Genomic DNA, 72,089 nt, shown 5'->3' with positions numbered 1-72,089 from the left:
GTTTTGGTTTTTTTTGAACATCTTTCTTAACCTATTGAAAGCAGTGAAAAATGAGGTTAGATTTTCCAACCATTGTCTATGAATTTCTAGCAAGGTATCCACTTAAAACCCCTTTTTCCAGAACATGGTGGGAAACTTTCAGGTCGTTTGTGCCACCCTGTTAGCACCACATGGGGCACAAACGACTTTTCGCCCAGACGCGACACCACTACCGACTCCCGTGATATTGTGCGGGCGTTTAGCAGCGGCGCTAACCGGTAGTGCCCTGGGCCGCTGCGTCGGCGATGACAATGGCGCAGGAACCCCCGCCTCGAGGCTGTTACTGCCCCCCCAAATTTTCAGCTCATACTTTTTTAACATAGTTATTTAAAGCTGTGTTATCCCATCAGCTTCAAACATTGTAAATTATCCAGCCACTAAAAATAAATATATGTATCTGAGTGAGACAGGGCTAGAATTTCCCCAGCCTAACACATGTTTTAACGTGATTTTCTTTGCGTTAAAATTGCTTTTTTGTTCTTAAAATAAAGTGCACAAGATTCCCCAAACCTTAAGAATGGCGTTTTGAAAATATCGATAAAAAGCGGATCGCCAATGTGCAATGCGAAAAAAAAAGCACACCGCCCTAAGTTTGGCCATTCGGCGAACTCATTTTGGGATGAAAAAAATCCGCACGAGAAAAGCAGGCATTGCAGCCTCAGAAACGTCGGTAAGTAGGAAGACCTGCAAAAAAGGTCTTCGATGCAAAGTTTTTATTTTTTAATTCTTTTGCAGCAATTACTTGTAAATTATTTGTGATTTTTGATTTTTGTTTTTTGTTTTTTGCAATTTATTTTGTGTATTCTCCCTTCCCAGGGCCTGTATTTTTGGCGTTGATAGGCCTCGGGCTAAAGTTGGTGACACCGTGGTTTTTTGACGCAAATTGTCATGTGATGCTGTTTTTTAAGGACAGGCGTATTTTGTGGCCAAATTTACCCATTTAAAAAATGGTGACATTTTTATTCTTATTTATTCACTAAAATGACATTATTTATCAAATAATGACGGGCTGGGGAATTTCCAGCCCTTAGGGACAAAGACCATCAAAAAACTACCAGGAAAGTTCACTTAATTAAGCAGGCTAAGGCACAGCAGTCTCATCGATCTAACGCTGTTCTATTACAGATTCTGACACAACAGACATTGTTGATGGCTCACTGCCTGTTCTACAATGGTTCTGTGCCACAGCATGTTGGAGTGCTTGTGATCAGCGTACACACCAGCCACCCCACACCATCCAATTCCGTCTCCCAGCAGTGTCCTTGGGGGAAACCTCATTGAAGCTAGTTTCTTTTCCACAGGGAAGGATGGGAAATGAGAGGAAGAGTCATCCATGGAAGGTTGTCATGCATCTCCAAGGGGTTGCTTTAGAGTGACAGAGACAGAGGCCTGGGAGCAAGTAGCTCAAATAGCTTTTTGACTGTTGTTGGTACAGCCAAATTAGAAATGGAGAGAAAAATACACAGGGGGCAAAATTGCCCCTTTTTTGTGCCACATTAGTGCTGCCAGCTGACTACCCGCCTGGGGCACCCCTTACAAGGGAGGCTGCGTACACCCTGGGCTGCCTTTTTTTTTTGTTGGACGACTTTTCCATCGGTCCGACAATGGCGGCCCTCGTCTCGACTGGGCTGCCATCATACAGCTCGGCACTCCTCTTTGCGTGCCGGACCGCTGACCAGGTCGAAATTGTTTCTGGTGGCCCAGTGATGGCAACCAAAGGGTCATGCAGAGTCTGCAGCGGCCTTCCCCTTTAAATGACCGGGAGGGGGGGGGCGATGTGGTGCGTTAACGCCTCGCTAATGCCTCGGGAGTGTCCCTCCAATGAGGTGGGGCACCTGAGGGGCGCAAAGGGCAATTCCTCCCGGGCCTGGAAGGTTACCGACCACGGATGGGCCGTGGGGCAATTTCAGCCCATCGAGAGAGTTTCAACTTGTTTAAAAATAAAAAGGGAAAAAAAAAACGCAAGCTGCTTTTTATATAACTTTGAGGCATAAAATATGCTGCAATGCAAACCACTCCAATGAGTTTACAATCTTGATTTATTAATTTTTTATTAAAGCTATAAAATGTCAGACACATTGGCCCAGATACTGCGGTAAAAATAACAGTGAGGCTATCAGTGCTCATTGCTAGTAAAGAGTAAATCGGACAGCAGCTTCCCACGACTGCACATGTGCAGTGAAATGTGAAAATCAGGAAGTTGCTGTCTGAGTTGCCCTGCTCCTTCAGAAGTTGTGCTGTAACATTACCTTGCCGAGAGACTTGCCGTTCAATACATGAAACGACGTGAAGTTGCGATACTTACATAATAGATACCGAGAAAAGGTTAGGTTGTCCATTCCAGGGTAAGTAAATTATTAACTGTGTGGTAAGTCATAATTACCGACAATCAACCTCTATGGCAGTTTTTCTTTCTGTCTCTTTTATCTCTCTCTCGTACTCTCATCTTTATTTTTCTCTCTTTATTTCGCTTTCTGTACATGATTTGGCATTGAATTAAATATTCTAACTTACACTTCCTGGACTCTGAGGGGGGAAATTTTACCCCCAAAAACAGATGGGTTGGGGTCGGTTGGGAGGTTAAAATGTTAAAAAACTGAATCCCGACCAGACAGGATGGGGGGGCAGGCAGCCAATCCACTCCCAGGAAGCGAGTTGCTTATTTAAATATTATAATGAGGCTGGCGTGCCTCAGATTTAACCAGCATTTCAAATTTAACTCTGGCTGGTCGGGTTTCGCAGGCCTCAGGGAACTTGACAACTTGCCTCCTGGATCTAGCATCCCTGCCTAATCCACCCCGAAAACACCACCCTGCGATTGGATAACCTCCGCGAAGTCTACGTTAGCCCCCCCCCGCACCCCCCCGCCCCGAGGCCTCCATTCATCTCACCCCACCCCCCTCCCCACCCCCATCTCTCCAATCCCCCCGCCCCCACCACTCCCTCTCCCCCCCCCCCACCCCCCCACCATGCCACTGATTCCCCCACCACAAAACCCCAATCGCCTTCCTAGTCTCCCTACCGATGATCCTCAGGCTGGCCCCAATGTTCTCTTCCTGCCCACCCCCACCGATTCTCTGGTCCTGATGTTTCCTTCCCGCCCCCACCCCCCCCTCTTTGCTCCAATGCTCCAATGCCCCAATGTTATCTCCCTTCCCCCCCTCCATGCTCCAAAGCAACGCTGCTCCAATATTTGCTCCCTTCCCTCTGATTGTCCACCAGCCCCGACCACCCCAGGCCCCCAGTGCAATCTCACCCTCCCTACTCTCTGCCACAGACCTATCCGCCTACAGCCAGCCAGCCTCTCCATCTGGCTGGCTGAGGGTGGGAAACAGAAGTTTGAAGTGCAAATCAGGCCCTGCCATTAAATTTGGCAGGACCTGTGGGAAACCCATTCTCCCAGTTTTCCCGACCACCTCCTAAGCCCCCGCCCCCCAATTAAACTTCCGGCCCCTGTGCCTCAATAAGATTGATTCTTCAATCATAAGAACATTAGAAGTAAGAGCAGGAGTAGGCCATACGGCCCCTCGAGCCTGCTCCGCTATTTAATACAATCTTGCCTGATCCAATCATGGACTCAGGTCCACTTTCCTGCCCAATCCCCATAACCCCTTATTCCCTTGTCGGTTAAGAAACTGTCTATCTCTGTCTTAAATTTATTCAATGTCCCAGCTTCCACAGCTCTCTGAGGCAGTGAATTCCATAGATCCACAACCCTGTGAGAAAAGACATTTCTCCTCATCTCAGTTTTAAATGGGTGGCCCCTTATTCTAAGATTATTCCCCTAGTTCTAATCTCCCCTGTTATGCATGTAAACCTGTAAATACTATGTCTAACCACCAGGGGTTATCCACTGGAGTCCCAAGGGATCCCACAATCCCTTGGGAGCACCTGTATATAAGGAGGTCTCACAGACTGGAGGGGTACTCTGAGATCTGCAATAAAGCACTACAGTCACACCTTACTTTGAGCTTGCAGTATAGCCTGACCCTTTATTCAAGACATAACAACTAGCGACGAGATACAGATGACGAACCCCAATGCAACAATGCAGAGAACTGTGGGCATCCTGGAGAAATTTTCGGAGGGAGATGATTGGGAAACCTTTGTGGAGCGACTTGACCAATACTTCATGGCCAATGAGCTGGAAGGAGAAGCGAATGCTGCCAAACAAAGGGCGATCCTCCTCACCGTTTGCGGGACACGAACGTATGGCCTCATGAAAAATCTGCTCGCTCCAGCAAAACCCACAGACAAATTGTACGATGAGTTGTGCACACTAGTCCGGGAGCATCGAAACCCAAAGGAAAGAGTTCTGATGGCAAGGTATCGGTTCTACACGTCTGAAGGCCAGGAAGTGGCGAGCTATGTCACCGAGCCAAGGCGCCTTGCAGGACATTGCGAATTTGAAGGACACTTGGAGCATATGCTCAGGGACTTCTTTGCACTTGGCATTGGCCATGAAGTAATACTTCGCAAACTTTTGACTGTAAGACCCCAACCTTGAGTAAAGCCATAGCGATAGCCCATCAGTTTATTGCCATCAGTGACGATACCAAACAATTTCTCAGCACGCTAGTGCTGCTGCAAGTACAGTGAACAAAGTAACGTTGTTTTCGAATCGAAATATACAGGGCAGGACTTACACGCCTGCAGCTGCACGTCTGCAGATGAGTCAGAGTCCACCATCAAGGGTGGTGAATACAAGGCCATTTACACCTTGTTGGTGCTGCGGGGGTGATCATCGTTTCCATTCATGCCGCTTCAAAGGATATGTTTGCAAGGGCTGTGGAACAATGGGACACCTCCAACGCATGTGCAGGCGAGCTGCAAACCCTGCTAATCCTGCAAACCACCATGTTGCAGAGGAGGACAGATCCACGGTGGATCACAATGAACCAGAGCTTCAGACCGAGGAGGCAGAGGTAAATAGGGTGCACACATTTACCACAAACGTCCCCTGATAATGCTGAAGGTTGAATTAAATGGACTTCCGGTGTCCATGGACCTGGACACGGGTGCAAGCCAGTCCATAATGAGCAAAAAGACTTTCGATAAACTGTGGTGCAGCAAGGCCTCAAGGCCAGTCCTGACTCCCATTCGTACTAAACTGAGAACGTAGACAAAGAAACTGATTCCCGTAATCGGCAGTGCTACTGTAAAGGTCTCCTACGATGGAGCGGTGCACGAGTTACCACTCTGGGTGGTACCGGGCGATGGCCCCACGCTGTTCGGCAGGAGCTGGCTGGGAAAGATACGCGAGAACTGGGACGACGTCCGAGTGCTTTCGTCCGTCGACAACACCTCATGTGCCCAGGTCCTAAACAAGTTCCCCTCGCTGTTCGAACTGGGCATCGGGAATTCCAAGGAGCAAAAGTGCAGATCCATTTGATTCCGGGGGCATGACCCATCCATCACAAGGCGAGAGCGGTACCTTACATGCTGAGAAAGAGGGTGGAGATCGAGCGGGACAGGCTGCAACAAGAGGGCATCATTTCGCCGATCGAATTCAATGAGTAGGCCAGTCCGATTGTTCCAGTCCTCAAGGGAGACGGCACCGTCAGAATCTGTGGTGATTACAAAGTAACTATTAATCGTTTCTCACTGCAGGATCAATACTCGCTACCGAAGGCAGACGGCCTATTTGCGAAGCTGGCCAGAGGGAAAATGTTCAGGAAGCTGGATTTGACCGCAGCCTATATGATGCAGGAGCTGGAGGAATCATCGAAAGGCCTCACCTGCAACAACACGCACAATGGTCTCTTCATTTACAACAGATGCCCGTTTGGGATTCGACCGGCCGCGGCGATATTCCACAGGAACATGGAAAGCTTACTGAAGTCGGTCCCGCGCACCGTAGTCTTCCAGGATGACATCTTGGTCACAGGTCGGGACACCGTCGAATACCTGCAGAACCTGAAGGAGGTTCTTAGTCGGCTTAATCGTGTGGAGCTCAGGCTAAAACGCTCGAAGTGCATTTTCCTGGCTCCTGAAGTAGAGTTCTTGGGGAGAAGAATCGCGGCGGACGGCATCAGGCCCACCGATTCGAAGACAGAGGCAATCAAGAACGCACCGAGACCACAGAACATGACGGAGCTGCGGTCGTTTCTAGGACTCCTGAACTATTTTGGTAACTTCTTACCGGGTCTTAGCATATTGTTAGAACCCCTGCACTCTTTACTGCGTAAAGGAGATGAATGGGTATGGGGTAAAAACCAAGAAAATGCCTTTGAGAAAGCTAGGAAACTGTTATGTTCAAACAAATTGCTTGTGTTGTACGATCTATGTAAACGTTTGGTACTAGCTTGTGATGTGTCGTTGTACGGGGTCGGCTGTGGAGTGCAACGAGCTAATGAATTTGGGAAATTGCAACCGGTTGTTTATGCATCCAGAAGTCTGTCTAAGGCTGAGAGGGCCTACAGTATGATCGGAAAAGAACCGTTAGCGTGTGTTTACGGGGTAAAGAAAATGCATCAATATCTGTTCGGGCTCAAATTTGAATTGGAAATGGACCATAAGCCACTTATATCCCTCTTTTCTGAAAGCAAGGAGATAAATATGAATGCATCGGCCCACATCCAGAGATGGGCGCTCATGTTGTATGCATAGAACTACGCCATCCGCCACAGGCCAGGCACAGAAAACTGTGCCAATGCTCTCAGTAGGCTACCATTGTCCACCACAGGGGTGGAGATGGCACAGCCTGCAGATTTAGTTATGGTGATGGAAGCATTTGAGAGTGAGCAACCACCTGTTACCGCCCGACAGATTAGAACCTGGACGAGCCAGGACCCCTTACTGTCCTTAGTAAAAAACTGTGTGCTCCACAGGAGTTAGTCTAGTGTTCCATTAGAGATGCAGGAAGAAATAAAGCTGTACTAGCAGCGCAAAGATGAAATATCTATACAGGCAGACTGCCTCCTATGGGGCAGTCGGGTAGTGGTGCCAAAAAATGGCAGGGACACCCTCATTAGTGATCTCCACAGCACCCACCCAGGCAGCGTAATATGAAAGCGATAGCCATATCCCATGTGTGGTGGCCCGGTATCGATGCAGACTTAGAGTCCTGTGTGCACAAATGTAATACATGTTCACAGTTAAGCAATGCACCCAGGGAGGCACCACTAAGTTTATGGTTCTGGTCCTCCAAACCATGGTCCAGGGTCCAAGTCAACTATGCAGGCCCATTTTTAGGAAAAATGTTCTTAGTGGTTTTGGATGCATACACCAAATGGATTGAATGTGTGATAATGTTGGCAAGCACATCCGCTGCCTCCATTGAAAGCCTACGGGCCATGTTTGCCACTCACGGTCTGCCTAATGTCCTTGTAAGTGACAATGGGCTGTGTTTTACCAGTGCCGAGTTCAAGGAGTTCATGACCCGCAATGGGATCAAACGTGTCACATCTGCCCCGTTTAAACAAGCATCCAACGGTCAGGCAGAACGAGCAGTTCAAACAATTAAGCAGAACTTGAAAAGGGTAACTGAAGGCTCACTGCTGACTCGCTTATCCCGACTCCTGCTTATTTACCGCACAAGACCCCACGCGCTCACTGGGGCCCCTCCCGCTGAACAGCTCATGAAAAGGGCACTTAAGACAAGGCTCTCGTTAGTGCATCCTGATCTACACGAACAGGTAGAGAGCAGGTGTCTTCAACAGAATACATATCATGATCACGCAAACGTGCCATGCGAAATTGAGATAAATGATCCTGTATTTGTGTTGAACCATGGACAAGATCCCAAGTGGCTTCCTGGCACTGTTTTGGCCAAAGAGGGGGGTAAGGTATTTGTAGTCAAACTCTCAAATGGACTCGCCTGCAGGAAACACTTGGACCAAACCAAACTCAGATTTACGGACTATCCAGAACAACCCACAATAGACTCTACCTTTATCGACCCTCCAACACACGCACAAGTGGCAACCGACCCAGCGGTTGGCCACGAAGCAGAACCCATCACCCGTAGCAGCCCAGCAGGAGTCACCACCCCCAGCAGCCCAGCAAGGCCAAATGCGCAGCAGCCCAGCGAGGGCCCAACAAACGACTCACTAAAACCAGCATTTGCACCGAGACAATCAACCAGGGAAAGGAAGGTCCCAGATTGACTCACATTGTAAATAATTACACTATTGACTTTGGGGGGGAGAATGTTGTATGTATGTAAACCTGTAAATACCATGTCTAACCACCAGAGGGCTTATCCCCTGGAGTCCCAAGGGATCCCACAATCCCGTGGGAGCACCTGTATATAAGGAGGCCTCACAGGCTGGAGAGGCACTCTGAGATCTGTAATAAAGGATTACGGTCACATCTTACTTTGAGCTTGCAGTATCTAGTCTGACCCTACATTCAAGACATAACATCCCCCATCAGTGGAAACATTCTCTCTGCATCCACATTGTCAAGCCCCCTCATAATCTTATACGTTGTGATTGGTTAAGGAGATACACAGTTGCTTTCCCTGTTCACATCGGTCCCAGATCCCCTGTAGAGGGCGCTGCGCCAAAATGGCGTTCTAATCATCGCACGTTCCAGTGCAAAAGCCCATAGAAAGACTGTGGGCGAAGTGTAAGTGTGATGAATAACTGGTACCGTTCATTCACTGCTGACCACAACATCAGGGCTGATCAGTTTTATTTTGACATTACTGTATCACCAATCTTATTATTTTACAAAACAATAATGTTCCTTTAACAGTCAATTGTAGTAGTATTGCTGAATTGCATGATATTACCTGTATTATGAGTGCTGAATATCAATCATTTGTTCTGGGTTGTAACTGGCTGGCAGCTTATCCAATACAGTTTGGTTTCTATTGGTCACTAAATATTCACGTATTATAGAAATTTCAGAAGGCAGTCAAATGATGAATGACTGGTGTCGTTCATTCGCCGCTGACCACAAAATGTGGGCTGATCACTTTTGCTTGTGTTTTTAACTGAGCCTATGTCAGCTTCACCTCAGCATCCTGGGGCTATCTATTTAAACCCCATTTGCTCTGCGATTTCCCTGCACGCTTTAATAGTCATCCTACCTTGCTTTAATATTGTGACTGCCTTGGCTTCAGTAGCCACTTGAGAGAATGTACTCCATATTTTAATAACCCTTTGCATTAAAAAAATTTCCACCAACCTCCTCCTTTATGCTTTTAGCACCAATGCTTGCTATATAAATCCAAATCTTTCTTTCTTTTATTCACAGAAGGAGTGGATGTTGCCAATTGCACAGTAAAGGAGGAAGGAATAGAGAAGTTGGTTAGGATAGAACTAGATAAAGAGGTACTTAAAGGGTTGGCAGCATTCAAAGTCGAAAAGTTACCCAGTCCGGATGGGATGCATACTGAGAGAAGTGAGGGTGGAAATAGCGGAGGCTCTGACCACAGTGGTGCCAGAGGAACTGGAGTTGCAAATGCTACATCCTTGTTCAAAAAAGACAAGAGGGGTAAACCCAGAATCTACAGACCAGTTAGCCAAATGTTGGGAGTGAGGAAACTTTTCGAGACAGTAGCCTGCGACAAAATTAATTGTCACTTGGAAAATCATGTTAATAAATGACAGCCAGCAAGAATTTGTTAAAGGCAAATTGTGTCTGACAAACTTGATTAAGTTCTTCGATGAAGTAACGGAGAGGGTTGATGAGGGTAGTGGGGTTGCTGCTGTCTATATAGACTTCCAAAAGGTGTTTCGTAAAGTGCCACATAATAGACTTATTAGCAAAATTGAAGGCAATGGAATTAAAGGGACAGGGGCAGCAGGCCAGCCCACACTGTGCGATATGTGTGCGCACTAGGTCCGTGCAGCAGAGCAGGTCTCCAGTCGTCCTGATAAACCCTTGCCACTGGATAAAGCTCTGTCAAGCCTGTGTGGTGGCTGATGTGCAATGGTCACCACACGTTAAAAAAATCCACGCACAGGCATCTTCCACCCATGGAGTTCAGGACTGGAATATCGGGTCCTTCATTGAAACATTTGTGAAAACTCATCCCTTTTGTTGTGGAAGCGAGTCATCCTCGTTCGAGGGACCGCCTATGATGATGATGATGGATACCTAATTAGCTAAGAGACAAAAATCAGAGAGTAGTGGTGAACGGTTGTTTTTCAGACTGGAGGGAGGTATAAAGTGGTGTCCCCAGAGGTCAGTATTAGGACCACCGCTCGTTTTGATATATATTAATGGCCTAAGCTTGGATATAAAGTGCATAATTTCAAAGTTTGGCGATGACACAAAACTCAGACATGTAAACAGTGAGGAGAATAGTAGCAGTCTTCAGGACGATATAGACAGACTGGTGAAATGGGCAGATGCATGGCAAGTGAAATGTAATGCAGAGAAATGTGAAGTGATGCATTTTCGATGAAAAAAAGGAGGAGAGGCAATATAAACTAAATGGTACAACTTTAAAGGAGGTACAGGTGCAGAGAGACCTAGGGGTTCACCCACACAAATCTTTGAAGGTGGCAGGACAAGATGAGAATGCTGTTGAAAAAGTAAACAGGATCCTGGGCTTTATACATAGAGGCATAGAGCAAGGAAGTTTGGCTAAACCTTTATAAATCACTGGTTGGGATATGGGAGGCCTGGCTTTGTAAATAGGGACATTGAATACAAAAATACTAAACTTTTGCAAATCGCTGGTTAGGCCTCAGCTGGAGTATTGTGTCCAATTTTGGGAACCACACTTTAGGAAGGATGTCAAGGCCTTGGAGAGGTTGCAGAGGAGATTTACCAGAATGGTGCTAGGGATGAGGGTAAGTTATGTGGAGAGACTGGAGAAGCTGGGATTTTTCTCCTTAGAGCAGATAAGTTAAGGGGAGATTTAATAGAGGTGTTCAAAATTAGGAAGGGTTTTGATAAGACTAAACGTGGTGAAACTGCTTCCACTGGTAGGGAGGTTGGTAAGCAGAGATCACAGAGTTACGGTAATTGTCAAAAGAACCAGAGGCGAGAGGTGAATGCACTGCCTGAAAGAGTGGTGGAAGTCACTTTCAAAAGGGAACTGGGTATATACTTGAAAAGGAAAAATGTGAAGGGCTATGGGGAAAGAGCAGGGAAGTGGGATTAAATAGATAGCTCTCTCAAAGAGCCGTTAGAGGCACGATGGGCTGAATGGCCTCCTTTAGTGTGGTATGATTCTAAGATTACTGATTCTCCGACCAGTTGAAATAAATGTTCATTATTTACTTAATTTAAGCACTTTCAAAGCTTTGAACACTTCTGATACATTCTCGTCTTAGCCTTCATTCCTGCAATCACTCTGTTTGATCTTTTTCATTGCCTGTGCAAATATCCAATTTTTTATTCTAATCCACTGATCTGTGGCCTTTTTCAACATCAGGTTTTCACTTATGTCACCCTTCATAACATGCACTATAGAAATTAACTACCATTATCCGACGGACAAGTTTATTGTTGTAATAGTGTTGCCAAAGTTTTATTCTAAAAAGGATTTCATTCAGTTGATTTGTTTACTGTAATGTTCAGATCTAAAATTCTACCTCTCAAACTGCAATGTGTGAAGAATATAAGAACATAAGAATTAGGAGCAGCAGTAGGCCATACAGCCTCTCGAGCCTGCTCTGCTCAATAAGATCATGGCTGATCTTCGACCTCAACTCCACTTTCCTGCCTGATCTCCATAACCCTTGATTCCCCTCGAGTCCAAAAATCTTATCTATCTCAGCCTTGAATATAGTCAATGGGTGCAAGGTTTTCTGTAGAACAATCTTCAGCTGACTTTGGTCCTTTGGCACCACTGCTGTATTCTCGGTAGTGCTGTTTAATGCTGGGATGCCCCAGTTAACACAGGATCGTTGAGAGGCATGTGTAAAATCTACTAAACTGATTACATTCCACAAATAATCAGTAAAGGTCACTGTAACACAGTGAAAGCCATTTTACACCACATTTTAAGAGCTCCACAATGGAATGGGAAAATATTGCAAATTTTCTCAGTATTAGCTGAATTGAATTTAATATTAATCACATATTTCTGGGATTGAAGCATTAAAATACGTTCAGAATTAAACCTTTAGAACATGAATTGCATGACAGCTGTTGGTACTGTGATAAATATATTTTTTCCCCTTGACTGTCACTTTAGCATATTCCTTATGAATACCATATATGTAGTGCGCTGAGGGATAATTGATCTTGCCTCATAGGTTAACAGGTGAGGTTCTGGAACAACAGCCAAGTCCATTAGCAAGAGAATTGCTTTTGTACAGCAAGCAATGTGTGTGGTTACATTTGTCCAATCTGCTCTACAATTCTGACTTTTTAAAAAAAAGCAAACATGAGGGTTTGGGAAATACACAAGTTTTGCTGGCTTGGGAACTGTGATGACTAATAGTTTATAGGAAATAAAAGGATGTTTCATATGTTCAGATGGCAATAGCCACCCAACAAGTTGAACCTCTTGATGCTTAAGTGTAGGAAGCCAATGTTTGTTTGAGATGTTGTTTCTTAACATAAACTGAAAATCATCATGAGTTGCACTGGACTGATTAGATATTCAAATCCAACCTCACCCCTGCATAATAAAATGATGCTTTAATTAATGTCTCAGAGGATTTACGATGACCATCTTTGCTTTAAATAAAGCCTTTTACAGTTGTTTGAGAAGCAGATTTTGTTCTGTCTATACGTAGGTGTGATGGAGATTTTTGCATGACAGTGTCCAGACTGCAGCTGTCTCCGTATTTGTGGCATTAGTGACTGGACACCAGTGTAGATAGTGATTCACGAAATGGCTGCTCAGAACTGGAACTCCTCACCATCTTCCAAAATACGAATGCACTTTCCACTAAATAAGTAAAATATACAATAGGAAGTGACTGCATTATATTCCACTGTCGGGTCTTGAGAACTTCTTCAGTTTCCCCTCCCCTTCTCTCTCCTGAAGATTGTGAATCAGTCAGGATATGTTCCACGGTACTGGAAGCTCACCGGAGTGGCTTATTTCTTATGCGTAAGCAAAGAAAATGAGGTGCAGTAGGTTAATCCTCCATCGAGGACATCATAGCTAAGCTCAAACCTGGAACGTGTTGTCACCTCCCAAATCCGTGCCCGTTTTTCTCGTGTTTGAACACCTCCAATTAGGTTTCTGCCCCTGCCACAGCACTAAAGCAACCCTCATCAAAGTCACAAATGGCATTATATGTGACTGGCCATGGTAAACTATCCCTCCTCATCCTCTCAATCTGTCTGCAGCCTTTGGCATGGTTGATCACACCATCCTCCTCCAATACCTCTCCTCTGTTGTCCAGGTGGGTGGGACTGCACGCACCTAGTTCCATTCCTCACTAATCCAGTTGTAGCCAGAGAATCTCCTGCGATGGTTTCTTTTCCCGCTCCCTCCTTGTTACTTGACCCCTTCTTAATTCTCATCTAAATGCTGCCCTTTGGCGACATCATCCGAAAACATCATGTCAGTTTCCACATGTACGCTGACGACACCTAGCTCTATCTCACCACCACCTTTCTCCACCCATCCAATGCCTCTGATCAGTCACACTCTGTTATGTCTTGGATAAAGAGTCAGGCTAGATACTGCAAGCTCAAAGTAAGTGTGACCGTAATCCTTTATTGCAGATCTCAGAGTCCTTTTCCAGCTTGGGAGGCCTCCTTATATACAGGTGCTCCCAAGGGATTGTGAGATACCTTGGGACTCCAGGGGATAAGCCCTCTGGTGGTTAGATATGGTAATTACAGGTTTACATAGATAACAACACCGCCCCCCAGCCCCCGCAAAGTCAATAGTGTAACTATTTACAATGTGAGTCGATCTGGGGCCTTCCTTTCCCTGGTTGATCGGTACAAATGCTGGTGTTGGTGAGTCATTTGTTGGGCCTTCGCTGGGCTGCTGCGCAGCTGGCCTTGCTGGGCTGCTGCGGGTGATGGGTTCTGCTTCGTGGTCAACTGCTGGGTCGGTTGCCACTTGTGTGTGTGTTGGAGGGTCGAAAAAGGTAGAGTCTATTGTGGGTTATTCTGGATAGTCCGTAAATCTGAGTTTGGTTTGGTCCAAGTGTTTTCTGCAGGTGACTCCATTTGCGAGTTTGACCACAAACACCCTACTCCTCTCTTTGGCCAAAACAGTGCCAGCAATCCACTTGGGACCTTGTTCATAGTTCAACACAAATACAGGATCATTTACTTCAATTTCACGTGACACATTTGCACGGTCATGATATGTATTCTGTTGAAGCCACCTGCTCTCTACCTGTTCGTGTAGATCAGGGTGGACTAACGAGAGCCTTCTCTTAAGTGCCCTTTTCATGAGCAGTTCAGTGGGAGGGACCCTGGTGAGCGAGTGGAGTCTTGTGCGGTAACTAAGCAGGACTCGGGATAAGCGAGTCTGCAATGAGCCTTCAGTTACCCTTTTCAAGCTTTGCTTGATTATTTGAACTGCTCATTCTGCCTGACCATTGGACGCTGGCTTAAACGGGGCAGGCGTGACATGTTTGACCCCATTGCGGGTCATGAATTCCTTGAATTTGGCACTGGTAAAGCACGGCCCATTGTTACTTACAAGGACATCAGGCAGGCCGTGCGTGGCAACATGGCCCATAGGCTTTCAATGGTGGCAAGGGATGTGCTTGCTGACATTATCACACATTCAATCCATTTGGAGTATGCATCTACAACCACTAAACCACTAAGAATGGGCCTGCATAGTTGAACATGAATCCTACACCACGGTTTGGAGGGCCAAGACCATAAACTTAGAGGCGCCTCCTTGGGTGCATTGCTTAACTGGGAACATGCATTACATTTGTGCAGGCAGGACTCTAAGTCTGCATTGCGACCGGGCCACCACACGTGGGATCTGGCTATCGCTTTCATCATTACAATGCCTGGGTGGGTACTGTGGAGATCACTAATGAAAATGTCCCTGCCCTTTTTTGGCACAACTACCCGATTACCCCATAGGAGGCGGTCTGCCTGTATAGACATTTCATCTTTGCGCCGCTGGTATGGCTTTATTTCTTCCTGCATCTCTAACGGGACACTAGACCAACTCCCATGGAGCACACAGTTTTTTTACTAAGGACAATAAGGGGTCCTGGCTCATCCAGGTTTTAATCTATCGGGTGGTAACAGGTGATTGGTCACTCTCGAATGCTTCCATTACCATAACTAAATCTGCTGGCTGTGCCATCTCCACCCCGGTGGTGGGCAATGGTAGCCTACTGAGAGCATCGGCACAGTTTTCTGTGCCTGGCCTGTGGCGGATGGCATAATTGTATGCAAACAATGTGAGCGCCCATCTCTGGATGCGGGTTGATGCATTCATATTTATCCCCTTATTTTCAGAAAAGAGGGATATAAGTGGCTTATGGTCGGTTCCCAATTCAAATTTGAGCCCAAACAGATAGTGATGCATTTTCTTTACCCCGTAAACACACGCTAACACTTCTTTTTCAAATATACTGTAGGCCCTCTCGGCCTTAGACAGACTTCTGGATGCATCAGCAACTGGTTGCAGTTTCCCAAATCCATTAGCTTGTTGCAATACACACCCGACCCCGTATGACAACGCATCACATGCTAGTACCAAACGTTTACATAAATCGTACAACACAAGCAATTTGTTTGAACATAACAGCTTCATAGCTTTCTCAAAGGCATTTTCTTGGCTTTTACCCCATACCCATTCATCTCCCTTACGCAGTAAAGAGGGCAGGGGTTCTCACAATGTGCTAAGACCCGGTAAGAAGTTACCAAAATAGTTCAGGAGTCCTAGAAACGACCACAGCTCCGTCACGTTCTGTGGTCTCGGTGCGTTCTTGATTGCCTTCGATGCCGTCCGCCGCGATTCTTCTCCCCAGGAACTCCACTTCAGGCGCAAGGAAAACACACTTCGAGCGTTTTAGCCTGAGCCCCACACGTTTAAGCCGACTAAGAACCTCCTCCAGGTTCTGCAGGTGCTCAACGGTGTCCAGACCTGTAACCAAGATGTCGTCCTGGAAGACCACGGTGCGCGGGACCGACTTCAGCAAGTTTTCCATGTTCCTCTGGAATATCGCCGCGGCCGGTCGAATCCCAAACGGGCATCTGTTGTAAATGAAAAGACGTTTGTGTGTGTTGATGCAGGGGAGGCCTTTCGAAGATTCCTCCAGCTCCTGCGTCATGTAGGCTGAGGTCAAGTCCAGCTTTATGAAAGTTTTCCCTCCGGCCAGCATCGCAAATAGGTCATCTGCCTTTGGTAGCGAGTATTGATCCTGCAGCGAGAAATGATTGATAGTTACTTTGCAATCGCCACAGATTCTGATGGTGCCATCTCCCTTAAGGACTGGAACAATCGGACTGGCCCACTCATTGAATTCGATCGGCGAAATGATGCCCTCTCATTGCTGCCTGTCCAGCTTGATTTCCACCCTCTCTCTCATCATGTAAGGTACCCCTCTCACCTTGTGATGGATGGGTCGCACCCCCGGAATCAAATGGATCTGTACTTTTGCTCCTTGGAACTTCTTGATGCCTGGTTCGAACAGCGAGGGGAACTTGCTTAGGACCTGGGCACATGAGGTGTCGTCGATGGACGAAAGCGCTCGGACTTCATCCCAGTTCCAGAGTATCTTTTCCAGCCAGCTCCTGCCAAACAGCGTGGGGCCGTCGCACGGTACCACCTAGAGTGGTAAATTGTGCACCACTCCATCGTAAGAGACATTTACGGTAGCACTGCCAATTACGGGAATCAGTTCCTTTGTGTACATTCTAAGTTTGGTACGAATGGGAGTCAAGACTGGCCTTGAAGCCTTGTTGCACCACAACTTATCGAAAGTCTTTTTACTCATTATGGACTGGCTTGCGCCTGTGTTCAGCTCCATGGACACCGGGAGTCCATTTAATTCAACTTTCAGCATTATTGGGGACACTTTGTGGTAAATGTGTGCACCCCATATACCTCTGCCTCCTCAGTCTGAGGCTCTTGTTCATCATGATCCACCGTGGAACTGTCCTCCTCTGCAACATGGTGGTTTGCAGGATTAGCAGGGTTTGCAGCTCGCCTGCACATACGTTGGAGGTGTCCCATTGTTCCACAGCCCTTGCAAACGTATCCTTTGAAGTGGCATGAATGGAATCGATGATCACCCCCACAGCGTCAACAAGGTGTTAATTGCCTTGCCTTGCCTTGATGGCGGACTCTGAATCATCTGCGGTCGTGCAGCTACAGGCGTTTAATTCCTGCCATGTACATTTCGAATCGAAAACAATGTTACTTTGTTCACAGTACTTGCAGCAGCACTAGTGTGCTGGGAAATGTGTTTGGTATTGTCACTGGTGGAGATAAATGCCTGGGCTATCGCTATGGCTTTACTCAAGGTTGGGATCTCTACAGTCAAAAGTTTGCGAAGTATTACTTCATGGCCAATGCCAAGTACAAAGAAGTCCCTGAGCATATGCTCCAAGTGTCCTTCAAATTCGCAATGTCCTGCAAGGCGCCTTAGCTCGGCGACATAGCTCGCCACTTCCTGGCCTTCAGACCTCTTGTACGTATAGAACCGATACCTCGCCATCAGAACACGTTCCTTCAGGTTTAGATGCTCCCAGACCAGTGTGCACAACTCATTGCATGACTTGTCTGTGGGTTTTGCTGGAGCAGGTTTTTCATGAGGCCATACGTGGATGCCCCACAAACGGTGAGGAGGATCGCCCTTCATTTGGCAGCGTTCGCTTCTTCTTCCAGCTCGTTGGCCACGAAGTATTGATCAAGTCGCTCCATGAAGGTTTCCCAATCATCTCCCTCTGAATATGTCTCCAGGATGCCCACAGTTCTCTGCATTGTTGCATTGGGGTTTGTTATCTGTATCTCGTCGCCAGTTGTTCTGTCTTGGATTAAGAGTCAAGCTAGATACTGCAAGCTCAAAGTAAGTGTGACTGTAGTGCTTTATTGCAGATTTCAGAGACCTTCTCCAGCCTGTGAGGCCTCCTTATATACAGGTGCTCCCAAGGGATTGTGCGATTCCTTGGGACTCCGGGGGATAAGCCTGGAATCCCAAGGGATGGTTAGACATGGTAATTACAGGTTTACATACATAACACACTCCTTGTCAGATATTGGATGAGCTGAACTTTCCTCCAATTAAATATTGGGAAGACCGAAGCCATTGTCTTCAGTCCCCACCGCAAACTCCTCTCCCTGGCCACTGTCTGAGGCTGAACCAGGCGGTTCGCAACTTTACTGTCCCATTTGACACCGAGCTGAGCTTCTGCCACCATATCTTCCCCATCACAAAGACCGTCTACTTCCACCGACATAACATCGGCCGTCTCTGCCACTGCCTCAGCTGATCTACTGCTGAAACCTTGATCCATGCTTTTGTTACCTCCAGATTTGGCTGGCCAGCTTTCCATCTACCATCCTTCATTAACTTGAGCTCATCTAAAACTCTGATGCCATACCCTTACTCGTACCAAGTCCCATTCACCCGTCACTCCTGTGATCTCTGACCTACATTGGCTCCCAGTCCACCAAGCCTCAATTCTAAAATTCTCATCCGCATGTTCAAATCCCTCCTTGACCTCATTGTTGAAGTTCTCACTGGTGTCGGATTACTCAGTAAGATTTCTTCCTTTGTAAAATCTCCATAGATCAACACCTGACCAGGTGTCATATACTCTGGTCTGGGCCTAGATGGCTGATTGACTCTGGCTACACTTCCAAGATAACCATCAAAATACCTCCTAAACCTTCCCTCTGACTCCATGCAAACATCAGTCCCCCTCAACGATGCAAAGAAAACTTAATCTTAAACACCATTAGTTCAGAATAAAACACTGGGAAAATATATTTTTATTTACTTTTTTTATTCTTCCCTCCTCCTTCCCTAAACTCTTCCTTTTTCTGAGTTAGTTATATGAATTTGAAAACATCAGAAATCCCTGACCCCTGGCGATGCGAAGCCTGTGCGGGCAGGGAAAAATTCGAGGCAGCTCCCTCTCATGCCAAGTATCCGTCCCTTTGTAACCTGTTGTGTGACGGGCATGATGACATCATCCACCAGAAATTCCACCAGTTCTGTCTCACTTGCCCATCCCCAGTTCCCCCGAACATTATGAAGCAGGCATAATGGCGGGCTAACGCCTGAATCTGGCAAAGTGGACCTGTTTTGCTTGTCGTATGCCAGTTTCTCTTGGAAAAGCAGCAAAATCAGAATTGCCTTTCTAAAAACGTTCCCCTAACTTTGGCTGCAGTGATATCCCTCCCCTGCAACCCCCCCACCCCCCACCCCCCATCACCCTACCACCACCCCAACCCGAGTGAGTTGCCAGTCGTGCCAAAGATGGCACAGGCCCTTACCCAAAATTCGGTAATACCCCAGACTCTGGGATTTAAGGTGCAGTCCCTAGGGCACACCTACAGGGTGGGTGGCAGTCCTACACCAGCCCATATCTCCCACTAGGAGACCAACAGAGCAATTTCTAGACAATCAGGGCCAGAAATTGCGCGGCGACTCGTTTGGGGCGATAACTTTTGAAGGATCGCAAAAGTATCGGCAGGCGAAAAAATTTTATTGCTCCCAGGAACTTCTGCTTTAACGCTCCAAGAGGGAAGTGGAGCGCTAATCAAGTGCTATCACTTCCCTTAAAGCACGAAAGTGAGTGAGAGGGGCGGTCGCGGCAGAGCGCTGAACAATGTGCTGTGCAGCGCTGCCGTCTTTGGAGGCTCCTTCTCTCGCTTAAAGGGAAGGGCCAATGATCGGATCAATCAATTTTTATGCTGCCTCTGATGGGCCATGGGACCTGCGTTACGTGCACAACAGCCCCAAGCACGCTAAGAGAGTGCGGGGCTGAGGAATCATGGGGTCAAAAGAACTCAGAACACACCAGACTGGGGAGATTAATAAATTTTGCCCTACCTGACCACCACTGCCTTTAAATATCACTCCCCAAGCTGCCAACCGAGGTGACAACGCCTCCTGCAGCTGCCGTTGTTGACATCCGGCGATGCTGCGGGGGGCGGGAGTGAATATCACATCTGGGGCAGGAACAGGACGCTGCGCACCAGATGATGTCATGATCTACGGGGTGTAAGAGCGTGAGGCGCTCAGTGTTAGCGCCAGCGCGAAACCGCCAGGGAAGTTCACGGGCCTTGGTGAATTTGCACTAACAGGAGGGGCAAACAAGGCCCATTTCTCACCCTTAGCCTCCTAACTTCCCACAAGGGAGTTGCCATTCTTGCTGAACATGTAATTGGCTTGGCATTGCCCACAGATTATTTCATTTCTTAGGTTTGATCTTACCGTTCGCTTTAGTTTGTATGTTATCTGCCTGATTGTCGTATGACACTAGAAGCTAAAAACAGCATAACATCATTTCAACCATTTGATTGGTTGATTTTCTGTTATGTAATGGTTCATTAATGAATGAAATTGAGAGATTTATTTGCTCATTATTCTGTTACTTACTCTTTTCTCATTGGCACATTTTGCTACTTTTGGGTCATTCACATTTAACCAATTAGATATTTGATTGGTAGCAAGTAAAAATTGGATTTTATTGCATCAGTTTTCTGGGTATAAAACGTGCGCAATGAGGTCCAATTTCTGGATATTGTCCTGCGCACCAAGAACACCTTACAGATGTCTGACCCGTTACTGGGTCGGTCCGATTTTCAGGCGCCCTTGGTGGCCACCCAAAACATATATAAATGAGGGACCTAACGCCAGTTTTAGTTCCCCTCTGTGAAGATTAATTCTGATTAGTTCTGAGTGGAGCCCAACCTGCTCCACTCAGGAACCTTCAGCGGCTGCTGCAGGCCAGGCACGAAAAATCCAGCGTCTCGCCCAGATTATTTCGATGAGGCTCGAGGTCCACTTTAATTCTGCATTGAACCTCCTGGTTCAGCAAGCATTGTGGCCGCAATGCCACCTTCGTGCCTGCATCCAGGCGGCGACAAACTTCAACCCCCAGGTATTTCACTCAATTCATAGAACTACATCGAACTTACCGCACACAAACAGACCTTTTGGCCCAGCTGGTCTATGCCGGTGTTTATGTTCCACGCGATCCTCCTCCCACCCCTTTTCATCGAACTTTATATTATAGGAAATGCGCCTGTTTGGTATAATTTCCCACATTGCAACAGTGACTACACTCCAAAAGTACTTCGTTGGCTGTAAAGCGCTTTGAGACGTCCAGTGATCATGAAAGGCACTATATAAATGCAAGCATTTCTTTCTTTATTAATTCACGATTAAAAACAACTCAGGGTACTGCGAGGTTCACTTTTCATGAACCATATCAAAATTATCAGCTGATGATGATGGAGCAACAATGTAATTGCTGCTGAAAAGACATTGAAGGCTGATATTTTTCAACGCGAGAAGTTGAAGATTTACTAAGGTAAGATTTTCCACTTGCCAGCCAGGTGTAAAACTGGTGTTGCAGATCAGCGGCCATTATAGAAACCGCCTAATTAGCATTCCAATGGGAATGAAAATCACACACACAGACAGGCTTGCATTTATATAGCGCCTTTCACAACCACCGGATGTCTCAAAGGGCATTGCAGCCAATGAAGCCTCTTTTGGAGTGTAGTCACTGTTGTAATGTGGAAAACACGGCAGCCAATTTGCACACAGCAAGCTCCCACAAACAACAATGTGATAATGACCAGAAAATCTGTTTTTGTTATGTTGATTTAGGGATAAATATTGGCCAGGACACTGGGGATAACTCTCCTGCTCTTCTTCAAAATCATGCCGTGGAATCTTTTACGTCCACCTGAGAGGGCAGATGGGGCCTCGGTTTGTCATATCTGAAAGACGGCAGTTTCCATAACTGGGGGATGATCCTGCGATGCCAGTTTGTATGCCCATGCAACCCACCGACTTTCGTGTGGTACTAATAACAGCTGTCAATGCATTAAAAAGTAATTATCCAGTCATGGGGTTCAGCTAATGCCTAATAACTCCCAGGATTTGTGACATATTTGAATCCCTCAGTTGGAAAACGACTTTATAATGCACAGGCAGCCAGCACTCTCAGTCTGCAGTCTCCTTTAGCTCATAACATACTCAAACATTTTTAGCTTCCAAAAGACTTTTTTCCTTTCACGTGTAACAGCTGCCAGAGTACTTTCCTACTCATTCCTAATGGTGAATATTGCAAAGGATAAGTTCATTTAAGTATCAAAACAAAGGACATTCTTTAATTAACGGCAATCAGTGAATGGACTGGAAAAAAGGTAGACTTGTTCCAGTTTTAATTTCCATGCTGCAAGTACTCCTGCAATTATCGAGGAGTTAGGCTTCACAAGAACTGGCTGGCAAGAGGAGGCCTGCAGAACCTGACAGCTACGTCCGCTTACAGGCCTCAATTTTAACCCCCTCCTCCCTCTCCCACCCCACGATGGGCAGCAGGGAGTTGGGGTTCAAATATCGGAATCGTGCAACCCAACCACAATCAGCCGCAGATGCAACCGCCGTCATTTTAACCCTGACGATTATCGGGGCTGACAAGTCTCTTACTGTGGAGAGGCGGGAGGCTCATCGACATTTATTAAAATCAGCATCTGAGTGTCTGTAAATGCAGTAAAATGCTTGCATGTGTGACTAACATGATCGCAAATCCTATTCTATTGTTTAGCGATGTAAGTCGCGATGAATGTTAACCTAAAATGTTATCACAGTCATGATACTACAAATGTGAGAATTAAGTCATACCTATCCGTAAGTCCTCTCAATACTCATGGAAATAGCTAAAACCAGCAGTAGGTGGATGTCTGCACAACACAAACGTGACATATACCTATTTATCAATTCTTATTTCAAAGAAAATTTCCAACAGCCATTTTAAAAACAAAAATAAAGCCGCGGGAGGATTCAATGTAAATTAAAATGTGACCAATTTAAATGGTCCTGTGTATTATCATCTATAAAGTTTTTAATCCTGCATTTAGAATGATAATGCCCAACAGAGTTGCGTACAATATGCGAGCTGTGTATGTAACTGCTTCAGCTGCCTTTCGTCAATGGTTCGCGTCTCCCTCGAGGAAGCCCGCATGCCAAAGGCTTTGGAAATGTTCTGCTTTCTATTGCTGTTCAGTTTTTTATTACAAATATAACTTTATTACAAAGAGCTGAATCTTTGGATGTTGATGTACAGTAACATTGAAATATTCAAACTTTGCTAACATGCACTGTTTGATTGCGCACTGTTTCGGCTTCTGTTACAACAAATTCTTGATCTGTAATTTATGCAAGGGTTATAAAATGAGGGCATCTTTACAGAATTAAATCATACCATTCTTCAGCTCTCTGTATCTGGGGGTTTTAATGTCACAAGCCTGAAAATACTACACGCAATCCACTGTTTTAATACTTGTACATTATACTTTTCTAGAAACTCACTTGACACATATATTTAAATGATTGTTAATAAATCTTTAAAAGGAGTAAGCCATCTTTTTAATTCAATGGGATATTCAACCGTTTCAGGCCTTTTTAGTAATGCACTTTCCATATGGCTTCTCTAAGTGTATTTATATATTCTGGGAAATGGACCTAAGGTTAGAATATACTTTCATTCACGTTTTAGCCCCATAAATACTGAACTTCCTCCACAGCTTTGAAAATACGCACCCTCTCCATCATAATAACACTTGCAGATTTGGAATGAGAAGTCTCTTTAGTTGATATTATTGCATATTATAAACTGAGCAAAGGAAATGTGAGGAAAGTTGCCTAAATCCTGCCCCAGCATAATCTCTCAGAAATGAATCACATTTTAATGAGCTGCACCGTGTTCAGTCAAAGCAAGGCAGCTTATAAAAGAAGTACAATAATATTTTTAACATTCTTCAGGAGCGCTGACATAATAAGTAAATCTGATACTTGGGAGTGTTTTATCGCAGGTGTTTCAAAATCACAAAATTCACTTCATCAGCTAACAAATGGAGATAAATATGCCATCAAGTAGTCAGCAGAATAAAAGCCAATGCATTTACTAAAGTAAAACGTCTGAACAAAGGCACGAATATTTATGCTTTATATAAAACTTTACTGCCACAATGTGCAATGTTAGCAATAAAGTCCGCGAAGGGTGAAGCGAAAAGGTTCCATTATAAATCTTCAAACCTTTTATTTATCTGCAAGGTACTCAGGAATATTTTAATAGAAAGGAAAATGGCACTTGGAATAATTCTTTCTTCACTTAGTCAGAATCTCCGTGAGCCAATTCCAGAAACCTGCACTCCTACACTGCAATCATTTACAGTCACAAACAGCTGAGATCAGTTTGAATTCTGTAACCTGATCTTTCCATAGCAGAAATGCCACATTATCAGCCTCAAGACTTACTTCAATGCAATTTCTTTCCTTTTTTTTTTCACTACATACTTCACATGTGGCACTTGCCGAAAGCAAGCTCATTGAACGGGTTGGGAAAACTCCTTTTGTCAAGATTTATTATGAACAGTTTACTTTGCTTTTGCTCCGTGCAACTAACTGGTGAGGGTTCTAGTCACGTTAGAAATAAAAAACAAGAGTGAATATCAGAAATTTGTATCAAATTTATCGGCATCTGGAAAGTGAAAAGCTTAGTTCACTTGTCAGGTAGATACCGCTCGCCAGAACCGAAAGGGAAGGCAGGAGTGCTGCGGTGTGGGATTGACTAAAATAGACTTCTTTGTTTTAGTCATTGCTGTTCAGGATCTCTTCTGCCTTCCTTTTTTGTAAAAAATCTGAAAAAAGTCTCTATACCTGAAAGGTTAATCTTTTAAAAAAAAGTGTTGCTTGCTGGTTTTATTTAAGCATTTGCATTTTTCCCTTTCGATCTATACGTACATGAAGTGCGCTTAGTTTGTAAAATTTGCTGTCTGTTTCACTCTTGAATATCCCAGTGGCTGTAAGGAGTTCCACTTAAAGGGGCATTCTGCGCTTTATCAGCATGCATAAGAATTAGTGACCAAAGTATTGCAAGCAAAACCAATGGGATAAGTTGCTTTACATTCATGCAAAATCCTGCAGAAATTATTTTTCTTTTTGGTTGAGTAGCTTAAAATCTTTTATGGTTCAAAATAAATCTAAAATACAACCGCAACTAACTTTGAGACAAATAGTATGTCAGATGTGCGAACCATAGTTATTGTACAGTATGTTGGATGGTTAAAAAGTGGGTACTATATATAAAAAGGTGTTCAATTTAGTATAATATGCTAAGAGGTGTTAATCTGATTTTTGATTACTTCAATTTAAGTAGATTAAGAAAAACTGAAGCATATGATTAAAGGAGCCTAATTGGGCTAACATTATTTTTTCCAGTGACAGAATGAAATCCAGTGTGCGTTTTTTCTATTGCATGCAACGAGTGTCTGTAGAAATGTAATTCTTATTTAAATAAAGTATATTTTAAAAGGACAGTGTCATCACATTTCAGGCAGGCTCTGTTCTGGAACTACTTGCTCTGAAAATTTACTGAGGGTAATTTTCATGGGCACTTGGGAATATTCGCACATCAACTGGTGATATCTCTGTTGCTGTGCAACAGATCACAAAGCAATCTTCTGATATTTACTATTTTTATTTCATCTATAAAGTGATTTTTCAGGCATCAGACACCAATGATGATACAGTGGCATAATCGCATTGCATATTGCATCGCCGCACTCAAAACTTTCTTACAAAGGCAACACCCCACCCTTTAAGGTAGCACACTCTTACAAGCTAATCACAGCAGTCTCTGGATTTATTTATGGTCAAGCACAGAGGCAGGCATGATAGTGAGCCCATGAAATCTCTCCTCTATTATACAGTAACTCCAGGGGAATAAAGTCAAACATTTGGAAGGGAATGGGTGATGTTACAGGCAAAGTTACCCAGACTGATTCAGTTCTAAAATGGCAGGTCTATTGCTGGGATAACCAATGACTCGTAATTTTCATTATTTTTGTCTTAGAATTTTTAGTGGTTATCAAAAAAGTTTTTAATCACATTCTAGAACATAAGAAATAGGAGCAGGAGTAGGCCATTTGGCCCATCGAGTCTGCTCCACCATTTAATAAGATCATGGCTGATCTGATCATGGACTCGGTTTCACTTCCCTGCCTGCTCCCTATAACCCTTTATTCCCTTATTGCTCAAAATTCTGTCTATCTCGCCTTGAATATATTCAATGACCTAGCCTCCACAGCTCTCTGGGGCAGAGAATTCCACAGATTTACAACCCTCCGAGAGAAGAAATTCCTCCTCATCTCAGTTTTAAATGGGAGGCCCCTTATTCTGAGACTATGCCCCCTAGTTTTAGTTTCCCCTATGAGTGGAAATATACTCTCTGCATCCACCTTGTCAAGCCCTCTCATTATCTTATATGTTTACTTAAGATCACCTCTCATTCTTCTGAACACCAATGTGTATAGGCCCAACCTATCTTCATAAGTCAACCCCCTCATCTCCGGAATTCTGTTTTCGACTCATTGTTAGCAGTAGAATGATCAATATTGGTGCAATTCTCAATTCCATCTAGACTGAACAATGCCATTAGAGGCCCATTGTCCTGAGAAAATTGTAAACTTTTTTTTAGTTTGGGGAGGGTCAAGAACCAACAGAGCTGTGGGTTATTTTCAATGACAGTGGCATCCAATGCAAGTAACAGGATGATTTGATGCCTTTTGACGCTGTTCAATCATCGTGACATGTCTTGTAAGTAAAAAATAAAAGATGTGTCAAACACTTTTTTAGGGATACAGAAGCTTCTTAAAATGCAATTGGAATAATTGGCTGCTTAAAATCTTGAAGTTGCAGAAGGCTAGACCAACTGTTTGTGACGTGGTCAGTGCAGGATTACACCATCGTGTTTGATTAATTAAAGTCTACTATAGGGTTTTATTAGACCAGGCCCTCAAACCTACCACCAAGCTCATGGTCTACAGGGCTGTAGTAATAGCCGCCTCCTGTATGGATCAGAGGCATGGACGATGTATGGAAGGCACATCAAGTCACTATATCACCAACGATGTCTCCACAAGATCCTGCAAATCCCCTGGGAGGACAGATGCACCAACATCAGTGTCCTCGCCCAGGCTAACATCCCCAGCATTGAAGCACTGACCACACTCGATCAGCTTCTTTGAGCAGGCCACTTAGTTCGCATGCCAGACACGAGACTCCCTAAGCAATTGCTCTACGCGGAGCTCCTTCATAGCAAACGAGCCAAAGGTGGGCAGTGGAAACGTTACAAGGACACCCTCAAAGCCTCCCTGGTGAAGTGCAACATTACCACTGACACCTGGGAGACCCTGGCCGAAGACCGCCCTAGGTGGAGAAAGTGCATCCGGGAGGGCGTTGAGCTCCTTGAATCTCAACGCTGCGAGCGTGAAGAGATCAGGCGCAGACAACGGAAAGAGCGTATGGTAAATCAGTGCCACCCCCACCCCTTCCTCCGACGAATATCTGTCCCACCTGTGACAGAGTCTGTGGCTCTCGTGTTGGACTGTTCAGCCACCAAATAACTCACTTTAGGAGTGGAAGCAAGTCTTCCTCGATTCCGAGGAACTGCCTATGATTAAGTCACAGATTTGAGTGTTACTTTCCACCAGCACCTATTATGAAACAGATGTAGTTTTACTCTGTCTATCTTTACCCTGACAAGACCTGAAATTTGCAATCACCTTTCTTTAAAATGCTGGATCTTGGTAAAAGGCTGCACCATAATAGAGTATAGGACTTTTAAATTTACTATAATAGTAAATAATCCTAGAATCTACTATAAAACAACTCACGGTGGTCCATCTTTTTATATTCAACAAAATCAGCACCAATAAAATAATAGATTCCTGGGAATTACTAAAATATGGGCATCTTCAGTTTTGCATTTTGATAGTTGCATGATGTGGTTATGTATTAAAACATTATACGATCCCTCTTGTTCATGACCAAAACTCTGCTGTCCATTTTCTAACTCGCACCAAAACACGTTCACCCATCACCAATGATTCCTCTTATTTTTTCTTAAGTGCCCGGTCCCTTTTAGGGGCTGAGCGGCCTATTCATGGTTTTGCGCATGCGCAAAACTTTACACTGAAACAGCCGGTCCCGGGGTGAGCAGGACTGGTAGAGAGTGCACCTTGTAGGGAACGTTGTCCATCACCCCTGTGCCCACTACCCTACATTGGCTCCCAGTCCACCAATGCCTCGATTTTAAAATTCTCATTCCTATGTTCAAATCCCCCCTGGCCACCTCCTCCCTAGCTCTATAACCTCCTCCAACCCTCTGAAAACTCTAGGTTCATCCAATTCTGGCCTATTGTGTGCCTCCACCCCACCCCCACTTCCTTGGTCTCACTATTGGTGGACGTGCCTTCAGCCGCCTAGACTCTAAGCTCTGGAATTCCTTCCCTAAATCTCACCGCATTTGATGCGCCTTAAAACCTAGCTCTTTGACCAAGCTTTTGATCACCTCTCCTAATGGCCCCCCCTTTGGTTCAGTGTCAATTTTTGGCTGATTGCATGTCGGTAAAGTGCCTTGGGACATTATTCTGTGTTAAAGAGGCTATTTAAATGCAAGTTATCGCTGTTGACATCATTAAAATGATGCACAACTCTCTCCTCAAAATAAAAATACGAACACTTCCTTACAATGCCCTTTTACAACCCATAAGAGACTCGGGGTCACATGACCTTCATAAACCCACTGAAACATTGCTCAATCCAGTCAATGACATCATCTGAATCTCTAAACAAGGTTATAGCCCCAGAGCTCGTTCAAGTATTGTAATAATCTCAACGTTACGGTGCTTTTAATAAAACGTTGCCCTCTTTTTGATTGCATTTTGGGACTCGTTCCTTGAATGCATTTGGCTAAAGACATTCTGAAAATTGTAGTTGCAACATGAATTATTCCAAAATTGATGTTGCTGGTGTTTGCCATCCGGTAAATAGTCTGCATGTGATTGTTTGAGAAAGACTACTTGAGATATATTTGTAAATCATGTTATATGTGTTCAGTTTGTTTTTTTGTCTTTTCCCTCAGATTGCAACTTAAGGAGATACAATACTGTCTGACTTTCAAAAGTCTGTGATGTCCTTGGTCTGAAAAAGCCATTAAGTTGTGCATATAAAATTTCTGCGCATACAGTAATGCTGGTGATTAATCGCAGCAATGTTTTGCTTGGTTGGAGTAATCCAACATGTGGTGCCCAACCCCGCCCCTATCACATTACACACTATAAACGTGCTACTTTTCCCACCAAAGCACTCAGAGGGAGTCAGCCTCATTGACTGCAGACATGTGAGCATTTATTTTAAAACATTATTTATTGACAAAAGAAGGATCTGATCATTGCAAACTTCCACTTGAAGATTTAAAGTGACAAAAGGTGCTGCAATCTGCAGAGATCCAGGGATTTAAACCACTTGCAGGGAGCACCTTCCAGCCTGTCAATGGATCAGACCACAGGCAGCTGCATGCGCAATTCGCATTCCGGGGCTGCCGTCTGGGGCTGCATGAGAAATCCACATTCCGGGGCCGGGGTGCCCGGCCTGCACCATTACCCGTCTCCTTTCTCTTTCTACAAAAAATCCGACGCCGCCGCCGCCGCCGACTTCACCGGCAGCTACTCGGAATTCACCTCGCCCTGCCTGGTGTCGGCGGCGCACGGCTTTGCCGGGGAAGAGCGGCTGTACGTGGAGCACCACCCGCCGCGCTTCCCCCGCTCCGAGTGGCACATTCCGCCGCCGCCGCCACCGCCACCGCCTCCTCCGCCGACGGCGGCGAGGGAGCGACAAACCTCGTGCTTGTCCGCCGGCTCCGCCAATTTCGAAACGGGCGGCTCGGAGCCGGCGGCGTGCGGCGGTGGCACTGGGGATTGCACCGGCCACAGGGGCATCGCCGCCTCCGACACCGACAAGAAGGCCAGCAAAAGGAAACGCGACGTCTTAGGTGAGCGCAACATTAACACTCGGCAGAATGAAACATTTCAGATAAGTCCACTCCAATCCGAAATAAAATACAATATATTAAGTTGTGTGCTTTTCTAATTTAAAGTTGTTCCTGGGGGGGGGGGAAAGTTTGTTGCCAAAGTATTTCGCTTGCAATAAGTTCAGCGAAATGAAACATTCATATAAATAAACTCCAATCCGAAATAAAATACAATATATTAAGTTGTGTGCTTTTCTAATTTAAACCCCGGGTTGTTCCTGGGGGGGGGGGGGGGCGGGGGGGAAGTTTGTTGCCAAAGTATTTCGCTTGCAGCAAGTTCAGAGCTAATCGGTGAATGTATTTTAAAGGGGATGAAACTGCACTTGTTGCAATCCCGCAGTAACCAGAAAGTCAAAGTATCAAATTGAGTGTTTTTCTCCCCAAAACAAAACGATTAAAGTTATTTAGTTGCCACCTTTCTGGTTCTGACCTAAATCACAAGTGATGAGCACCGCACTAGGGAGAAACAAACTTTCAAAGCATTTGTTTCCTCACCTGTCCAAAAGTTACATTCTCAGCCTGTCATTGTACTAAACACGGAACAGGAAGAAAATAATCTGCCTGCAGAAGATTTAATAAAAATTAATTTCAGTGCAATTTCTCAATGCCCGCTAATGTGAAGTTTCGTTCAATAGTAGAAATATGAAATAGTACCAAAAAGTTATGCTCCAGATCTCATGCGGTTAGAGCAGTAATTGGTCCTCTGCAGGTACATTGACCTGACTGTACTACTTGAACCAGGCTAGTTCGTGCAAATGCAACGAATCTTGTTCTATTCAGTGGCCGGGATGAATAAAAAGCGCTGCTGACAGTGATACAACGGGACTGCCTGGCCCCGAATGAGGAGCAAAACTGGGGTTTGGTTCCAATTGCCTGAATCAGGAGGTTGCCAGTTCTACCAGAACTATATATATATATTCATGTCTTGTATTGTGTTGTCAAAACCCGTTCACCACTTTAGATAAAGTTCTGCATATAGGATGCGTGTAACACCTCAACTTTCTTTTGCAGTGGTAGGAATTATGTGAAACAAAAGTTGTAGATCTTCCTGGGAAGGACATCTCGATGTTTCTGATACTTTGTAGCACTTACAAAAAAACAGCAAAAAGAATCTTTGCCCAAACTGCAAAATTTTCATCAAATAAATACATGTATGGAAATATTTAACTGAACAGATGCCAAATAGTCAATTACAGGGTCAGTTCAGTTGGCTTAAATTACTCAAGCTTTGCTCTCAGTTTTTGACATCAATTGAACCCACTGATTAGGTTACAATCTTGTAACTCCCTCTGATGTATTCACCTTTCTATATATTTTCAGTTATTTCTAATCTTAATTAAATTAGTAGTAAAAATATGTGTAGATCTTTTTAGCATAATCCACATCAGTTCATAGACTATTCCGAAAACTTTAATACAATCTAATACAATATGTTTTGCATTATCATAGTCTAATTTGTGCTTTAAAGAGTGTCAGGTGCTAATGTGTAAAAGAACTTAAACCTAAAATTGAGAACAGAATGAATGTAGTAGTGCACTTATTTATGAAAAGTGATACTATAAAAGTAATTCTATAAGCACGGCAGTATTAAATGTGTTCATTTTACACTTCAGACATGTCCCAAATCTCAGTGGCGACCGCCACCTTTATACAAGCAGGTGTGTAATGTACAGTTTAATATATATAAAAGAACTTGCTTCGAATGAAGAAAGCAAATTAAATGCCATTTGAAACTACAGAAGGGCGTATGTGGGAATAATGTTGACAGCTCCTACAAATTTCATTTTATTTTCAAAATAAAAAGCCTGATGGACATTAAGTACTGAATCGGGGAGCAGGGTAAGTTAATAAGAACCATAACAAATAAAAGACATGTGAGTAGACAGCTTGCCATTGACAAACACCATGAAATTACATTGTGGCAATTGATCGGGCCCCACCGAATAGTATATTTATGACTTTAAATGAAAAATACTAAAAGGCTAGCACCACTGCAGGACTAAACACATCTCCAGTGCAGTATCTGTAAATCTTTTGATCCAAACATCATTTATGAAAATGTAAATGAACATCAACAAATGTAAAAAAAAAGTCTTACTGAATTGTCTGATTTGGAGAAGAGAGGATATTCCAAAATCTAAATGAGTGTAAACTTGATTCCATTTGAAGAAAAGTTGTAATGTCTTAAGAGACACACGGAGATGTTTTCTTGTTGTATCTTGCTTCTCGACTCATGCCCGCTTTTCTAGAACTTGCAAATTAGGTTTTTTGTTGTTGCTAATTTTAATGTTCTTTTGAAAAATTTATTTTTACAAAATTACTAACACCCACATTTGACAACTTTCACTTTGAGGGATTTTCTAAATGCAAGCAAGTTACTTTGTGAATATATTGCCCTAGATAATCTTTCATCATATGCAATAGTTTTATTTTTATATATAGTAGTTAGATTGTAAATAAGTTTAAGAAATATATTTGAATGAAGTGCTTTCATGAATGTCAAATAGGTTTTGGTGGTTGTAGTATTTCTGTGACTATTTATAGTTTTTAGGATGCATAGTTGGGTCTCCCGTGTAATTGCTCACAGTGAAAAATATTTTTTTTAAATCGGGACTCTGAAAATTGAGTTATTCCTCAAATGTGACTTAATTGTGTTTCCACGTATTTTATATTTTACCTTCTGCCGCCTTAGTTTTCTACTTTTCTTTCATTTTGATTCTCTATATTTCTCTCTCTCTGGCTTGCTATCTTAATCTGCTCTGGTTATATGTAACATTTTTTGAGTCTTTTGTTTGCTACTTTGGTTCATTTTGTTTTGTCCTCTTTTTTTTCAGATTCTGGTTTGGCCTACTTTAATCATCTACCTATAATATCCGATACAATTAGCCCAGAGCAGACCCATTCTGGCAAATCTTATCATTGATAACAATGATTACAATTTCCTTCATTAATCACAAATTGCTTCATTTTATTGTGATATTTTATGCTAGGGAACCATGAGGGCTTTACTGCAACATCGTAAAGATTTCACCAGCACAGTAGTTCCAGAAAAATCATAAATGCGTTTTAAAAAGAACTGGTGTACATTTTTGCTCAAGACACTGACAAGAGGAAATCTTAAAATATATTTAAAAGTAGTGAGCAGTGGACTTTTTCCGCCTTTGTTTACTAAGTATTTTGCTCTTGCGTTTTTCAGCATCGCATGTGACATGCGTTAGGAAAGTCGCCATAATAATGAAGAGCAGGGGTATATTTTGCTTTTTATTGCTCAGTCACGGGAAGAAGCTGTTCCTTTTACCATTAAACAAATAATTGTAGAACATGCATCCCCTCTCGTTGAACAAATGTCCCTTTGAACAAACCGGGTGCCTATTCAGTAATACATAACGTTATCCCACTGATACCCTGGTGTTTCTTCCATTTTGATACTGGAACAGTCCCTGAATTTGGTTGCTCCTGAATAACGTTTATGTATTTTGCATTTATACGTTATAAAATGCATACTGGACATAGAAACTTCCTGCAGTTGGCTGTGTATCATTGATACCCTTACGTGAATACTATCATAAATCAACTATATGGTGCACAACGGCAACCGCTATCATTGCAAAGATATAACTGAACACAAAATGAAACAAGGTGTATTGTAAAGAGTATATCACACCAACAAGGTGTCCATTAATTTTAGGGTCTAGTTATAAACAGCTTGAACTTGGCTCAAGGTTTATGACATCAATTAGTCCTATTGACTGGATAACACATGCCTAGCTAGTCTTGAGGCAATCAGTGCGATCTGCTTATTAACAATAAAAGGGTTTTATTTTTTTTTAAAGCAACATCTGGATAAAAGTGTTTCGACCTTATTCCAACTTTGATTGGACCTTAGTTAGGTGGAATGTTTGGAAAACTGGTAGTGTGGTTAGATTTGTCATATTTCAAAGTTAAGCATTATTACATATACTGTAGTAGGTACTCCTTTTATCCACTGATTACACTTCGAATCTGGTGCAGTCTTATTTCCAAAATTCAGATGCTTTATTAACCTTATTTTTTTTTAATCTTGAAAATTTGACGATGTTGGCGGATCACTCAAACTGGATCAACAACATTCTATGTTTCTGGAAAATTATGCAACATGCAATTGCACGCGTTCAAAAGCCACACAGCGCGAAACATTGCGCAGGTTATATTTGTTCCGGTTACTGCACAGTTCAGGTGTCTACAGAACCAATTGTAGTCTGTCTTTGGCACTGGATTACAACCAAATTCAGGAGCTGTTCCAGTCTCAAAAGTAAAGAATAACCAGGGTATCGGTGGGATCCACTAACCGGCAGAATTATAAGCACATCAATCAGCAAAGTATTTCTACAAAGTTAGTTGTAAACTCCATGAGTGTTATATTGTTTTCTGCTTATGACGGCACTATAATAAGCCTATTGAGTTTTGACTATGTCGTTTTATAGAGTTAAATATCTGTTCTCTCTATAGCTTTACTTCCACCTGGACATACTGTAGAAATTTTGTATATCGCAATTGTCGCAAGACATGAAAGTCAAAACTGTGAAAATTCTCAATTATGAGATGACTTAAAATAATAATCTCACTTCAGAATCCAGCTTAGATATTTTACATCGCACATGCCATAATGAGCTTTTCTACTAATTAACATCACACCTGTAAGCTAAAGCTTGTTTTTATTTAAAACACCCCATTAGCACTAAATTGTCTGGGAATATGATACTTGTATGAAGTCTCGCAGAATTGATCATTTTTCATTTATTTAAGGGTATGTGCTTAAATTCTGAAGACGTCTAGGGTTTTGGCAGTATAAAGTCTTAACTATGACTTTTTATTGCACTTGTTCTGACAACGACATGGTGATCCAGCAGGGAAGGTTATAATAAATCACAATCACCTTTTATTTATGGATCAATTCATTTGAGTCTTTCCTGACTGAGCACAACTGAGAAACCCTTTCTGCCAGCATTCATAGAGGAGCTGCTGATTGAGCAAAGGAAGTGCTATTGTTGCAGGCTGGCCCTTCAATACATCAACACTTTGTCTTCTTTGTTTCCTCAATTAAGTTTTTTTTTTAAAAACATGACTTTTTTTCATTAAGGTGAGAAACTTCAGGGCTGGGAAATGGAACATTTGCTCACTTTTGTACTGCACCCAGTGTCTGTATGAAGTACTCCCAAGTCAGATAGAATTACACAGAATTTACAACGCAGAAACCGTCCATTCCGCCCAACTGGTCTATGCTGGTGTTTAGACTCCACTGAAGCCTAAACAGACGATACTGTACAGACTGAACACTGAATAAAGCTGCTCCTAATTTGCGCCAATAATGGGATATATATTTCCTCTGTTTCCAAGTGAGCAGAGTATAAAGTGTGGTGTGCCCACTTCATATCGGTTCTGTTCTTTGTGCTAATATTTAATATATCCCGACGTGCTGGGTCATTGAATATATTTAAGGCGGAGATAGATTTTTGAATGATAAGGGAGTCAAGGGTTATGGGGAGAGGGCAGGGAAGTGGAGTTGACGCCGCGATCAGATCAGCCATGATCTTATTGAATGGCGGAGCAGGCTCGAGGAGCCAAATGGCGTGCTCCTGCTCCTATTTCTTATGTTCTTATGTTCACCCTTAATAAGAGCACAGTTATAGTACTGAGTGCAGTTTTGGACTCCACACTATAGGGAAGACATTGAGGCAATAGGAAAAAAACCAGCATGGCTTCACAAGGATGCTGCTTGGTATGAGAAAATACAAATACAAAGAAAGACTTGAAAATTCGTGCTGTTTTTGTTCGAACAGAGGGGATATTAGGGGTGATTTGAGGTGTTTAAAATTATGAAGGGATGGGACAGAGTATATAGAAACAGATTGTTTCCAGTGACCAAGGGGTCGAGATTGAGGTACAAGATTATATTTAAGAATTAGGACAGTGAGTTAGAGAAACTTTTTAAAAAATACAGTAAGTTGGGTGAGGCTGGAATGCACGACCAGAGTTTATGATTGAACTAATGACTATGGCAACATTTTAAGAATAGGTTCGGTAGGTGTTTGAAAAATTGGGAATAAAGGGAAATGGGAACAGAGTGGGCTCATGTGGAAGATAAACATCAACACACACTGGTTTGGCTGAATGGCTTGTTTCTGAATTGTAATTTCTATGTAAACACAGCTTCAGGGGAGAAGCCCCAACTGCACCAGTGTGAATTTTTCCAGTTCCAAATTGAGTCATCTGTGTATAATCTCTTAGTGATAATAATTTCATCTTAATTAATGCTGAAGACTGTATAATTTTATCCTTGGAAACCACAGCCTGCAAAAAGGGACTTCCAGCTTTCCAGTATCTGTTGAAATTAAACCTCTGTCCCAGAGATGGAAGAACGTTGTGCTAACCCACTGATACACCAATCCACAGGCAATGGTATTTCATTTTTACAGTTGAAAATGAAAATGCATTTTGCCCAGATGTATTCTTACAGAATCTGTTTGAGTGCTCCTGAAATTCCCTCTATTTTCTTTAAATTATACATTGAGTGGGTCAATAATCAGAGGTCATGGATTTAAAACCAATGGCAAAAGATCTAGAGGGGAGATGAGGAGAATTTTCTTTCATTCAGAGTTGCCGGGGTCTTGAACGCTCGACCTGAAAAGGTGGTGGAAGCTGATTCCAGACATAATTTAAAGCAGGAGTTGGACAGGTCCTTGAGCATGAGGGACTTGCAGGGTTACAGACACAAAGTGGTTGTGTGACTAAGCACGACTGCTGTTTCAAATAGTCATCTTAGACACAATGGGCAAATGGCTTCCTTTTATGCTGCAAGTTTCTATGATTCTCTGAAATGTGAATCACAAACTGTAGTGTTAGAAAGTTTGTGTATTGTGCAGTTAAGTTATTCTAATTGTTGCATTGTAATTATGTAAAAGTTGCATTTTACTCGTGTAGTTTGAAGGTTGCCTTTTGATGTCTTGGGAGTAAAATTAGCATTGGGCGATAGTACAAAATGGATGATAGCAAATCAGCAGTCCGTTTTACACCCACCCAATCTTCACTTTCATTAAAGTCAAAATCAAAAGAAAGTGGGGATGGGGGTAAAATAGGCCGTCGATTCCGTTTCACCCCTTTTGTGCTAACAACCGAGACTAATTTCAGACCTGCTATCTTTTGCAGTTGGAGTCATTCTTTATTGCTTTCGTTCCCCCTGTGCTAGTACTGCAGTAAGAATGTGAGCTCATGGGGCGCACTCATTGAACTGAAACATTGAGGAACGGTGAGGAGGGAACTTTAGGATCCACAGAACTGAGGCAGATTACAAACTATTTAAACATATGGAGCAAAGACGACACACGTCAGAGTAGGACATAGTTTTAAACTAATGTGAATGGCTGACAGTCACTCCCAGTGAGTAACTTGTTACACATTAACTTCTTGTAATCAAGCCTATGGTAAAAATGTCACAATCATGATATGTTGGGGAGTTTATTGACCGGCTAGAGTCCTGGAATAGCCAAGAATTTCCTGCTTTGAAAATTCCACTTAGAAAATGCCATGTTAGTCATCAGGACAGATGTACATCTGCTACATTGCAAATTTTTACTGCACACTATTTTTTCCTTTTATTTTCAAAGCGTGATTGATACATCATTACACAGAGATCTATTGGTAAAACATTGCTTTTTTTTCATAAACGTACTGAGTGCATCTGAAAGAGTGAAAAGCAGTTGAGGAAACAATGCACATTGTAGAAACCATCTTTCCTTCCACAGTCTTGGAATTGACTTGCCTTTGTTTTCGTATAAAAGTTTAACGTATTTACACCAAATTCTTCTCTCTGCTGTTTTAATGGAGACACTAACACATTTATTGGTCAACACTTATATTAGAATAACAGAGAGGGAATTGAACAGCACAGTCGATCAGTCACTTATCTTTTCCCTCTGGGACTTGGGTTCAAATCCAGCTGATCCTAATAGGATGAAAGAAGCATCTGTTTGCTGGCTGTAAGAGTCTTCTCTGAAATAGGTTTGGGCAGACTCTGTCCAGTTCCTAATACACGGGCCTACAACACAAAAGTTGGCACTAATTGGAAATGCCACTCAGAGAGACAACAGGGCGGCTTATGAGGAAAGATTGTCCCATTGGTGCAGAATAGTGTGTCGTTTGAAGTTGGGGTTGGGGGCTGAGATATGTTGTTGGCATAGAGAAGGGTTGGGGTAAAGTAGCGGGAGCTATACTCTGCATCTTTTTATTTCATTTGCTTCTGGTATATGGGCAATGATGCATTTATTGCCATCACCTAGTTGTTCTGAGAAGGTGGTGGGCCTCCTTCTTGAACAGCTGCAGTCCTTGTGCTGGTGATGCTCTCACAATGGTTTTTGGTGGTGCTGTACCTCACCGGGAAGTGCTTGATGCTGACATTCAATGGAACGTGTTCCATATCCAAGCACTAATAGCCCTCACTTTGATTAGCATAAAAATTAAAAACATAACCGAGAGGAATTGGATACGTATGCATGGTAACATCGCTGCTAGTAATCTCCAGACAAGTAAAACAACAGCCAGTGTAGCAGAATTATTTTTTGGTTATAGTGTGTGGGAGGAACAGGCCTGATGGACTGAATGGCTCTTTCGTGTTTGCTACTTGCTTTAGAATGTAAGATTACACTGCATTTAAATACTAAACATCCTGGAGGAAGTTGCACTTCTTACCTGCTGCCTGTATAACAATTTAAATGATACGAAGGCAGAAACCAGTGGAAAAAATCCTGTATATTTAATAAACTGAAAGATGAAATGAAAATTTCAGCACGGGGTAAAAAAATGTTTTCTGTCTGAATACGGTAACATTGACATAATTACTTCCATTTTACTGCAGTGAAATCGTTGTCCCTACAAAGATAAACTGCTGTAAGATGCTGTGGCAACTTCGCTTTACAAAAAAATGTAAGTCGTCAGAATCCTTAAAGTTTGAGTTTTTTTTAAAGTATGTTTTCCCCCCTGAGGCTATTTCTCGGTTCCATCGGCGCTCCTAATCCGTGCACCATCTGTAGTTGAGAGGGCAGGAGTCTGGCCTGCTTCCCTCTCAGCCAGTAATGTTTTGAGCAGGCCAATAATGAAGTGCATACCAGCAAAAAGATGCATCTGTCCAGTTCTCCTTGTTCCACTTCAAAGAAAGAAAGACTTGCATTTACATAGCGCCGTTCACAACCACCGGATGTCCCAGAGCACTTTAGAGCCAATGGAGTACTTTTGAAGTGACGTCACTGTTGTAATGTAGGAAATACGGCAGCCAATTTGCACACAGCAAGGTCCCTCAAACAGCAATTAAATAATGACCAGATAATCTGTTTTTGTTATGTTGATTTGAGGGATAAATATTGGCCAGGACACCGGGGATAACTCCGCTGCTCTTAATTTGAAATAGTGCCATGGGATCTTTTACGTCCACCTGAGAGCACAGACAGGGCCTCGGTTTAATGTCTCATCTGAAAGACGGCACCTCCGACATTGCAACACTCCCTCAGCACTGCACTGGAGTGTCAGCCTAGATTTATGTGCTCAAGTCTCTGGAGTGGGCCTTGAACCCACAACCTTTAACTCAGAGGTGGGAGTGCTGCCCACTGAGCCACAGCTGACTGTTTCAGGATGAAGCCTGGCTTTCACTCTGCACTGAGCTTGGCAAATCAATATTGTTGCAATCAGGGTTCCTCTAACCCTGCAATGAAATCTCTTGCGAGCATCAAAGGTGCATTTCCCCTTCAGCGAGTCAGTGATTCGGTTTATTGATGGTTCAGTGTGTTGGAGCCAATTTAGTTCTGTTTATATTTGTGGTGGGGAAATTCAACTTGGATTGTGGATTCAGAAAGGATTGATGGAGGAAATAGCATGATTCTTTTAAAAGCAGATGGCATTTGGAATTCTGTCATGGTTGAGGTAATTGCAATTAAGACAAATTACTTTGTCGCTACGTTTGACATTACATGTCTATTGTTTTTACACCTTCTGGACACATATGCCTTTCCTAATTGTTGCCATTCTTCCACAAACTCTGTACAATGTACTACTATGTGGTTTGCTCCTCATTGTCGACACTGGCTCATAGTTGCTACTCAAAAAAGCTATGCCTTAAAAGATGCACTGCTCCATAGATTTCAGTACAAGTTGGACCTCTCTGGTCCAGCACCCTCGGGACCTGACCGGTGCCGAAAGAGAGAGTTTTCTGAACCACGGGAGGTCACACCAAGCCTAGGCTTCCCGGTACCTGATGACAGCGCCCAAGCTCCTGAACGCCTCCGCCACTCTCTGGCTCAGGTTGCGCAACTCTGGCCTAGCGCTCTCCCTGCTGGTTTGGTGCTCTTTTTTTTTTGTTAAACCCTCCTCTCCCTCAGGCCCAGCGTTGGCACCTCAGTCAGCCGCCTGCCCTTCTCTTTCCTCGCCCGGCCCGCTTACCTCACGGAACACTGAGAGCCAGGAAGCGCGGTAAACGGGACGCCATCCACGCCGGGACTGATGCCGAACCACGGATGTTTCCGGATTAGAGAGTCCCGGACTGGAGAGGTACAACAAGTATTTAGAACCAAGCCGATTTATATATCTTCAGCTATTCAATTTGGAAATGGCTCCCTCAATGGGTTTATAAGCAAGTTTCACCTAGAAAGCAAGAGCTGGCATTTATATATTGCCTTTCACGATCTCGGGAGGCCCAGAAGCACTTTACAACCAATGAAGCATTTTTTAAAGTGTAGTCACCTGTTGCAATGTAGGAAATGCAGCAGCCAGTTTGCACACAGCAAGGCCCCGCAAACAGCCATGAGATAATGACCAAATAATCTTTTGTGATGTTCGTGGAGGACACCGGGGAGAATGCCCCTGCACTTCTTTAAGTAATGTCATGGGATCTCGTACGTCCTCCTACGAGGCCAGATGGGACCTCGTTTTAAAGATGGCACCTCTGGCAGTGCAGCACTCCCTCAGCAGTGCACTGGAGTGGCAGCCTAGATTTTGTGCTCAAGTCTCTGGAGTTGCACTTGAGCCCATAAACTTCTGAATCAGAGGTGAGAGTGCTACTACTGAGGCTAGGCTAACACCACCCAATTTGTTTCTGACCGTTACAGCTCAGAAAAGTCTCCGGTTTGGTTCCCGAACTGTGTTTAATGAGCGGATCTAAGTTGAGGCAGTGGGTGGGGGTGGGGATACAATAATTGGGCTCAGCACTCTTGGACTGGGGCAAGGGGAGAATCATCCAGCAACTGGTGATCCTGCTGAAAGGTGAATATGTGTAGACCTCAGATAAGGACAACAACAGTCTATAGTCAAATGGCCACTGAAGTGAGATACTACAGGGCTACTGGTGCCCATGGAACTGTATCCCACCATGATTCAGAAGGAAGAAAGTTAGGAAACAGAGACTGCCTTCGACCTTGTATTTCAGATGATGCAGGGATTGCTCTAGGATTAGGAAATCCGGGTAGGATTTTGTAGCTGGTAGAAAGAGTGAAATTATTTTTTTAAATGTATTGAGACAACAACTTGAAATGTTCCTCAGATCAGTTCTGTCTGAAGTATTTCAAAAAAGTAACTAGTTGACTGTGAAGTACTTTGGGATATCCTAAGTATATGGAGGCACCATATAAATGTAGGCTCTTTTTCTGTTTTTATCTTGCATATAATGAGAATGGCTTTGCTATTTTGTTTCAGTTGGTGCAGTCTGAACTTTTACACCACTGTCATTTTGTTACCATCTGCTCATTCACTGTAAATGGCACAAAGTGAATGCAAATCACCAAAACCACAGATGTTTACACCTCAGAGGGAGGTCATTCAGCCCATCATTGTGTGCTGGCTCTTTGCCAAAATAATCCATAAACTAGTCCCATGTTGTCATCAGCTGATTATAAGCAACAACAACAAGTATTTATTTAGCGCCTTTAATGTAGTGAAACGTCTCAAGGTGCTTCACAGGAGTATTATGAGACAAGAAATTTGACACCGAGCCCCATAAGGAGAAATTAGGGCAAGTGACGAAAAGCTTGGTCAAAGTTGTAGGTTTTAAGGAGTGCCTTGAAGGAGGAAAGAGAGGTAGAGAGGTTTAGGGATGGAGTTCCAGAGCTTCTGGGAAACAGAAGGCACAGCCACCAATGGTTGAGCGATTTATAATCGGAAATGTTCAAGAGGACAGAATTAGAGGAGCGCAGACATCTCGGGGGGTGGGAGGAGGGGGGGGTGGGAGGAGGAGGGGGGGGGGGTGGGAGGAGGAGGGGGGGGGGTCATTCAATATGGAGATCGTTGCTCGGTGACACAAGCACTGGCCATCAGCATTTGACATGACACTCAGTGCTAGGAAAAGCAAACTGTCCCAAAATAGGATAAGCTTTGTGGTATATATTGTAACTAATAATGGGAGCAATTTCAATCCCATTCGCTGGCTCCATTATTCAGAATAACCATTATAAATCTGCTTTTGCAGTGTCAGTTTGGCTCACTCAGAGTTAAAAGATCTCCGGCTCAAGCTCCACTCCAGGCTTTGAGCATATCATTTCGGTGCCGAGTGCTGCGTTGTTGGTGGTGCTGTCATTTTGGATGGGACGTTGAACCAACACCCCAGTCTGCCTGTAGAGGTGGACATAAATAAATCCATGGAACAATTCGAAGAAGAGCAAGGAGTTCTCCCCGTGTCCCCTCCAATAGTTACCCTTCAACTAACAAGACCCAAATGGTTTAACCTGCCAGTTATCGCATTGCTGTTTGTGGGATCGCACTGTGCACAAACTGGCTGCTGCGTTTGTCTATATGACTGCATGTCAAAAAGAAGTAATTGGCCACAAAGCACTTTGGGACAAGGATGTGAAAGGCGCTACATAAATGCATGTGCTTTCTTTCTTACGATGATGTCACTTGAGCCTGACAGTTGGATTACAACCTTATAATCACTCTCAACCAACAATTGTAAATAATAATTCTTGCATTGATTCAGCACTTTATCACATCACGATGTCTCAAAGCATTCCAGGCAAAGCATTGTTTCTGAAGTGACTGTTGTGTAAGCAAATGTGATAGCCATTCTGTGCCAGCAACATCCTACAAACAACAACGAGATGAGTGACTAATTAATCTATTTTTCGATAAGAGTAATTGAGGGAGAAATGTTGACCAGGACACCCTGAGGCCTCTCATTTTAACAGGATGGCCGCTCTGACAATGCGTCACTTCCTCGGTGTTACACTGGAGTGCCGACGTACATTCGGACCTAAAGCACTGATAAGGAGCTGAAACCCACAACCTCGTGAGCCCAGCTAAGACACAACCCATTATTCTCCATACACACCATAACTCAAGGAAACAGGGATATCGTTTGTAATCATATGCTGTTATAACTTGTTACAGAAACTCAAGATTCGAATTACAAGTCCGAGTCTAACAACAAGGCCAGGAAAGAAAGGACAGCGTTCACTAAAGAACAGATTCGAGAACTAGAGGCTGAATTTGCCCATCATAATTATCTGACCCGACTGAGGCGATACGAGATAGCAGTTAACCTGGACCTCACAGAAAGACAGGTAAATATTTTACTGCTTCCAGTATTGTTCCATCTGGTTAATAATTGCGGATGCATTTTACTTCATGTTTTTTTAATCTATCTTTGACTACTTTCTACATATTTAGATTCCCACCCCTCCATCATGCTCCATGCCCTCACACTGCTGCTGAAATCATTGTGTTACTGACTGCGGCAATACACGTGAAACTCGGGCACCAGTTTTCCCTCTGGCTGGGGAAGTAGCAAACCTCCACTTTCTGGCCCCAAGTTTCCACACGCGGCAAAACAGGCGCCCCGCTGAGCTGGGCGCCCGTTTTTCGCGGCGAAAACGGCGCCTGAAAAAAAACGCGGTATTCTCGAGCGCCTTGCAGCTCGATGTCTGCTTGGCGCGGCGCACAGGGGGCGGAGCCTACCACTCGCGCTGATTTTGTAAGTAGGAGGGGGCGGGTACAATTTGTGAGTTTTTTTGGTGCCGGCAACCGTGCGCGTGCGCGTTGGAGCGTTCGCGCACGCGCAGTGTGAAGTAAACATTAGCACTCGGCCATTTTAAAAAGTGCTGCAGAAAAAGTGAAAATTTGTTTATTGAACCCTTGCAAAGGCTTGTATTTTAATTTTCTTGATATTTCTGTGTGTGAGGGAGTGCATTCTGTAATTAAAGATAGACTGTGATAAACGGGACACATGCACTTGTTTGAGACTATTCAAATTCTTTGTAGCTTTTCAATTTTTAACATTTTTTAATAAAACCACATTGCCCTTCCATGATCAGCACTCAGGCTTCTTGCAGCTTTCTCCCCCTGCCGTCCGTCGGTCCCGACGGCAAACGGCTGCCTCAAGTTCTGAGGCTTCCTGCAGCCTTCTCCCTCCCTCCTCCTGCCGTCGGTCGGTCCCGATGGCAAACTGCTGCCTGAAAGGCCTGCCTGAAGCACTTTCACACAGGTAGGAACATGGTTTATTTAATCTTTTCTTTGCTTATAAATTTTTATTCGGGTTGGATTTATTTGTATAATATTTGTATAAGTATAACTAAGGATTTATTGTAGAATGTAATGACGTCCCTTCCCCCCCCTCTCCCTCCCCCCCCTCCCACCTCGTTCCCGACGCCTAATTTGTAACCTGCGCCTGATTTTTTAATGTGTAGACAAGGTTTTTTCAAGCCTACAAAAATCTTCACTTGCTCCATTCTAAGTTAGTTTGGAGTACGTTTTCACTGTGGAAACTTTCAAATCAGGCGTCAGTGGCCGGACACTCCCCCTTTTGAAAAAAAAAATTCTGTTCAAAAGTGAAACTGTTCTAACTGACTAGAACTGCAGAAAACTTAAATGTGGAGAATTCCGATTTCTAAGATACTCCGTTCTCCACCAGTTGCTCCTAAAAATCAGGAGCAAATCATGTGGAAACTTGGGGCCTCTATTTCTTTCTGGTGGTAAAGGTGACTGGGGTTGTGCCACCTATGGAACGATGGGCACAAGCCGGCATTCTACATTCCCTGACACAGCACATTGGAACCTGTTCGTGCTACGCTCACAAATTACATCTGGGTCAATTTTGTGTTGATCAAAGTGAGGAATGGAAGTGCTGGGGAGCAGAACACTGTGCTAGTGTGGCATTTCCTTACCTCACACCAGCCATGTCTGAGTAAGGCTGCCAATTGGTGTTGAATTATGAGCTCCATACTGCACGCCCATGTCCACAAAGACCTTGATCGAGACTGTCTTAATTCATGTTGTATAGAATCCTTATAGCCAAGAGCGAAAGGAGATTGGCGTCTTTTCAGTTCAGAGTCAAATTCAAATGCAAGTCCTTGAGCTGAAATGGTGTATTCTACACACTGAGCTATCATATCTCTCTCATACAGGCATGATGGGTATGAGAACCGCAAGCAATGTGGGAGTTTGACCCAGTAACCATGCGGTTGTCAAATGTTGTTATTTTTGGGCTTCATGTTGAGGATTTGCAATGGAAATTTTTCAAGTGCAAAACTGCATTCCTTGAAACAGCACCAGGGTTTGCCCAAGTATAACCTGAGAAGTACTGAAATTGGGAGTAGATTGAAGACAACTGTTTTGGTTTAAGAAAATGGGGAATTGAAAAAAACTTGTCCTCCATTTGTGCACAAGCGAGATGCTGATCACATGGATCGGCATGTTTACAATCCTGCTACACCTGGCACTTTGAAGAACTCTCCCCCCTGGAAAAGTTATGAGGAGACACTTGTGAAAGAGTGGGATTTTGTATTTTCCAATTTTCTCCTCATCCCGTCTGAAGGTGGTGTTGACTGTTGCTGGGTTACTGTTCTACAGGCACCAGTTTATCCATCTCCCATCACCCCCCCTGCCCCAGACCAGTATTTTACCCAACTGTCTATTCTTCATGTGTAAACCTAGACAATGAGAACCGGCAGACAATATAACTTGGAGTACAAACAGAAAATGCTGGAAATCTCAGTGGGCCAGGCAGCATCTGAGCAGAGAAGCAGAGTTAACGTTTCCGGTCAATGACAAAGAGTCAACGACCGGAAACGTTGACTCTGTTTTTCTCTCCACAGATGCTGCCTGACCCGCTGAGATTTCCAGCATTTTCTGTTTTTTTTAATTTCAGATTCCAGCATCCGCAGTAAATATAACGGTGGAGGCTGAGTTTATCTATCTTTGCTGCTCTCACACTCCATTGAGCAGCTGATTATGGCTCAGGCAGAGGCTTCAACACAAGACCCTCATCAGAGAACAGGGCAACGAGAGGGGCAAATACAAAGAATATCTCTCAGCGCGCCAGCAGTAAGAAATAAATGCACACAGAATGCCAAAAGAAATGCAAGACTATTTTTGTTTGAGGAAATAAAGTGATAGACATTTGTTTTTATTGAAAAGCAACATTTGTGGAGAACATTTGCATCCAAATATTCATTTGCCCCCAACAATACGCAGCAGCCAAAGTGCTAAAACAGCACAACCTGCCGTGCCTCACTTGAGTGGCATCTGGTTACAATTGATTCCTCCTAAAACAGGCTGTAATCTTCTGCCCATTTTAAGAGCAATTGCTATTTTATTTTAAACGCTGGTTGCGACTTGTAGTTAAATCGCTTGAATGGGAACAGCTCGGTATGGGTGAGTTACAACATACCACGATTGGAGAAAGGGAAAAAAAAACATGGATTTGGAGATCCAAATTCTTTTCTGTTACGGAGGCGGATTCTGAGAGTTAAAAGTTCTGTCCGCAATGTAGAAACCTGATGTAAAGGGGAATTGCTACTATTTTGATGAGTGAAAATAAAGGGAACAGTTACTCATCAGAGAAATCAAGAACAAAATATATTTTTTGACAGGGGGGAATGTTTTTGACTCATCGCATACAATTACTGGGAATAGCATTACTAAAGCCTGAGATACACTTTGGGATTTCTGCTACTCGCTTTTGCTCTTTAATGTCCAAGATTCACACTGAATCTTTTGGAAAGCTACACTTAAATATCCCTCATGAATCGCAAGCATTTAAAAAAAAATGTTCTCCAAGTTGTGAGTGAGTGGCAACAGTTGGGAACCTTCCAAAAGCAAGGGAGGCTTTCTGTAAGATTTCAGGGTAATAATTCTTCTTTGAAAGCACAGCAAAATAAAACAGAAGACAGGAAACATTTTGAAGAAGCCAGAAATTTAAACCTCACTTGCAATTTCTAAATTAGAAGCACGTGATCTGTTGGCAAAAATATGAACGTCTATTTGTTCTGAATAGCTGACAAATCCATACTTCTGTTGAATGAGCTGAAGCTGGAGAGTCGGAACAGTTTCCTGTTTACACTGGCTCTGTTTATTCCTGTAGGTGCGAATTCCTGTTATTTGAGCCTATTTTCCCCCCTCACTTTGCTCCATGCCTACAGTGCCACTTTTACTTGGCTGCTGGCTTGATTGTTTGCAAGCGCAACAACTTAAAAAGGTACTGCGCTAAACCTTTCCAACAGCAAGCTGGCTACGGGAAGCCTCAGCAGCAACACTTCCATCCGAATTCCATGTATTTCTGGTAAGTGAGTACAGTTTTGTGGAAAACTGGTTATTCATGGAATAGGAATTTGGTTGTATAAATGCGGTATTGTACAATCTACAGATTAATCACTGTACGAGCCCTTAAGTTGCTAGTTGTGGCATTTGTTGTTCCAGTGGTTTGTCGTCCCTGTATATTAACGGAGGTAAGAATTAACCCGTTAAATTCCGAATTGATTTGAAACTGCAGTTTGATGGTGATCATCTGTTTGGTGGAGTGTGTCCCCGTGGTTAAAAGGGTTAACACAACCAGCGAATCTGCATTTCTTTATTTAGTAATGCAGGAAGACACTGCTTTGGTTTTCAAAATATGAAGTAATATTTGAAATATTCCACGGATCTGTCATTAAATTGGAATGTAGTGCGTATTATCATTTTGTCCACACTCCTAAGCATGATGCTTACAAGCGTAACACCCCTGGCCCTGCCTCTTTTACAGGCAAATTGGCTGAAAATGTTTAGAATGGCACAGAAAAAGTATTGACTGAGTACATTTTTTAAATAAGGTTGCCCCAGTGTCACCAAGCAAAAGTGTCCCCTTTTTAGGAGGGGCACAACTAATAAAGAACTAAACCATAACAAAAAAGGAATCATAAACTTAAATAATATTATTATCAACAACAACAATTTATATTTATATAGCGCCCTTAACGTAGTAAAACGTCCCAAGGTGCTTCACAGGAGTATTATGAGATTTTAAAAATCGACACTGAGCCGCATAAGGAGAAATTAGCGCAGGTAACCAATAGCTTGGTCAAAGAGGTAGATTTTAAGGAGCACCTGAAAGGAGGAAAAAGAGGTGGAGAGGTTTAAACAGGGAATTCCAGAGCTCAGGCAAAGGCAACAGAAGGCACGGCCAGCAATGGTTGAACGATTATAATCAGGGATGCTCAAGAGGGCAGAATTAGAGGAGCGCAGACATCTCGGGGGGTGGGGGTGCTGGAGGGGATTACAGAGATAGGGAGGGGCGAGGCCATGGAGGAATTTGAAAACAAGGATGAGAATTTTGAAATCCAAGCGTTGCTTAACCGGGAGTACAAGTCAGCGAGCACAGGGGTGATGGGTAAGCGGGATTTGGTGTGAGTTACGGGCAGTCGAGTTTTGGATCACCTTTAGTTTACATAGAGTAGAATGTGAGAGGGCAGCCAGGAGTACGTTGGAATAGTCCAATCTAAAGGTAACAAAGGAATGGATGAGGGCTTCAGCAGTGGAAGAGCTGAGTCAAGGGTGGAGACAGGCCATGTTACGGAGGTAGAAATAGGTGGTCTTAGTTATGCTGCGGATATGTGGTCGAAAACTCATTTCAGGGTCAAATATGACACCAAGGTTGCGAGCAGTGTGGTTCAGCCTCAGGTGGAAGTTGGGGAGAGGGATAGAGTCAGTAGCTAGGGATCAGAGTTTGTGGTGGGGTCCAAAAACAATGGCTTGGGTCTTCCCAATATTCAATTGAAGAAAATTTTTGCTCATCCGGAACTGGATGTCGGACAAGCAGTCTGACAATTTAGAGACTGTGGTGGGGTCGAGAGAAGTGATAGTGAGGTAGAGCGTACATGTGGAAACTGACGCTGTGTTTTCTGATGATGTCGCCAAGGGGCAACATGTAGATGAGAAATAGGAGGGGACTAAAGATTGATCCTTGGGGGATACCAGAGGTAACGATGCGGAGGTGGGAAGAGAAGCTGTTGCAGGAGATTCTCTGGCTACGATTAGATAGGTAAGAATGGAACCAGGCGAGTGCAGTCCCATCCGTGTCCCATTGGTGTACACTACACAGTCTAGTGCTTGTGGTGCCCACCAGTCAGAAGAGGCCTCCAGTGTACTGGCTGACAACACGTGCTCCTTCTCCAGGGACACGTGGACATGAAAAAGACCACAAGCCAGAGCGACCCACGGGCCATGTCCAATCTTGACCTGTAGATGGGCCACCTTGGCCAGGCCCAGGAGCAGACACAGGAGGAGGTCCTTCGCTACACCCACACTCTCCCCCCGCCCCCCCCCCCCCTCCTCAATCCCTCTACATCGGTTGGCCAAAGATCAGGAGCGTGAGTATTTGAACCATGCAGAACAGGAAGGTGTCAAATTCGATCGTTGTTGCATTAGCTGTTGCCAGCAAGACCACCGGTAGAGGCACTACAATTGGCATGAGAACTCCTGGATTTGAGAGGGAGAGAAATCAGCCAGTGTCCCTACTTCTGATCCCTGTCTATTTACCCTCCGCTGGAAGTGAGCATATGTGGACATTGGTTGAGGGCTGATCATGTTTGACTGTGATGCTCTTAAGGTTGAACAGACGACTGACATTTACTGTCACGACGCACATATGAATTATGGCCAACAGAGTAACTACCGTAGCTTGACCAGCGCCTGTGGATCTGTGGCCCTGTGATAATTCATCCCTTCATGGAGGGGAGGTTCAAAAAATGGTGGGGAAAAAAAAGTCATTAAAATAAGACATTTTGAGAACATGGATCCTGATTGAATCTCTCTTTCATTGTGGCCATTATATTTTTTTGAACTTTATGGCAGTAACTTACTCGCCAATGGTTCAGCTTATAAATCAGATCAGATAGGGAGCAGTTACCTCATTGGTTGGCCAGTGTTTTGACCAGAGGAATTAGGCATGGAATTGATGAGTTGATATTTGGGAGGAGGGAGAGGGAGGACATATCAGCTGTAATTTCCTCCCTCCCAGAACCACGATAGGGTTCATCTAGTCCTCACCTTTCACCCCCAACAACCCCCACATTCAACGGATCATCCTCCGCCATTCCTGCCACCTCCAGCGTGATCCCACCACCAAACACGTCTTCCCCTCCCCTCCCCTTTCAGCATTGCGAAGGGACCACTTCCTCCGCGACACCCTGATCAACTCCTCAATCACCCCCAGCACCCCCTCTCCTTCCCATGGCACCTTCCCGTGCAAGTGCAGGAGATGCAACACCTGCCCTTTTCCCACCATCCAGGGCCCCAAATCCTCCTTCCAGCTGAAACAGGTGATTTACTTGTACTTCTTGCAATTTAGTATACTGTATTCACTGCTCACGATGCAGTCTCCTCTACATTGGAGAGACCAAACGCAGTTTGGATGACCGCTTTGCGCAACACCTGCGTTCAGTCCGCAAGTGTGACCCTGAGCTTCCAGTTGCCTGTCACTTTAATTCTCCACTGCAGTCTCACTATGATCTCTCCGCCCTCCGCCTCCTCCACTGTTCCAATGAAGCTCGATGCAAGCTCGAGGAACAACACCTCATCTTACAATTAGGCACTTTACAGCCTTCTGGACTCAACATCACGTTCAACAATTTCAGACCATAACCTCTGCTATTTTTTCAGGTGGCAGCTGTTGATAATTCTGCCATCCCCATGTGCAACATTTAATCTCTCCTGCCTTCTACCCTATCACATACTGTCCCTTTTCTTCTTTCCTCCCCTTCCTTTGCACCTGCTTAAAGCCTGTTACATCTCTAACTTTCCCAGTTCTGATGCAGGATCTCAGACCCGAAACGTTAACTCTGTTTCTCTCATCACGGATGCTGCCTGGCCTGCTGAGTATTTCCAGCATTTTCTGTTTTTGTTTTGGATTCCAGCGCCCTTACTATTTTGCTACTGGGCTGTAATTTCCTGTTCTTTATTCTTGTAGGTAAAGGTCTGGTTCCAGAACCGAAGAATGAAGTGGAAACGTGTCAAAGGTGGACAACCCATTTCGCCACAGAGTCAAGAACCAGATGATGTGGACTGCGTGACTCCTGACTCAAATCTCAGGAATGCAGATGGAAAGAGCCACATGGAGGGCTTATTGGACAATAAGGAAACAATGCAGGACAGTATTAGATAAATCCATTGGCCATGTCCGTTGGGTTCAGACTCTATAAAGTGCGCTTCAGTTGGGGGACATCACATATTTAATATCAGGTGTCAACTCGTTCAACCATGAATGAAAATTTGAACATTTCGAAACATCGACTTGGACTCATCCAGCCTTGAAGCCCAAATTAGGTGGTTGTTGACCATGAACATTTCATTTCTGTAATATACCAAAGAGGGATCAGAATCAGAACTGGAAATCTATTGTACCATTAATCATGTAATTTTTAAGAAAAATTAGCTTGCAGGTTTGTTGTATAAATAATGCAAAAGACATCGGTTCATGCCACAATAAATTAAATAACAACATATAGATTTATGGAGGTAAAGCCATGAGTGGATAGTTTGTCTGTAGTAGCAATTGTTCCAACATATATTAGGCGTATGTAAAATAAACTGATTCAGTAAAATGCAATATGTTAAATAATCATTTTATATCATTAAATCTTTGTCAAAATGATTTATAACACACATATTTCCAAGGGATTTATTTTTGGGTGGCATTTTTAAATTCATCAAGATGAGAGATGTCAAATCATGGTGTACAGTTGCTTTAATGTCTTTATATGAAGTTCCTACTTTAGCAAAGGCAGGAATTAATTTATGGGTTCATGTTTATTGTTTAAATGATGGAGAGAGGAATGTAACATCTCTCAATTAATTTAGAACTAATAAGAAAGATAGACTTGCATTTCTATAGCGCCTTTCAAGATCACCCGATGCCCCAAAGCGCTTTACAGCCAATGAAGTACTGAGAAGTGCAGTCACTGTTGTAATGTGGGAAACGCGACAGCCAATTTGCACACAACAAGCTCCCACAAACAGCAATGTGATAATGACCAAATAATCTGTTTTAGTGATGTTTGATTGAGGGATAAATAATGGCCAGGACACCGGTGATAACAGCTGACACTTTACAGAAGTTTATAGACGCTTACAGCACAGCTGGAGGCCACTCAGCCCATTGTGTCTGTGCCAGCTCTTTGCTAGAGCAATCCAAAACTAACACCATTACGCTGCTCTCTCCCCAAGGCCCAGTATCATCCTCTACTTCAAATATTTATCAACTTGTCACTTTGGAACCTAAAGTATCGAGCACTTTCAATTCACATACAGCATAGATTAGATTTAGGGTAAAACAACTGGCTCGGGTATCTGCCTTAATTCCAATATGAGGAGATCCCATGTACTGTGATATTTTCATTTCTGACCCTTGTGACCTTTCTCAGTGAGTCTGCCAATTTAGGGCCAATCCAAGAAATGTTTTGGTCAAAGAAGGAAGTGAGCTAAGCTTGATGAAGTTCATATCATTAAAGGCCTTTACAGTTGTCAAAAAGGAGACTCTTGGCCCTGATTTTAACTCCAGGTGGATTCCTCGCTCAGGCCTGAGTTAAAATTACAGTCTGGTATCAATTATGTCATCGGGCTGCAACATGCATATGTAAAGAAGGACGCTGTTGGCTCCAGCGCGTGTCCTGACTGCCTGCTTAGGAGAGCAGGTTAAAATTCCAGATGTTGCGATGATGGCGACTTTCGGACAGGTAAAAGCCAAGGCAATTTTAACTGCCCATCCCCTAAATTTCTGCTGAGCGAGTTGGATTAAAATCGCCCTGAATATCATAGAGCATAGAAAGAGGACATTCGACCTATCGTGCCTGTGCAGGCTCTTTGAAAGAGCTATCATAAGAACATAAGCACATAAGAATTAGGAGCAGGAGTAGGCCATTCGGCCCCTTGCACCTGTTCCGCCATTCAACAAGATCATGGCTGATCTACCTCAACTCCCCATATCCCTTGATTCCTTTAATATTCAAAAATCTATCGATCTCCTCTGGGGTAGAGACTTCCAAAGATTCACCACCCTCCGAGTGAAGAAATTTCTCCTCATCTCAGTCCTCAATGGCCGACCTCTTATTCTGAGATTGTGACCCCTGGTTCTAGACTCTCCAGCCAGGGGAGACATCCTCCCTGCATCTACCCTGTCAAGCCCTGTAAGAATTTTGTATGTTTCAATGAGATTACCTCTCATTCTTCTAAACTCTGGAGAATATAGGCCTAGTCTCAATCTCTCCTCATAGGACAATCCTCCCATCCCAGGAATCAGTCTGGTGAACCTTTGTTGCACTCCCTCTATGGCAAGTATATCCTTCCTTAGGTAAGGAGACCAAAACTGTACACAGTACTCCAGATGCGGTCTTACTAGAGCACTATATAATTGCAATAAGGTGTCTTTATTCTTATACTCAAATCCTTTTACAATAAAGGCCAACATACCATTTGCTTTCTTAATTGCTTGTTGTACCTGCATGTTAACTTAGTGATTGGTGTACAAGGACACCCAGGTCCCTCTGAACGCCAACATTTCCCAATCTCGCACCATTTAAAAGATACTCTGCTTTTCAATTTTTCCTACCAAAGAGGATAACTTCACATTTCTCCACATTATATTCCATTTGCCGTGTCCTTGCTCATTCACTTAGCCTGTCTATATCCCTTTCAAGCCTCTTTGCATCCTCCTCACAACTTACATTTGCACCTAGCTTTGTATCTTCATCAAACTTGGATATATTACATTTGGTCCCCTCATCCAAAACATTGATATATATTGTGAATCGCTGGGGCTCAAGCCCCGATCCTTGCGGCACTCCATTAGTTACAGCCTACCAATCCGAAAATGACCCGTTTATTCCTACACTCTGTTTTCTGTCCGTTAACCAATCCTCACTCCATGCTAGTATACTACCCCAATCTCATGAGTCCTAATTTTGTTTAATAACTTCTTGTGTGGCACCTTATTGAATGCCTTCTGAAAATCCAAATGCACCATATCCACTGGTTCCTCCTTATCCTACTAGTTACAACCTCAAAAAACTAACAGATTTGTCAAACATGATTTCCCTTTTATAAATCCGTGTTGACTCTACCCAATCCTATTATTTTCTAAGTGCCCTGTCACCACGTCCTTAATAATAGATTCTAGCATGTTCCCTGCGACTAATGTCAGGCTAACTGGTCTGTAGTTCTGCGTTTTCTCTCCCTCCTTTCTTAAATAGCGGGGTTACATTTGCTACCTTCTAATTTGCAGGAACCATTCTAGAATCTATGGAATTCTGGAAGATGACAACCAATGCATTCACTATCTCTATCGCCACCTCTTTCAAAACCTCTAGGATGTAGGCCATCAGATCCAGGGGATTTATCGGCTTTCAGTCTCATTAATTTCTTCAGTACTATTTTTTTTACTAATACTAATTTCTTTCCGTTCCTCATTCTCTCTAGACCCTTGGTTCTCCACTATTTCCAAGAGGTTTTTTGTGTCTTCTTCCGTGAAGACAGACAAAGTATTTGTTTAATTTCTCTGCCATTTCCTTATTCCCCATTATAATTTCTCCTGTCTCTGCCTGTAAGGGACCCACATTTACTTTTACTAATCTTTTCCTTTATACATACCTATAGAAGCTTATATCATCTGTTTTTATGTCTCTCGCTAGTTTACTCTCATTCTATTTTCCAACTAGTCCTACTAATAGTGGGCGGCTCTTCCCCACAGCCCTGCAAATTTGTCCTTTTCAAGTATATATTCAATATTTGAAAGTTACTATTGATTCTGCGTCCACCACCCTTTCATGTAGTGCATTCTAGATCATAACAAATCACTGCTTAAAAAAAATTATCATCTCTCTCCTGGTTCTTTTGTCAATGATCTTAAATTCACTCTCAATTTGAACTCCGCTCCCAAAGATGAAAGCACAGTGTTAACCCACTACGCTGCCTAACACCCATTCATATAACATCTCCACCTAGAAAAAATTCCACAGCACTCCAAGGAGTTGTAATCAGATAAAAATTGATAAAAATTAAGACTTGCATTTATATAGCACCTTTCACAACCACCGGACGTCCCAATGCGCTTTACAGCAAATGAAGTACTTTTGAAGTGCAGTCATTGTTGTAATGTAGGAAATACGGCAGCCAATTTGCACACAGCAAGGTCCCACAAACAGCAATTAAATAATGACCAGATAATCTGTTTTTGTGATGTTGATTGAGGGATAAATAATGGTTACTACACCGGGGATAACTCCCCTGCTCTTCTTCGAAATAGTGCCGTGGGATCTTTTATGCCCACCTGAGAGAGCAGACGGGGCCTCGGTTTAATGTCTCATCTGAAAAATGGCACCTCGAACTGTGCCGCACTCCCTCAGCACTGCACTGGTGTGTTAGCCTAGAGTTTTGTGCGCAAGGCTCTGGAGTGGGACTTGAACCCACAACTTTCTTACTCGGAGGCAAAGGTGTTACCAACTGAGCCACTGACAGATGATAGTCAATAACGAGCCAGTGACTGTTTTCAGAGAAGGCTATGTAGAAGTCAAATGCTTAAAAAAAGACACTATTCTTGTGAAAGTTCTCCATCCCCATTTCGATACACATTTGAGTCCAGCATTCACAAAAAATTTTCAACATATCCCAAACTCCCAACTATAGTTTTCCATCTTAAAATGACAGTCAGTTACACTATCAGCAGCAGAACGTTTCAACAGATGATCACAGAAGACAACATTAAAGTTGCAAAATCAACATTCAGGAGTAGATCGAAAAATATTTAGCATTCAAGAGTCTTAGTATTGATTCCCTGCTGATCTAATTACTTGTCTTGCATCTAACCTTACAGTTAAACTATTTCATAGAATTGTATTGTATTGTAACATATCCTTTTTCAGTTGTGGTAAAATGCAATGAATAAAACTGGTAGCTCATTGTAATGTGGGATAAAGCAAAGTCTTTTTTGGGGACTAATTAATCCCTTTAGTAAGATTGCACATAGTAGGGGGTACTAGTTGGTTGAGTGTGTTAGAAACAGTGCTACTATTTTACTTCTGAGACCCAAGTTAGCATTCAGCCCAGACAGAAGGTTTCAAAAGGCTCCTCTCTCTAAGGGTGTTACGGTTCACAGGTTAAATGAGTTTTGGCAGTTTCAGCCTAATTCACATTAGACAGACGTTCAGAACACTACAGTGACCCAGATTTAAGAAATAATTGGTGCTAAATTAGCAGGTTTTCTTGGAGCGGCTGCATGGATAGAATGTGAGGGAAATGGAAATATCACGTTATTGCTTTAGAGCTTCTCGTGTCAGGACTGTCAGCTCAGTGCCAACATTCTATAATTTAACTGGCCCATGCGGGACGTGGCATGCTGTATTGGTCTGTACTACCTTTTTGATTAGTGTATTCATTAAGAAACAAAATAAGCATTTTATCATTCCTGCTTATTTCGAATGCCCTTTAATGACATGAGGAGCAGGTTATAATGTGCCTGTGTTCTGCTGGCACAGATGAAATAGAGCATCATTTGTTCCTTAGCTGAGAAATGATGAAACCCATCATTAGTGTAATTTGAAAATTATAGTGTTAGCTTCTGCTGGGCTTCAAAGCTGTGAACATAGCAACGGGGCCAATGCTTTTTTAGGTGCATTTACACAGCAAGCTTAGCGTTGCTTTGGAGCTATTTCACCTTCGTACTTATGCAAAATTGGCCATGTAAATTCAGAGTCAGGACCTAAATTGATTCCAGAGTAAAAGTGTAATCAGGCTCCCCAGTGGCCAAGGTCTCACATCATGGAGTGGAAACTCAGTGCAGTGTCAACTCTCATTTGCAAAATGCTCTAGTTGTTTGTTGGATCACCTGGGTCACTTTGTAAACCTTCTTAATCTTAATTTAAGTGTATAGAAGGTGGATAGTCTACCCTCCCCTAAACATTTACTCAAACTGTTGGGAGAGCATCCAGACATCTGTCGAACCTTCTCCAAGTCAAGACGTTCATAGAAACATAGAAACATAGAAACTAGGTGCAGGAGCAGGCCATTCAACCCTTCTAGCCTGCACCGCCATTCAATGAGTTCATGGCTGAACATGAAACTTCAGTACCCCCTTCCTGCTTTCACGCCATATCCCCTGATCCCCCAAGTAGTAAGGACTTCATCTAACTCTCTTTTGAATATATTTAGTGAATTGGCCTCAACTACTTTCTGTGGTAGAGAATTCCACAGGTTCACCACTCTGGGTGAAGAAGTTTCTCCTCATCTCGGTCCTAAATGGCTTACCCCTTATCCTTAGACTGTGACCCCTGGTTCTGGACTTCCCCAACATTGGGAACCTTCTTCCTGCATCCAACCTGTCCAAACCCGTCAGAATTTTAAACGTTTCTATGAGGTCCCCTCTCACTCTTCTGAACTCCAGTGAATACAAGCCCAGTTGATCCAGTCTCTCTTGATAGGTCAGTCCCACCATCCCGGGAATCAGACTGGTGAACCTTCGCTGCACTCCCTCAATAGCAAGAATGTCCTTCCTCAAGTTAGGAGACCAAAACTGTACACAATACTCCAGGTGTGGCCTCACCAAGGCCCTGTACAACTGTAGCAACACCTCCCTGCCCCTGTACTCAAATCCCCTCGCTATGAAGGCCAACATGCCATTTGCTTTCTTAACCGCCTGCTGTACCTGCATGCCAACCTTCAATGACTGATGTACCATGACACCCAGGTCTCGTTGCACCTCCCCTTTTCCTATTCTGTCACCATTCAGATAATAGTCTGTCTCTCTGTTTTTACCACCAAAGTGGATAACCTCACATTTATCCACATTATACTTCATCTGCCACGCATTTGCCCACTCACCTAACCTATCCAAGTCACTTTGCAGCCTCATAGCATCCTCCTCGCAGCTCACACTGCCACCCAACTTAGTGTCATCCGCAAATTTGAAGATACTACATTTAATCCCCTCGTCTAAATCATTAATGTACAATGTAAACAGCTGGTGCCCTAGCATGTTCATGTTCCAGGCAGGCAGGAGCTAAGAAGTATAAATAAGAATCTGCTTGGCTGGGCCCTGGTCTCAGACAGTGCTGTGTAAATAGGCCTTTAGATCCCCTGGTGTCCACTTAGCCACAAGCCAATATCCTGGATCACTGGAATACATTTAAGCATCTTACAGTCAAAAGTTGGTCCCTGAAATTATGCCATCAGATGTTAATGTATGAATGCCAAACAAGTTCTCTGAAATTTCTTTCTCCACTATTTTGGTATGATCTGTAAGCCATTAATTTTAAATGGGCTAACCCTGCCACTAAAATAGCAGAGAGGGAATATTCAGACAGTGTTCATAGGCTACTATCTCAGGTCATACTTTCAAGCCCCTAAGTTCTCCTGCTTACATTATCTCAAATCAGGCACCTTGCACTTTGACTGCTGTACCAGATCAATGATCAGAGACATCTCTAGCCAGGCAACTATGGAGTCACCTGGTAGAGATGTGGTATGTGTGAATCAGGGATGTTTTTCATTTGTTCTTATTGGATCGGCACAGCAACTGCACTCAGTTTTTTTTGTTTAATGCAGCATCTGCAGAAGCCTCACTAAGTGTAAGTATGACCCAAGAGTGAACTTTGTTCACCAGTACCTCAATCCATGTTGCACCATATGAACAGGGGGTGGGTTGGCCATTTAAATATGGGAGCCTCACCTGTAACCCATTTTACAGATTTAACCCTGGCCGGCTGGGTTTCCTAGGCCTCGGGAAACCCAGCAACTCAAGGGAAACGAGGACATCTTCAGGGTCCCTTTACAGCACTGCCTATGGGCCAGAAGGAGAAGGAACGCTTCTCCCTGGCCCCCAAGCTTACCTGGTGCTCTTTCGTCGCACTCCCACCCCATCCAAAGACCCCGCCCCCGGTTGGGGATCGGACCCTCCCCACCGCCGAGATCGGACTGCACCCCCTACGCTCCCACTAACGGAGCAGCAGGTTCCTTACCTGCTCTTGTGGCTCTGGCCTCCCCTGGAGTGCTCCCTACCCGGCTGGGAGCCAAGCCTGGCTTCCAGGTGGGGATCCTGTTTAAAAAAAAAGAGACACGCTGTAGAGCATGACTTCCGGGTTTCCTAACTAAAACTCTGCCCCTCCACTCGGCAAACCTGCCCCTGTCAATATTGGGGCTACTGTGTCACTGGGCTTTCTTAGATCATGCTCATTTGAAGGTCACCAATGACTCACTTTTGATAGGTAAGTGCTTTTAATACATAAGTGTATCACTAAAATGGCTTGTGTAAATCTAATCTTTTATCTCTTCATCCATAGCAACAAGACCATCCAGTATAAATTTTAAATTAAAGAAATTCTTTCCTCATGTTCAAGGTTTTCTGGATACAAATGTGAACTGATAAAAGATTCACTAACTCTATGTAAATGTATTTTAAATAAATAAAAACGTGTTAATAATTATTTATTGGGATTTGGTAGGGGTTATATTTTTATCTATCAAGGTGAGAGATGTCAATGCAGTGGCACAAACCTTTCAATGATCTCAGTAGATCACAAAACATTAGTACATAGCCACACTCAGTCTCATCCTGCTGTGCCTCTCATCACATCCCCATCACTGCCTTCCCTACCCTATTCCTGCACATCCTTACTCACACAACTTACCTTGCACCTCCACCCATCCCTCTCTCTATCTACATTAACATCCCCATCTCGCTAGCCATCCCTCACACTCACCCTAATCCTAATGCAATCATAACAACTAAAACACACACGGGTAACCACTTGGGTGTTTTATCCAATGTTCATGTCGAGTTTCTGTTAATGTGCTGTCAAATATTGAAACCTTTATTTTCAACACTTTTCATTCTTGGAACAGATTTGTGTGAATCTTTTGAAGTGGCTTAGTGAGTTGCAGTGAATGGTGAGACATAATGGTACCTCTTGCAATGTTGGTGAGTGTGAAAGGACATTTTAGGGATGCTTTATGGTGTTGGTCCAGGGTGATGCCAACCTGGCTCATCATGTGGCAGCCAGAGTGTACAGCTTCAAGTGAAGTAAATGTAGCCATGGTGAGGCAATCCCTGTCTCCCGGGCAGCAATGTGGTCCGGTGCTGATGCACTGTGTCCTGTGCAGCATCAGTTGATCACAGAGAAGGTTGTTGTTGTTGTTGGTGCTGCTGGCGTGCCTGGTTCTGCTGGTGTTGGGGCTGAGTGTGGTCAGATTCTGAGGACCAAGGCGAAACAGTATAAACGGTACCCAGGCTGATGTCAGGTGAAGTTGAGGTGACAGAAGCAATCGGATAGAGAGTTTGCTCCAAACACTTGCAGCCTCCATAAAGCTCAATCTGTCTTCCAAATGGAGTAAACAACAGCTTCTGAGCCTGGGCCGTGAACAGCTGTGAGGTGGGAGCTTTTATAGCAGATTTCAAGCTATCAAGTAATCAGCTCATTCAATGACCATTCAACTCCCGCCTCAGCTTAACTGAAGTAATCCCCGAACAATGTGGACCCCGTGGACAAACAGATAAAGAGAAAAAGTAAGGTTAAATGTATTATTAATGAGATGTCAACAAGGTAATAATCAGCTTAATTGGGTTCCCCGCCACTGCGTGTCGGGTGTGCTCAGTGCTGACAGACCTGACATTCGGAAAGGCACACGGCAGCGGGATGACAGCGAGTCCCGACTCACTGTCAAAAAAAACACTTTCCCACTAAACCCACCACTGTCCGCTGACCCCCAGAAAAGTTTGGTCTATGTGTAACAAAATTGTAAACCTGTTTAGAAAGAATGGGGATATGGCTGGGATTTTCTTCTGCATTGCTCCCGTTCCGCCAACGTTACATGAGCAGAAATGCGGTGGAAACCCCATTTGCACGTGTCCTGGTGAACGGGAACAGTTCCCTAGAATTTCCGGGGCCTGTGATTTTGTTACACGAACGGCAAAAAAAGAAATCTTCTCCCGATGGGCATAACCTCTGAAAACATTCCTTACTACACCAGTGTGACGTTTATATTTCCCACATATACCATCTTTGTGGCTTGAGTTAGTCTGGCAAGTTAATGTCAGATTGCCAGCAGATTTGTGCTGTGGAACCATTCTAACTAGAAGCTGGTTGAGCCTGCCCAAGATAATTTAATATAGGCCGTTGGCAGATTTTCTTCCCATCAGTCTTGACTGGATTTCAACCCAGGACCCGCAGGAGAAACAATTATTTTATAACCCGGACATCAGCCAATCTCCAATTATAGTTGTTTCTGGTCTTGTGCATTCAGTAGGTCGTCACACTTCAATTGAACAAAATCTTCATATTTCAAAGTTTTTAATAGCCAAATAGATAAAGTTTAAATGTACAAATTAAACAATAAAAAGAAATGTACACAATATATCAAAAATAACTCTCCATCAGTAACCCCAGCAGTAGCTGGGCGATTCATTATTGACAATGTTAACATGGGATATGAGAGATTTTAAAAAGCACAACATCATTCCTAAACAGGCAGAACCTACATATTTATCTGCACCACTGCACATGTAGGATAAAATTACTCAACCAGGCTGAGCCAAACCAAAACCTATCTGGCTGACTCTGGGACCAGAGAACATATTCAAACAATTCAGACCAGAATCAACCCTCGAGCATTTTCCTGAATTAAGAACAGTCAGCAACAGTCCTACTTTCCCAAATGCTCGGAACAGGACACTTTGGAAATTGTATCTAGCTTCCAAATTCAACAATTCCCAGACTGACCCTTTCCCCATTGATATGTAAAATTAGAAATTTCCCATGACACAATTTTAATGGAAGCATTAATCCTGTTCATTTAATTGGATTACTGCCGGCGTTAGCATGGTGGACAGAGAAATGGTATATAAATGCATTAACTGTGTGATATATTCTTACGACATCACTAACAAACGCACTCTACAAGATGGCTCTTGCAGAGACATTCATCATGTGACTTTGTCACATGACCCTTTTATTATATTTATATCAGTAATTGCATTACTACAGTAGTCCACTAGGGGAGCACTATTACACGGCTCCCTCCTTGATGAAGAAGTCATCATAACAAAATAATCATCATACATAACTTGCATGGTATACACAACAAAAAATATGGACTTATTTTGCCATATTTACAAATCAAACTGAACCCCTGGTTTTCTATTTTGAAGACGATACCTTTGCTATTGAACAGAACTTTCCAAACATGGTGTCAAACTTTGACTCATTCTAGGCTGAGCCTGAGGAGAGTTTTTCTCCAAGGGCAACCCTTGAACTACATTTTGACTCTTTACAACTTCAGACTGTTTGTTTGCCTGACTCGGGCTCAGACTTAAATTATGACTTGTTTCTAATACATCTGATGTAGGATTTGCTACTGGTACTCGACTTGTAACAAGGCTATCTGACTCATCAGAAATAATTGAATCATTCCAGGATTCAACTCCTTCCACATCTGTAGGTTAAATATGATCAATGTGAACAAACCTAACCTTTCCATGATCAAACATCTTGACCAAATATGTACAAGTGCCACATATTTTCAATACTCTTCCTGGTAACCATTTTAACCATTTTTGGTGATGGTTCTTCACTCTAACCTTCTGATTCAATTTCACACCTCTCTCTCTTGCTCTACCTCTATCATGATTCTCTTTGTCTTAATTGTTTCTCTTCTACTGACTGTGCCAGGTTTGGCTTTAACAATGAGAATCTGTCGATTGAGAAACAACTCTGCTGGTGTTCCATCAGTACTTGTATGAGGAGATAAATAATGAGAACATTTCCCAATTTGTGGTCCAATGACAATCGTCCTTTCCTTGAATTTGAATCCAACATTTGCTTGATGAAAGCATGTTTTACAATTTGTACTGTGTGCTCTGCTGCACCATTTGAAGCAGGATGGTACGATGGAACTTTGGTATGTTTCACACCATTTCTGCTCATGAACTGTGAAAATTGTTCTAAACAAAATTGCGGCCCATGATCAGACACAATTTCTTCAGGACGGCCATATGAAAAAAACAATCTTAGCAAATTGCCTAGTGTTTGACTTCTTGTTATTTTCCACATCGGAAACACCTCTACCCATTTCGAATGGTTATCAATAACAATTAACCTTCTAATTCAGAAAAATCTATACGTAAGCTTTGCCACATCCTGGGAGGCCATTTCCAGTGCTGTAATGGTAATGATTGTGGCTTCTTGCTTACCAATTGACAGGTTGTACACTGACTAAGAATGTACTCTATATCTTTATCGAGACCTGGCCACCATATGTAACTGTGTGCAAAACTCTTGGTCAAGCGCATTCCCAAGTGCCGGTTATGAAGATCTAACAATTTGGACCTGAACTTATTTTGAATAACTACTCTTGCACCCCACATGATACAATCTTTATCCACTGATAATTCATTCCGACGAATGAAGTATGGATGAATATCTTCCTCTGATAGCTGGTTTGGCCAGCCATTTGCTATGTAATCATACACCTTTGACATAACTGGGTCACATTTGGTTGCTCTACCAATCTCTTCAGATGTGACTGGCAGTTCATCAATATATGAAAAATAGAACACTTCTTCCCTATTATGTGTAACATGCCAGGGGATGGCAACCTGGACATAGCATCAGCATTACCATCTGACTTACGTACAACAATGGGTGTAGCCCAATTACTTAGTTCTTACTCAACTTTCTCCTCGAGTGCGTACGGAATGGGATGTGGCTCACAGTAAACTGGTCTAGCTTCCTTCTGCACTCTGATATTCACCTTGAAGCCTTCAGTTAGTTTGCCTCTTTCGCGGAACACCTTTGGATACTGCTTGATGACATCATCTTTCGATGCAAATTTCATTTCCACACGAAAAATCTCATTGCAATCCAGCTTCAGTGATCCCAACCAATGCCTACCTATCAAGGCAAGCTTGACGCTTACCAGTACTATGAGAGGCAAGCTCTGAAACTGATCCTTGTATCTCACCGGTGTGGTGATACATCCAGAACGGGGATTTGCTCTCCTGTGTAGCCTTGCAGCTCTAGCTTCGACTTCTCCAGTCGAAAGTCACATAACTTGTCAAGATAAAGCAATTCTGGTACCACGCTCACGGATGCACCAGTGTCGATTTCCATGGGTATCCTGTTTCCTGCAACGTCTACTTGGATAGGGATACATCGTGAATTATTGTTAGATACCCTCGTGCACCTGATGATGTGCATCTCCAAAACCTCCTCGTCCTGTTGCTTCTCTTCAATGCTATGTAGTCTTTGGCTATTTCTACTTCTGGCATTGAACATCGGTTTATTCTTCAGTCGGCATGCCTTTGCAAGATGCCCTGTTTTCTGCCAGAAGAAACACTCTGCCTCCACATAAGGGCAACTTTGAGCAATGTGTTGTCCAAGACACCAAAGCACGACTTCAATGCTCTTTTACCTTGGCCAGTTGCCGAGGCCTTGGGGCCCAACTGCCTTTTACTTTTAAGCTGCAGGCGATTCACCTCGGTTGTCTGATGACTGGAAATGGCACGAAATTCTCGGGAGTATTGGTCGGCCATATCCATCGACAAGCTAAATCAAAAGTCAAGTTAGGGGTTGTCAACAACTTTCTTCTGATTGCTTCATTTATCATCCCACAAACAAATCCGGGCACACAATGCTCGGTCCTGAAAGTTTCCGAAATGACAGTGAATGGATAGCTTTTTTAAAGCTACAATGTACTCACTGGTACCCTCGTCAATTAATTGATCTCATATTCCAAAACGATAATTTTCAGCAATTTCCAGAGGCTCAGGATTGTAGTGCAGAATCACATTTTTCAGGATTTCATACACCTTGGGGCCTGCTTCAGTCAAGAAAATAGCCTGTTTCTGTTCTAAAACCACCTGGTTACGGTTTTCATCAGGGACTTTGACGATACCACTTGCGGTGACAAACATTTCTAGCTGCTCCACCTACACTCCGAAAGACTCTCCGATTGCGATGGAACTCACCCAAGCACCCTATTATTCCCATAGGCGCAGCCATCTGGACTCTTATTTCAGCCAAGTGTGTTTGAAATTTTACTAGGATTTTTAGCTGTTGTGAAAAACAAGGAACCTCTCAAAGTTTCTCTGTCAGTTGGCTGGATCATCCAACAACAAAAATTTCAGCTAGGGAATCCGATTATCCTATCCTCATCACCAATGTGATATATTCTTACAACATCACTAACAAACACAGTCTACAAGATGGCTCTTACAGAAACTGTCATTATGTGACATGACCCTTTTTTATATTTACATCAGTAGTTGCATTACCACAGTAGTCCACTAGGTGGAACAGTAGTCCACTAGGGGGAGCACTTTTACAAACTGTTCCTCTGCCAATATCAGTAAACATAGAAATTAGGTGCAGGAGCAGGCCATTCGGCCCTTCGAGCCTGCACCGCCATTCAATAAGATCATGGCTGATCATTCAACCTCAGTACCCCTTTCCTGCTTTCTCTCCATACCCCTTGATCCCTTTGGCCGTAAGGGCCACATCTAACTCCCTTTTGAATATATCTAACGAACTGGCCTCAACAACTTTCTGCGGTAGAGAATTCCACAGATTAACCACTCTCTGAGTGAAGAAGTTTCTCCTCATCTCGGTCCTAAATGGCTTACCCAGTCATTTCTATGCCATAGCCACTGATGTTGGTTGAACCTCATAAAAGCTCATTTTAGAACCTACAGATTGAATTGCTGGGTAAAACACTATTAAACAGCCATGACACAAGACAAAAAAAACTGTGAATAGAATTATCTTACAGAGCAGGTCAAAAAGGATTCCAAGCTTCTGCAATTTAAGTCATGGTTTAAAGGGACAGGATAGACGTTAAGGCCAAAATATCCTGCAAGATTGCGTCTGCTCCTACTGATTTACTATTTTTATCTTAATTTTAATTTTAAAAACATTTTAAATACACACTCAAAATGTCACTTATCAGATTAACCATAGTGTCCAAAACAAACAAACAATGATTGAGTTTTCAGGGCAGGCTGCTCCAAGAAAGAAAGACTTGGATTTATATAGCGACTTTCATGACCTACGACCGGATGTCTCTCAGCGCTTTACAGCCAATGAAGTACTTTTGGAGTGTAGTCACTGTTGTAATGTGGGAAACGCGGCAGCCAATTTGCGCACAGCAAGCTCCCGTCAAACAGCAATGTGATAATGACCAGATCATCTGTTTTTGTTACGTTGATGGAGGGATAAATATTGTCCAGGACACCAGGAATAACTCCCCTGCTCTTCTTTGAAATAGTGCCATGGAATCTTTTACGTTCGCTTGAGAGAGCAGCCAGGTTTAACGTCTCATCCAAAAGACGGCACCTCTGGCAGTGCGGCTTTCTCTCAGTACTGCAATGGAGTATCAGCCTAGGTTGTTTGGAGTGGGACTTGAACCCACAACTTTCTGACTCAGAGGCGAGCGTGCTACCCACTGAGCCACAGCTGACAAGAACCGAGTGTGTCCAAAATCTGCCACATAAGGCAGTGTAATGCCTTTTTAAATGGAGTCCCAAACTCAAATTATCGTATTTTGTCTCCACTGCAGTCTTTAAGTCCAGCCGTAAATGATCAATTATCCAACAAGTTAGGTGGGTTGATAGAATGAAAAATTCTGTCTTGTAACCATATTGAAGGTCAAAGCACCTCCTGGTGTATCAGTTATGCTTGCTGAGACTGCCAACACAGCGTTAATCGGTGCCAAATCATGTGCTTTTCTTGCTGTGGATTCATTCCCACTGGAATCTCGACTTGGACAGCCCAAAGTCATTTCACTTAGAACACTTACAACCATTCTCTAAAGGCACGCCCATTGTATCAGTCTGGATGGAAGGGAAGGGCCCAGAGGTGAACATACAGTGTTCTAACCCACTGAGCCACCCAGTCCCCTGAGTTTGCTTGGTCTCACTTAGACTTCTGAAGTTTCTCTTCACAAAGAAAGATTTCCTTTGGATGAGCTTTCTGCATAATACACCCAGGTCACTAGTACGTCCAGCAAAATGAAGCTGTGTGACACGATTTTAAAATCATTAGGTGTGGATCTTTTTTTCCAGGAAGTGGAATTTTTTTCATTTTGCCGTTTTATTTTTGATTTGTACAGTTGCTAGAAAAATACAGAAGTGTTTATCAGCTAGCCCAGTGTTCCTGTGAGTTTGGCAAAACCACATACTTTTAGAACATTTGCAGGCACAGGGGAGAATGCCCATTATAATTTCTTCATAGCAATATTCAGGAATCATTGAATGTACATTATATTGACTCAATCAGATAACATTTTATTCAATTGTAAATATAAGAAAGCGTGTACCCAGAGGTGAAATGTCGCCAAACTGTAGCAATGCCATGGGGTTAAAGGCAATATCTGTGGAAAATAGACCCTCTCTACATGGTTGCCATCGGGAGCTATTAAAGCATACTATACTGAGGGTTGTGTGATGAAAAGGGTGTTTTACATGTGTTCCCTATTAGTTAGGAAGCTATAAACAATATTCTTGATTTTTTCTCAGCCAGTCTTCACACAGTTTGCATGCTAGATTGTGTTATGTTTGCACAGTAACTTCAGAAAGTGATGGTTCCTGCTGACATTCCACATTGAGACATGCACCAAGGACTTTACTTAGTGCGTGATGCACTTTGCTTGCTGTGTGCGCATTGCCAGATGAGTGCCAGTAATTGTGCTAGGGAATGCACAGATAGTACTTGGCTTGGCATTTTGTTTTCAAAATTTAACTTTTTTCACCAGAAGTCCCACTTCAGGCATGATTTGATTGCTTGCCTTGCCAATATATTTTAGATATCTTTCTAAAGAACATCTCAACTGTGCAGGGAAAGACCTGCTATCTTTTCTCCTTGTATGCATTTTCTGCAATGTCATCAATCATGTCCCAAACTGAAGAAAAGAAAGTCTTGCATTTACATGGCGCCTTTCATGACCTCAGGACGTCCCAAAGCGCATTACACCCAATGAAGTACTTTTTTGAAGTGTAGTCACTGTTGTAAAGCAGAAAATGCAGCAGCCAATTTTCACACATCAAGGTCCCACAAACAGCAATGTGATAACGACCAGACAATCTGCTTCAGTGATGTTGGTTGAGGCATAAATATTGGCCAGGACACCGGGGAGAACTCCTCTGCTCTTCTTCAAACTAGTGCCATGGGATCTTTTACGTCCACCGAAGAGGGCAGACTTGGTTTACTGCCCCATCCAAAAGACGGCATCTCCAACAGTGTAGCACTCCCTCAGCACTGCAGTGAATGTCAGCCTAGATATTGGGCCAACAATCATGGTCTCTACGGGCACGTACGCTGTGCGCACGCAACTGTAGAGGCCCCGCAAGTGCCGGTTTTAGGCGAGCGATGCGCATGTGCCTAAAATCGGCACTTCCGAACTCATCCCCGGGAGAAGGGCCTTTGCGGATGGAGATTTGGGCTATTTGCCCAACACTTGCCCAGCGAATGTCCTTCAAACTCTTACGCCTGGTAAAAGCAGGCCTTAAGCTTTTACCAGCGTAAGAGTATTAAAAGATAAAAAAAATCTCATTTTATTACTTATTTTTATGTAAAAAAAACCCTGCCCATGAAGGTAAGTTTATGTTTAACACTATTAAAAAAAAAATTTAATTCCAAAATCTTTTTTTATAAAATGGTGAATTTAATTTAATTTCTATTACTTAAAAAAAAAGTGAAATGTTCTTTTTATTTATGTGTACATTTTTTTTGTTGTTAGTGGTATTCTCATTTATAGTAATCAGAGCTCCGAGCTCCCATTACTATGAATGAGAATACTACATAGTGATTGGTGGTCCAGGCCCACGTGATCACAGGATACGCATACGCTCCTGGAATATGTGGGCCCCTGCCATGATCTTATTGAATGACGGTGCAGGCTCGAAGGGCCTACTCCTGCACCTAATTTCTATGTTTCTATGTTTCTACGCTGGACTGCGCAGCTAGGTCTCGGAGCGCAAGTCTACGTTCCTCCGGGACCACCAGGTAGTTTCGTGAAAAAAAATCCAGTCGAAGGCATCTGCCCACGGGAAAGTTTTGGCCCAATTTGTGTTCTAGTGTCTGGAGTGGGGTTTGCACCTGCAACCTCTGTCTCCGAGGCGAGAGTGCTTCCAATTGAGCCATGGCAAGGCTCTCACTGGAAAATTGGAAATAAAAAACTTACACAAGCACAATAAACTACCAAATATAAGATATATATACATATCGGTTTGGCACTGCTCGGCCCTGACCCTTTTGACATGCTTTTGTCCTTTAGTCAATACATATTTTAAATCTCTGTTGTACTGTCATCAGTGCAGGATTGGGAGATGAGAGCAATTGCAAGGCTTGCACTATGGTGTTTACACTACAGCCAGGAAGAAGTAGAATTTGCATTGGTTCAGTCAGTGCATCTCAGTGTCCTAATGTGTGTTGTGTCAGAGATCTCAGCATCAAGTGTTCAGCCAAGAGGCTGCTACACAGAGGGTGTCTAGAGGTGTTTCTATGGAAATGCTACCAAAGTGTCAAAAGGTTCTCGTATAGGTTAAAGAATTAAAATAGCCATATCAACAGCTGCTTGCCCTGGTTTTGTACATTGGTACTTGTGTTTGATAAATGGCTCCATTTAACAAGCTACAGATTAAATCCAGGTTGAGCAATGTCTGTTTAAATTAAAGCGTGTCCCAACATGAGTTGCTTGGACCATCTGTCCATGCTGAAGTTGTATGTTATTGTTTTGTGAAGAAACATTTTGTGCTTGACATCAAAGCAGGGTGACCTCTGAACTTGCAAATGCTGTGGTAACTGTGAAAAAAAGGTCATTACAGCTGTATGTGGGAAACTGGGCAATAAAAACTCCATACTGAAACATATGGTCCATCCATACTGTACCAAGAATGTCTAACTTATCTGTAACAAGTAAGGATAAAAGGTCATGTAATATATCAAAGTGTTTTATCAGAGATTCAACAGGATTACTGGACCAAGCAAAAGGAACTGTTACGTGTTTTCTATGTTGGATACAAATTAAAACCCATATTTGAAAAATAAACTAGTAACTGATATCAATATAAACTAGTAACTGATATAATCGATTTAAAGTAATTGGTAGGAGGTTTAGGGGAGATATAAGGGGAAATTTCTTTACCCAGAGGGTGGTGGGGGTCTGGAACTCACTGCCTGAAAGGGTGGTAGAGGCAGAAAGCCTCACCACATTTAAAAAATACTTGGATGTGCACTTGAAGTGCCATAACCTACAGGGCTACCAAGAGCTGGAAAGTGGGATTAGGCTGGATAGCTCTTGGTTGACCGGTGCAGACATGATGGGTCAAAATGGCCTCCTTCCGTGCTGTAAATTTGTATGATTCTATGAAACCAAGGAAGAGCCATGAGAGGATCATGAGCTTCAATCACCCTTGCTTTACTTTATTGGCTTATGGTAAACTATTACAGATTGAACCTCTCTTATCCGGGACTCCCTTATCCGGCACCACCCCTCGTCTGGAACCATTCCCGCCGAGTGGCGCATGCGCAGAACGCGCCCCTCAAAATCCTACTCACCAATATAATCTTTCTCCTCGATCGGCTGCCTCCTCCTCATCGCCCTGCTGGAACTCCTGCAGCCACAGCCCTCGGGCCGGCTGCTGCCTCCCCACAGCAATCCCTCCGGGGAGGGGTCGGGCCGACTCTCCGGGGCCCGCCGACACACCGACTCTCCGGGGCCCGCCGACACACCGACTCTCCGGGGCCCGCCGACACATCGACTCTCCGGGGCCCGCCGACACATCGACTCTCCGGGGCCCGCCGACACTCCGGGGCCCGCCGACACACCGACTCTCCGGGGCCCGACGGCTCTTTGGGGCCCCCTGCACACTGACTGTCATTCCAGCCAATCGGCGCGCACACACTGTCCACAGCAGCACCCCAGCCCAGCCCAGCAACAGCACTTTAAAGGCACAGTCCACCCAAACACGTGACCTCCCCATATCCGGCAAAATCCCTCATTCGGAACAGGCCAGGTTCTGAGCGTGCCAGATAAGGAAGTTCAACTCTGTGTTCATAAATCATATATAATACAGTATTTTTGAAACTCTCATCGGGTATTTTGTTTATTTTGAAAATTTTTCACCAGACTATCTATATAAGTTTGCGCATTACATTTCGATTGAGGGCTTGAGGCAGACTAATGGCAATGTTTTGTTGGACTATTGAGTATATCCAGCGCTTCCTACTTTATGATCAGTGCCATTGGGACCTTTATCATCCATCTGGACAAGCTGACAGAACCTCTGTTTAATATTTCCACCAAGGATATTGCCCCCACACTGCAGGGCCCCTTCCTACTTCCACTGTAATAAGGCATCAGTGCTGCACATGATCCGAAATCTGGTTCACAGTAAGGGCACCACATACACATCCTATCTTGGATTGTCCTCAGCTGAGCACAATTCAAATGTTTAGTTTGGGAGGAACTTGTATGCGTTTCCCGATGTGGAACTCCATCCCTGCAGCTGAATGCGAGTGGATTCACAGCTTGAAATTGTCAGCTTTTTTCAGAAAGCCCCTCTAGCATATCCTCATCTCTACCATTGTATCCGTTTATGCATATGAGGCACGATTTAAATTGCTCATTTGGTCCTGATAAATGGAAGTATTACTCCATCTGCTTAAGGCTTGTCCGTTAAAGAGCTTGAGTTTTGGGTTCACAGTTTTGGCTGTGAACTTTATACTGTTACATGTTTCCTGGGTGGCATGTGATTGAATTATCATCATCATCATAGGCAGTCCCTCGGAATCGAGGAAGACTTGCTTCCACTCTTAGCATGAGTTCTGAGGTGG

The 72,089-nt window shown here is 43.5% G+C and overlaps 1 protein-coding gene across 1 annotated transcript; it reads left to right on the top strand.

Annotated features, from left to right (window-relative positions):
- Positions 1-29,260: 29,260 nt before the first annotated feature.
- meox1 (mesenchyme homeobox 1) lies at positions 29,261-51,829 on the top strand. The gene is made up of 3 exons (XM_070864389.1): positions 29,261-29,925; positions 43,363-43,535; positions 51,191-51,829. Exons 1-3 carry the CDS (start codon positions 29,427-29,429, stop codon positions 51,383-51,385), a joined length of 867 nt encoding a protein of 288 aa, XP_070720490.1. The 5' UTR covers positions 29,261-29,426; the 3' UTR covers positions 51,386-51,829.
- Positions 51,830-72,089: the final 20,260 nt, after the last annotated feature.

The sequence above is a fragment of the Pristiophorus japonicus genome, chromosome 21, assembly GCF_044704955.1.
Source record: "Pristiophorus japonicus isolate sPriJap1 chromosome 21, sPriJap1.hap1, whole genome shotgun sequence".
NCBI classification, from domain to species: domain Eukaryota; kingdom Metazoa; phylum Chordata; class Chondrichthyes; family Pristiophoridae; genus Pristiophorus; species Pristiophorus japonicus.
The sequence above is the reverse complement of the archived record's forward strand: the minus strand, read 5'-3'. Positions and strand labels throughout refer to the sequence as shown.

Coding starts and splice junctions, on each gene's coding strand:
- meox1 (XM_070864389.1), top strand. CDS start 29,427: ATGGATCAGACCACAGGCAGCTGCATGCGCAATTCGCATTCCGGGGCT. Junction 29,926..43,362: donor AAGGAAACGCGACGTCTTAG/GTGAGCGCAACA, acceptor AACTTGTTACAG/AAACTCAAGATTCGAATTAC. Junction 43,536..51,190: donor TGGACCTCACAGAAAGACAG/GTAAATATTTTA, acceptor TTATTCTTGTAG/GTAAAGGTCTGGTTCCAGAA.